Source organism: Amblyomma mixtum, chromosome 9 (assembly GCF_055824585.1).
Source record: "Amblyomma mixtum isolate Tamu chromosome 9, ASM5582458v1, whole genome shotgun sequence".
In the NCBI taxonomy this organism is placed as follows: Eukaryota; Metazoa; Arthropoda; class Arachnida; order Ixodida; family Ixodidae; genus Amblyomma; species Amblyomma mixtum.
In genome coordinates, this window is record NC_143020.1 from 31569025 (window position 1) to 31629972 (window position 60948).

General features: G+C 47.9%; 2 protein-coding genes and 1 pseudogene across 2 annotated transcripts; 1 reads left to right on the top strand and 2 right to left on the bottom strand.

Moving 5' to 3' along the window:
• Nucleotides 1–22735: 22735 nt before the first annotated feature.
• Nucleotides 22736–57434, top strand: LOC149328657 (acetylcholinesterase-1-like; annotated as a pseudogene).
• Nucleotides 37942–39748, bottom strand: LOC149328658 (BEN domain-containing protein 5-like). The gene is made up of 3 exons (XM_089561136.1): nucleotides 39713–39748; nucleotides 39405–39627; nucleotides 37942–38068 (listed from the first exon to the last, which is right to left on the bottom strand). The coding sequence occupies exons 1-3, from the start codon at nucleotides 39746–39748 to the stop codon at nucleotides 37959–37961; spliced, it is 369 nt and encodes a 122-aa protein (XP_089417262.1). The 3' UTR covers nucleotides 37942–37958.
• Nucleotides 41472–51441, bottom strand: LOC149328659 (uncharacterized). Its single transcript, XM_089559589.1, has 10 exons — nucleotides 50654–51441; nucleotides 48314–48402; nucleotides 46061–46355; nucleotides 43396–43479; nucleotides 43261–43308; nucleotides 42811–42858; nucleotides 42641–42685; nucleotides 42471–42515; nucleotides 42126–42173; nucleotides 41472–41728 (listed from the first exon to the last, which is right to left on the bottom strand). Exons 1-10 carry the CDS (start codon nucleotides 50964–50966, stop codon nucleotides 41652–41654), a joined length of 1092 nt encoding a protein of 363 aa, XP_089415715.1. The 5' UTR covers nucleotides 50967–51441; the 3' UTR covers nucleotides 41472–41651.
• Nucleotides 57435–60948: the final 3514 nt, after the last annotated feature.

Below are 60948 nucleotides of genomic sequence, written 5' to 3' on the forward strand. Positions count from 1 at the left end.
ATAAAATGAAAAAGCAACTGAAAGTACAGCGAGAATATTTTGTTGTGACTGTACTTACATCAGCACAGGACTGAGTTACTGTGAAGTGTGTAACTCCTCAATAAGACAGAAAACTTCCAGCGCACATCCATCTTCCTACTTCCATGATGAAGCGGAAGCGAACAGCTTTCTGCAAAAAATGAAAAGAAAAAGGTTAGTAATCAAGTCCACGCCAAATCTCAGTAGACCATGATAAATTCAAAAATGCTTGGCAACTTTGTTATTGGTATTCACGTTAATGAAGCCCAAAATAACACAGAGGTGAGAGACGCACCGACATAGTCATCATCCTTGACACCAGAAGGTATTATACGCTTGCAAGGGGCCAAGAGCTAGGAAATTGAGCATTTTTCGTGATGGAACCCGCCCTACAACCCACCTGTTACATGCAGTCTCTAATTTCAGAGTTCTGCCCTCCTTTCCCTAGACTCAAGCAATAACCAGAGTCAGGACTGCTAACAAAAAATTATGCCTGTGCCAAATTGCAAAGAACATGATAACTTCAAGAATGTTCGGCAACTTTGTCAATGCTATTCAAGTTAATGAAGACCACAACAGCACAAAGAGGCAAGAGACGTAGCACAAGTGTCAACCCATCCGTAGCCCACACCATAGTACAGCCATAACATAACTCCAACTCTCCTGCGAGAGAATGTTACAGATCCTGCTCCACTGTCATAAAAGTAATTCCCAAGCAGTGTACTGCACTTACCTCCATAGGACATGCCGTAGGCAATCACACTAGGCCTTCTTTCATCCGAAGTCGGTGTAGTACGATATTCCAGCGTTCCAGGAGGGCTTCAGGCACTTGCCGCATCCTTCGAATTGTTCAAGTTACACACCACTTTCGTCCGCAGAATAAAAAGCCACACATTCTAGTAACAGAGCTCAAAAGGGGCACCACACTTCGCACCAAACCAGCAACGCCGCCATTACGCAGCTGCACTCTGTGGCTGATGGATTGGATTGGGCTGACTACAAGCTGCATTTATGACGATGATGATAGCGGAGTAAAACGGGAGTTTTGAATTTACAAGTGGTTTCAATCGCGTTTTACCACGGCGGACACGATGTCGCTACTGATTTTTAGATGTTTTCTAGATGTAAATTAGTAATTGATTTACTGTAAATTTGTGTAGCACTCGCTCCTACCCTTAAATAAATTTAGTTCAGCAGTGGCCCTTGCACTGCAAGTATGTGACTAGGGAATTGCGCGAATTTACAAAAGTCCTCAAGTCAAACCCTGTAGCTCATGGAAATAATTTCTCCAAAGCAGATATGCAGATATTAACGCAATTTCTCGCACACTAGCCAATACAACTGACAAAATTTCCTTCGCGAATAAAATTTTCTAGGTTAAAAAAGCGAACTCTACAGTATACATACTCGAACGGCTCGACTTTTCTGTGTGAACAATTATAAAAAAACTCTATACTCATATCCGGAGAATATACTCCACCGTACATCCCTCGGACGTACACCTTGTCTCTAATGCGGATATACAAAAGCGGATACTATCTGTTCGTCCGGCGGATGTATGAATACGGATATCCGAAATCGGATTGTGCTCGTGCGTCCGATGGACGTCCGATCTCGGCAAAGGACGTTTGGATCTAGCTCGTACGTCCGACGGATATCTGTGGTTGCTTGGAGGAACGCTCGCTTGCGCGTCCTGCACTGATATTACAGCCTCTGAGCGCTGGGCGCAGAGTCTAAGGCCATACTGCACGGTATGTTTGCGGACGTTGGCGACAGCTCGTGCCCTGCTTCCACTTTAATTTTGTCTCAGACGCAGCGGCCGGCGCCCGGCGGCACTAACGTCAGTGAAAGACAATCGCTCGAGCGTCCGTGTTAAGCGTGCTCACGGCGGTACATACATAGAGGCTGAATGAAGTTTCAATATCAATCAACGCCCTGTACATTAAAGGCACTGGAAATTCACGGGTAGCTACAGCTGCCGCAAAGTAGAATTTACAAAAGTACTCAGACAGTAATAAAAGTGTTCTTACCTGTCTTCTGTAGGATTTCCGCGTCGTAGTATCCGCCCTTTGTTTTGTCGTCCCCCTCCCAATAGAACTGATAGATATTTCCCGCCGCAAAATCTTCCGTGCTCTTTGGGTGGAAATTTTTCACAAGAACCGATGAAGTCACTTTTTTCACGTTGTCAACCAGAAACTTAACGTATATGTAAAACACCATTGTACTGATGCACACTCGGCAATAAGTCACCAATGTCGCGCAGTATAGAACAAAAAGGATGTTCGACGGTTGGAACAAACTATCTACATGATGTTTTGACAACGTAATGGTGTGTGTGGCGCTGCAGTCTTGTCAAACAAAAAATTGCATGCTGATGAGACTGCTTTAGCGCGTTGCTCTGAAACAGATTGAGTTATCTGTATATGTTGCAAATGTAATAGTTAACTTTGTAAGCGCCACTTTCTTTTTTGCTAGGATGTAGCGTTTGCCTTGCTGGGAGAGGCGGGCACGCATTGAAGCACGCTATAAAAAAAAAGGAAAGGAGAGGCGGGCGCGCAGAATTTCCCGCGCAGTCTGTCGTCGCCTCCTTGGTTATGCGTTCCATCTGTCTTCAGTGTCGTTCTTGCACTTTATACAAGCCAACGCCTCATCTACTTGTACAAGCCTGTTACAAGCGTGCAAAGGAGGTGCTCCAACATGCCTCCCAAAAACCGCTACCGCGCCTATTTGGAGCCAAATGCGCTATCACTGAAAATTTCGCGGCTGACGACATGGAGCCGGCTGCAAAAGGAATCCGCTGCAACGTCTCAAGCACCGCAGGTAATTCACCGACTTGTTTATGTCATATGCTAGGGCCCATTCACTTTCTGCGGCGAAAAGTTTTACATTCCATGAACTCATAAAGAATCCGCAAGTGTTTTTTTTTTTTTTTCCGAGCTGTGCAATGTTGCAAAAGCGACCTTTGCCATTAGGCTCGCGAGCCGTGATGAGAAGCCCGCTTTTCAGTAAATTTTTGAAGCAAAACGCGGGGCGAGCAAGTGCATATTTGTGGGTGTGGATGCGGAAAAGAGGTACGGGTCGCTGCGAAATAAAAGGCACTGCAGAAGTTGAGCGAAGTAGGGACAGCAAAGAAGGGCAAACGGGTGCTGGAGCTGGACAGCTCGAAACGCCGAGCACCGGCGGCACGGATCATGACGGCGCGGCTGCTGCTGTGCGATGTGCGTGCATTACCGTAATGGAGATTTGCTTCGCTAGACTGTGCCGCGCTCCTTTGAAGCGTTGCCTTTTGAATAACTTGGACCTATTCGTTTATTCTGTATTTCAACTTGCCCCCTCCCCCCCCCCCCCCACACACACACTTTTTTTCTTTGTGAAAGGGGGGGGGGGAGAAAGCCAAAGTCAGATTTTTTTTTTTTGCAGAATCGAGAGAACCTAGGGTCCTTACACCCACCGCAGGCAGTGGTCATGCTCTTGCCTGCGCGGTAAGCATCTAAAGAGAGTTCCTGAAAAGGCGGAGCTTACATTTCTTACATGGCCTATCAACGTCCAAAATATTGTCTGTGATGGATGCAGACGGCTGATAGCAGAACGCAGCATGCAGAAATGAGAAACAGGGCTAGGAAACGGAAATGATGAATGTGATGAATGAAACCATGGCAACAAAGTTTGTCGCATCAAAGATTGTGGCAGAAGAGCAAGGCAGCGCGGGTGTACAATGATCAGGAAAAAAAGCACTCCGCAGCATCGAATTAAGAGGAACAAGAAACAAAAGCAGAAGAAGACTGGTGAGGTGAAATGTGGACCGAAATATTGCGTTGTGAGGGCCTTTTGTAACATAGCCAGGCTGAAATACAGCCAAATAGCAGCCAAATTGGATGTAGCCGCCATCATTTGGGGACTTGAGCACAGGCGCCAATGAAAAATGCTGCGTATAGAAGAGTTCATCAACATAAATGCAGTCAAACACGACAAGACAAAGCAATCATTCCTCCAACATACTCGACCTCGTATTAACTTCTCACCCTGATAACATCCCGCCGCTTCTTCATTTACCAGGACTCAGTGATCATTCCGTAATTCAATCCACGTACTCCTGCCAGTTGTCACACACAAAAAAAAATACAAAAAACATTAACTCTATACGACAAAGGTAACTATGCAGCCATTAATTCTGAACTAGCTGATTTCTGCATGTGGTTTCTCCGAGATTTTTCAGCACGATCAATCGAAGATAACTGGTCCCTTTTCAGAAACAAAATGCATCAACTTATAGATAAACATGTCCCTACTATCACCATCACCGAAAAACCATCGTCACCATGGTTCAACAAAGAGCTGAAACGCCTCAGAAACAAAAAGAAAAGGCTTTTTCGATCCGCAAAACGCTTTGACACCGCATCTGCATGGGAAAGATATTATTCTGCAGAAAAAACATACTCATCTTTAACAGGCAAAACTAAACGTACATTTTTCTCGTCTGTTCTACCTTCCATGTTGCACACTAACCCCCGCAAGTTCTGGAAACCCATCACATTCGAAGCCTCTAACATTACATGACGACGACAACAATCTTATCCCGGAACACGAATCTAGCCACGCTCTTAATAAATTTTTTTCTTCAGTTTTTACTAAAGAACCTGACGGTGACTTACCGGATTTCGCAGCTCTCGGCCACCCAGCTATGCCACAGATTACAATTGATGCTAATGGAATCATGAAACTTATTGAATCATTGAAACTTACTTCTTCATCTGGTGTTGACGGCATAAATTCTAAAATCCTAAAAAATACTAAAAACACTGTAAGTGTAATATTGTGCCACCTCTTTCAGCAGTCCATATCAACAGGTGTCCTTCCACAAGATTGGAAAGTTGGTAAGATCATTCCAGTCCCCAAAAAGGGCTCACCTGTTTCATGCAAAAATTACCGCCCCATTTCTCTCACAAGCGTCTGTTCGAAACTAATGGAACATATTATTTATTCGCACATAGTCAAATTCCTTGTCTCCGTAAAATTCTTTCATACTAACCAGCATGGCTTTTTGAGAGGACGCTCATGTGACTCCCAATTGGCTCTCTTTATTAATAACCTAAGCTCCAACCTTGATTTAAACGTTCCTACTGACACTCTCTTCCTTGATTTCGAAAAAGCTTTCGATAAAGTACCGCATAAAAGACTGCTACTAAAGTTATCGTGTCTAAATCTTAATTCGTTAGTATTAGAATGGCTTTCTAACTTTTTGACTAACAGAGAGCAATTTGTCTATGCTAACAATCATTCTTCTCCACGTAACTCGGTCATTTCAGGTGTTCCCCAAGGTACAGTCCTAGGACCTTTGCTTTTCCTCATATATATTAACGATCTTCCTTCCAGTATTTCCTCTACCATCCGTTTATTTGCTGACGATTGTGTAATTTACCGCCCAATCACTAACAGTACTGACGCTGGCATTCTTCAACAAGATCTTAACCGAATCCAAACTTGGTGCGAACGTTGGTTAATGTCTCTCAATATTTCCAAAACATGTTTAATCTCATTCCATCGTCGGCAGATGCATACCCCTTCTAAATACACTCTTTTCGGTTCAGAAGTATCGTCCGTCTCTTCCTGTAAGTACCTGGGTATTACTGTAACGCAAAACCTAACATGGTCATCTCATATCACGAACATCGCTAACGAAGCTAATCGTACCCTTGGTTTCATACGGCGCAATCTACGTTTTGCCACCCCATCCATCAAATCATTAGCGTACATAACTTTTGTCCGTCCTAAACTAGAATATGCTTCGGCAATATGGGATCCTCACCAGTCTAACCTCTCTTTAACCTTAGAAAAAATACAAAATCGAGCTATCCGTTTCATTTATTCTGACTATTCGTACTACACTAGTGTGTCTGCCTTAAAAACTAAAGCTAACTTACCCAGCCTTGAAACGCGACGAAAAATTTCTCGATTGTGCCTCTTTCATATGTTTTATCATTCATCTTTAGAAGAATCAGTCATATCACCCGCTTATCGCCTCTCAAGCCGTATTAACCACCATAAGGCCGTCTACGCCCCCACCGCAAGAACTACCACTCATTCTCGATCTTTTTTCGTCACGTCATCCCGGGACTGGAATGATCTACCACAGGACGCCGTGCATCACATCAACGCCATCCATTTTAAGAACGCCATCAAGACCATTATTGTATAACTGTCATGCCCATCCCTCATGTAATGCCCCATACCAGGGGCCTTTGAGGTATCAAATAAAAAAAAAAACTCCAACTGAACACTATAAATGTGTGCGAGGTGTCGACTACATCGGCATACTATATGTAGATGTGGCAAACATGAGTTTACGTGTCGTACATTAGCCACCACCTGTCATTTCTCACCATCCTAGGCGATGGCGTAAAAGACATCCGAGGAAATAAAGCTCTGATTACTGACAACACTTGGTTAAGTATGCAACAAATGCCGAGAAGTATGCATGCAATTCTGCTCTGACATCATCTGTGAGCAGCACGGATTGCACTGATACTTTTTAAAGCCCGTAGTAATTTTTATGGAAAATTCCTGTGCATACCAGTAAGAATGACAAAAAGTAAAAACACTGAGCCCTCAACATAGCGGATCTCTCAGGTCTCTCTCTTTGTCCAGCAGAACACCGGTTCAGACAAATCTTCTCATGTCGGTGTGGGAAGCTCACTTTATAGCACTGTGAGAGCTGGAGCCGGTCACTTGATCAGCATCTTATCACAGCGAATGGCAGAGTTGTGTGCTGTGGACGCAATTACAACTGCTGCCCTCTCACATCCATTCCCATTTCGTCAGCTGGAATTGTCTCAAATGCTCAATCTGGGTAAAGAACAAGCGGTGTGAGGATGGAGCAACAATTCAGCATTAATTGGGCTCACGTCATGCCATGATAAGATGCTGGCCAACTAATCGGCCAGATTTCTCAAAGCATGCCACTCGGGCTTTCGTCACTGTCTGATGTAGCTAATACATTCCTCTTTTGTTTATTCTTTGCAGTTAGCTGCAGTAAATGAGATACCAAGAGGGGACGCTGAGGTTACAGACGAACAAACTGAGAGTGAAGAATGTCTGCTGCCACTACCTCAGCTCTGTGAACAAGCAGGAAGTGCTGCCTCTTTTAACCAGAATGCTGAGCAGGGAGACCCTGATGTGTATGAGGAAGCTGATGACCCAGATGATGATCTTTCTGATTTCATCGCAGCCATCTCAAAGACGACTCTTCCTGGCCAGTCCACAACACGACTGCAAGCCATGCTCCTGATATTATCATTTGTTGTGGCAGCTAAGCTACCATGGACACAAGTTGACAGCTTGCTCAAGCTTCTGAACGCCCTCTTTGCTGAAGAGGTTTTTCCTTCAACCAAATATGGTTTTCGAAAACTGTGGAAGCTTCAGCAGTCAAAAATGGTGAGCATTCATGCCTTCTGCCCGACTTGCCAGTTCTTAATTGATGGCAATGGTACCAGCCACTGGCGTTGCCGAATTTGTTCAGAAGTTGCAAGCCTAGGAGAGGTTTTGAAAAAGAGAGCTTTTTCATCACTCTTAACTTGAAGCGACAACTGCAACAGCTCCTGAAACGCATGGGCAAAATAGTTCGAAGCAACCTGCTTCAGCTTGCTTCACCATGCCCAGAGGCTCTCACCGATATCACAGATGGCCTGCTCTACAAGAAAGTTCGCAGCGACCATGAAATGAAATGGAGTGACCTAACTTTGACGATGAATACTGATGGTGCACCGGTATTTAGGTCAAGCAAAGGTTCTGTGCGGCCAATACAAGTTGCCCTCAATGAGCTTCCCGTTCCTCTGCGATGGAAGAATATTCTGGTTGGAGCAGTTTGGTTCGGCAAGGAGCATCCACCTGCACATCTCTTCATGAAAACCTTTGTGGACAAGTTCCAAGAGGTTGGCAGCCTGATGTGGACCTTTGCTGATCAAGTTGTGGAGTCTGCAGTCAGAATTGTGTGCTGCTGTGTGGACTCACCGGCCAGAGCTGCTTTGCTCAATGCAAAGCAGTACAACGGGTACTACGGCTGCACTTGCTGTCTTAACAAGGGAACTTTAGTTGACGGTGAGACTCCTGCTTTCATTCAGTCTTATGAAGGACACAGATATACAGCATATGTTTTACATGGCAGATTGGTTGCCAGCGGTAAAAGTAAGGAATAACAGCCTACTTGGCTAGTTGGATGTTTTACACTTTGCCGGTGTTATATTCATGTTTTTAATTATTTTCATTTGTTCTTTACTACTGCTTTGATCTGTGCGGCATGAAGTAAATTTTGATTTTAATGATTTGTTGTGTTTTTGTTGTAGGCACAGTAAAGTACACGTTTGAAGGCGGTGCCATGGTTGAAAGGTCCCACGACACTCTGCTGTCAGCCATGTCCCTTGCAGTTACAAGAAAGTGCTCTGTCGATGGAGTGAAGGGGCCATCTCCAGTTACGAAGCTAGGAACATTGGACTTGGTCTGGGGCTTCCCTCCCGATTATATGCATTGTGTCCTGGTGGGTGTGACTGCACAAATGACAGAGCTTTGGCTGTCTGCAACTGGGAAGCCTTGGTATGTAGGAAATAGAATTGCCGAGCTAAATCAGCGTATATTGAAAGCACGGCCACCAATAAGCTTCTCGAGACCGCCAAGGCCAATTTCAGAGAGGGCATTCTGGAAAGCCACAGAATGGAAGTATTGGTTGCTATACTACAGTGTGCCATGCCTTCAAAACATTCTGCCAGACAGATATATTAGGCATTTTTCATTGCTGGTAGAAGGCATTTTTATGCTGCTGAGAGGAAGTGTTGAACGCAGTCACACTTTTATTGCAGAAAGGTTGCAGAAACAGTTTGTGGAGGAAGTGAAAATATTTTATGATGAAAGTGCGCAAACATTCAATGTTCATCAACTTCTACATCTGGCGAAATCTGTTAGGATGACAGGTCCACTGTGGGCCACGCCAACCTTCCCATTTGAAGGGGGCAACGGGGACATCTTGAAGCTTGTGTCTGCTGCGAAAGGGGTTCCTCGGCAAATATCAGAAAGATTCATGATGAATGGAGTTCTAAATTCTTTGAAACGACTGATACCTCTTCCTCCATTTTTGAAAAAGCAGCAGGAGCTAATTTCAGGTAAAATTTCTAAACAGCACAAATCTAGTGTCTTAGGTGCAGCTTTGCCTCCTTATGTCTATGAAGAACCCATCCAAATACTGTTGAGGCAAAACATTGGTTCCGAGGCATGCATAAGTGAGTACCTTAGAGCTGGTGTCAAGGGGTTCACTGTACACAGCGCCCATTATCAACAAGCAGAAAGAAGATGTTCATGCTACCTGGAAGCAAGTAACGGCAAACTTGTTAAAATTCTCAAGGTGTTTGCTGCTGACAGTAAAATCTTGCTGTTGTGTCAAGAATTGATTACTGAAGTGTTTGAGCTGCCCTTTTTGTTCAGAATCGAGCACCCTCCATTTGGCATCGCTCTCTGCATGCTTTGCGAAGAAAGCGTTGTTTCATCTTGTGTGCTTGTGGAACAAGAGAGCACATTCTTAGTGCAGATGCCTAATCTTCATGAAAGTGATTAGTCATTTTCAGTACCATGAGGGAACAGCATGAAAATATTCTTAAGTAAGACACTTGTATCCCACTTGCTTCAAATGCTGTCAAATGGGAAAATGCCGCCCCTGTGCACCATATTTTTGCATGCTGGATACTACCGAGCTATGAAAAAAACCATTCAGCATATTTTTAACTTTTAGGCCTCCTTGGTGTTATGTTTTTACAAGCACGGGCGTACAGTTCGACACGGCCCACTTTTGCAGGGAAACAAAAATTTAAACTTCTTCAGCTTTTGAGCTTTTTCCATCGGTGAACTGCATCATAATACTTCTTGAAGCAAGTTTCAGTGTACATGCAAGTCGTCTTATACATCCAAAAGACTGCGGCATGGATATTTACCATATTTGAGGTCTTTTTATGAAGTGATTGCTACAGCTCTGTTCCTCTCTTTTTCTACAAAACCAGTGGTCAAAACTGGTTCAAAGCGATGTCATTCTGTGCACAGTTTTACGATATGTATACAGCATGTGAGACACAAATACAGCTTTGTGAAAAATGCAAAAATGATGATGCTGATCTTTTCGACAAAGACAAAATACCCTTTGCCCAGTCTGTTGCACATCTTCCTCATAGCAGTTTCACTCATCCACTTTTTCACTGATCTCCATTTATGATTGTGGCCAACTTGCTATTGCGTTTTACAAAATTCAAAATGTCATGAAACTTGGCAGCACATTGCAAGGTACCTAGTTAGTGTTGTTTGAGGTTGCAGCGTGTTGCATTATCATTAACACACTGTCTTGTTTGTTGTGCATGTTCACTGTCACATGGCAGTGGCATCCAGTGCACTGTCTTGTGCATGTTCAGCAAGAAAATGTTTCGATAGGCATGTTTTTCTTTGCATTTGCCAACACGTCAACGCATACATGCTTCAATGGCAGCTTAGTACAAAATTCACATACGTACTTGCCAACTGTCTCCATCAAGGGAACACGTAGCCTTAAATATTGAGCCCGCTGGACAGACCAACCAAAGCATGAATGCTCCTGCAGTGCCGTGTTTCACATGAGGTTCGGAACTTAGTATTCGGAGAAGCCTTTGCCCCACAGTATATGCAGTTTAGCAGATGATTTTTCTACAAGATATATCTATATATATATATGACTTAGCAACCCGAATGAGCCAGCTTTTTCGTAAGTGTTCATTTCTGTTAAATGAACACACTTATCAGGGACTGTTATCTCTGTGTTTTCAATCTGTTCCGAGTTCATGAACAGTTCTTTGAAGCAGTTCTCATGCATTCGTTTATATCCAGTGAAAACTGCACCCATTTATTTTTATTCTTTGTTTACTTCAGCTGGATAACCTGACTGACATTGTATCCTGTGATATGAGCCCTTTTTTATATAATATTGTGGCTTATTAAGTAATGTCAAGTTGCGGTGTATTGTCTTGTGCATTATTTGCTGCTCTGCTGCTGAGCACGAGTTTTTTTATTCTTGTCCTTCATGCTTCGAAGTAGGCATTGTCGTGAAAAACAGCAACTCATGCTGAAGATGTTGTCTACAGTGTATTTGCACTTCCTTTGCACCTTTCCATAGCCTTCAGTGGTAATGTACAGCGGGGAATTTTTTCAGTGCATGTAACTTTGGAAGGGCATTGTTTTCCAGGACCCTTTATATAATGATATGTAAAATGTGTTTTGCTTGTTTTTTTTACCTACATGTGCTGATCTTGAGACCTTGTTTGGCTGTTGATGAAAAAGTTGTCTGGGGCATCTCACCTAGCGGATGTTAAAACAAGTAAACTACAGTAGCAAAATGCTCCTTTTAGCAGCTATGCAATTGGTGGTGTTTGGTCAGTGCACGAAATAATCCTCGGCCATTTAAACTTGATAGTTCACATTCTCTTCTGCATCTCTTAACAATGTGCAGCTCTCATGTCAGTCAGAAAATTAAGCTCTTACAGGCATAATCTATAGCACAGGGGGAGCTTAGGATGTTTTCGGCTGTTTTGCCGTGTAGTTTTCACTGTTGCCAACTCAGCCATGCCTGTTTCTGTCTTGCTGTTCCTTATGGTTTCTGGCATTGCATCGATGAGCAAATGCACAGTGCTGTGTGAAGTTGTCTTCAAATGCCCTTGCAAAATTTGTTATCAACTGAGCTGGCATTTGCTGTTGTGCTTAATGCAGCTGGCAACACTTCAGTACTTTCCCACCTGCCCGTCAAGTATTGTGTCTGCACAAAAGCCCACCTCCTTATCACCATTCCGATTCCAGTAATTTCATTGCCTTGATCACTGTGAAAGGCACTGGTAAGCACTGTGGAAGCTGCCTGGCTGTATGACAGGCCCCACATTGCTACAATTCAGGGGAATGAATTGATGGTGTTCTTTTGTGATGCTTTCAGGGGCACTTTCCCAAATGCCCATTTCGCGAAGGCACTACTGCAACTCTGAAACGAAGGAGTTCTATGCTGAATTTTGTGAATAAACGTGTTTTAATTTCTTTCAAGCTTTAGTTCAACCTGCTGTCATGCCTTTATGTTTTCATAGTCACACCAGATACAAATTTTTTATTGTCCTGGCTGATATGAGCATTTGACTATACCTGGAAGCTAAAAAAGTGTGCCTTTTTTGTCCACATAATAAACCGACTGCCATTCAACCTTAGTGTAATAGTAATAAATACTAAATTATGTGCTGTATGATATGCAAATGCACCTCACAATTTACCTTGGACTTTTTTACGGTTTGACTGTGGTGTGAAGACATGAACACCCATAGTTGCAACAATGGACTATGCAATTAAGCAGGACAGAAATCTTTCATTAATCTCAGTAAGTACCAAACCAACCTACATGTTGGTCAGTGCATGAAATAATCCTTGGCCACATGTCTGGCATGTGCCTGAGATTGTATCTGGTACGTCATGCAAACTAGAATGAACCGAACAGATCTTTTTAGTGGCGCTCGGCTCCCGCACATGAATACAGCAACAGGTCTGGTGTGCTTGAGCTGGATCATATACGCCAGATGACTCGAAACCAGTCTAGGGTACGTGCACACCAGACGACATGAAACCAGTCTAGTGTGCACACCAGACGACATTAAACCAGTCTGGTGTGCACATCAGACAACACCACACCGGTCTAGTGTGCACACCAGACACCACCACACCGGTCTGGTCTGGTGTGCACACCAGGCTGGCCTGGTGCCCACACCAGCCACACCAGGAAATCCCGGTGTTAACACCAGAACACACCAAAACATTCTGGTGGATTTTTCAACTGGGAGCCGACGCGCACTCGGATGATCATCGCCCGCTGGAGGCGCGACAGTGAGCGCGCGCCGACGAGAGAAATGCGCTCTCCTCGCGCGATGCGAGGGTCCGGGTGTTGCTGACGGAGGTGGTCGTAGATCACCGCACGCACATCTTCCAGGGAGAGCGGTTCGTCGCTGGGAGGAAGCTGATGTGCGGAGGTGGCGAGCTCGTCGGCTTGCTCGTTGCCGCGGATGCCGCAGTGACCGGGCACCCACTGGACGCGAATACTGCATTTGCGCTCCGCGAGGCGCTCAATGCGCTCGCGTAACGCGCACAGCAACGGGGTGCCACGGCCGGGAGTCTGCAGGCGGCTGAGGGCGGCACGGGAATCACACAGCAGAGCACACCTGGGTGGCGGCGGAGTAAGGGTGAGCACCAGGTCCAAGCCCAGGCGAAGACCCAGTAGCTCCGCCGTGGTCGAAGAGCCCAGGTAAGCCACTCTTTGCTGGCGGTGCAGCTGCAGGGCGGGGATGGTAGCCGCTGCAGCAAGCGAGCAGTTTTCGCTCACTGCGGAGCCGTCAGTGAACACAAGCAGATGGTCGCGCAGTTGCTCGTAGATGACGGCTCCGGCTAGCTGCTGCACCGCACATAGTGGTGTGCTGCGTTTTCCCGCGATGCCGACGATCTCTCGCTGTACCTCCGTCGTGAGGGGCCAGGGGGAACAGAGGCCGTAGGGGGGCGTGGCGCGCGTCAGCTGGTCATATTCCTGCAGTGGCGCGCCCATTCTTCAGCGCGGGTATTGACGAAGGCGCTGCAGGAGTTCCCCGCCGTCTGGTGCGCGGTGAAGGCGGTCGATGTGGTGCAGCGAGCGCTGCGTGGCCTGTAGCTGCAGCGGCCACGCGCCCGCCTCGGCCAGTGTGGCCTCGCATTGCGAGTTGCCGGGTAGGCCGAGGCAGGTCCGCAACGCTTTGCGATGCTGCACCTCCAGTGCCTTCCATGATGGTTTGCGCACCTAAGGCCCCTAAGGCTGCGGCGTTCTAGAGGCGCAGCGCAGCCTGCTGAGAAATCCCCTGGCCCCGGGCAGTGAGCTTGTGCACGGCGGCTGTAGTCCTCTTCATCTGCTGGCAGGCCCTGGTCGCCGCGGGGCGTAAGGAGAGGCGCTGGTCGATATCCAGGCCGAGGAACCACACGGAGCTCTTCCACGGCAGCGTCGTCCCAGCCAACGTCAGCGGCGCCAGGCGGGCGCATCTGCTAGCTCCGCAGCCCATGGCTGCAGACTTCCGCGCGCAAAGCGCCAGACCGAGGCCCCGCAACCGGTCGCCGATAGCGTCAAGAGAACCCTGGAGGCAGCCTCTCACGCGGGAAGCCGCCCGGAGGTCCCAAGCACCACAGAGCGATGTCGTCCGCGTATATGGAGATGTACACGCGGTGCCGGTTGCCTGTGGGCAGACAGCCCGGCACCGCCGACATCGCCACATTGAACAGGAACGGGGGCAACACCGACCCCTGCGGCACGCCTAGATCCACCGGGCGGGGCTGAGAGAGAGCCGCTCCTACGCGCACTCGAATAGTGCGAGCGTTGAGGAACCCCTGCACATAACGCAACAGACGACCGGCCACGCCCGCCTCTTCCAGCCTGGCGAGAATTACCGCACGGTGGACGTTGTCAAACGCACTCGAGACGTCGAGCAGCAAGAGCAGTGCTACTGCCGCGCCGCCACGGCGTGCTCGAGGGCGGAGACAACGTCCGCGATTGAATCTGCCGCGCAGCGCATCCCGCGCAACCCTGTCTGACGCTCGTCGAACAAGTCTGCCTCCGCGGCCCGCGCATGCAGGCGTTGGAGCGCCATATGCTCCATCAGCTTGCACGCCGCCGACGTTAGCGCCACTGGACGGTATCCGCTGAGCTCCGTGGGTGGGCGGCCTGCATGGGCGGCCTGGCTTCGGTATCGGGCAGACGACCGCTGTGCGCCACTCCTCAGGTAGCACCCCGCGTTTCCACACCAGGTTGAGCTGCCGCAGGAGGACTTGACGTTGCTCCGCGTCCAGGTTGTGCAGCATCTGGTAGGTAACCCCGTCTGGCCCGGGCGATGAGCGGCGGGTGCAGTGGCGCCGCGCGTCGTTCAGTTCCGCCGCAGTGAAGAGCGCTTTGCACGGGCCGTCATCCGGGGCAGGGGAAGAGGCACTGGCGTCGAAACTGGGGCCCGATGTCGTCACTGCACTGCTCGCGGGGCACTGTGGCGCGAATCGGTCAGCGAACTGCTCAGCCAGCTGTTGGTTTGTTTGGCCGCTCGAGATGGCGAGAGCGGCCAGGGGCTGAGGGTTTAGTCCGTTCGTCGCGCCCTGCGCTCCGCCTTGTCCCTTTTGTCGCGCAGATCGAGCAGCTTATTGTCGGGTGTCGGCTGACCTGCCCGCACCTCTTCGCGACGCGTGGCTGCGAGGGCGCTCCGGACGAGACTGGTGAAGTAATCGGCTCCGGACGCAGCGGCGGCGTCCACCTCTTGGCGGAAGCGGCCCCAAATCACGATAGCGTACGTACGCATGGGGCGCGCCTCTTTAGCAGTGGGCTCTATGGTGATGGAGAAGTGATCCGAGCCGCAGAGGGATGGTGCACGACGCCAGGTCGCCTCGATGCCGCTGGACGCGAACGCAACGTCGATGCAGGAGCCTGGCCATCCACGCCGTCGGAAGGTGGGCTGGCCAGTGTTGAGGGGAGTGAGTCCCAGCTGCGTTGCGGTGTCATGCAGGTCGTCGCCGCGCCGGTCGTTGCGCGCACTGCCCCGCGCACAATGATGGGCATTGAAGTCAGCAACTATGAGCTAGCGCGGGGCACAACACGACGACACAGCACGAAAACACAGCGCGTTCCACGCCACAGCTGGGCGCACATTAACACTGGCCACTGATGTGTCAACACCCCCGACGCGCACTGTCACTGCCACGCACTCCTGAACGTCACTCGTCGCCGCCGCCGTGCCGACGAGCGCGTGCTGTACGTAGCGCCGCACATAGATGGAGGGCCGCGATTTTCCAGGTCGATGGGCTGGGTCGCCGCAAGGGATTGATGCACATGACTCCTCCTCACACTTCGTTGGTGAATGGTAGCCGATGTAGCCGGGCAGCCGCCTTTGGGGCTCCCCATCCTTCAGCCGGACGTAAGTTTCCTGCAGCGCGATCACCTCTGGTTGTTCGGATGTTATGCATGAGCGGAGCTCAGCGTATCGCGCTGCAAGGGAGCGGACGTTCCATTGCAGGACTGTGGGAATGCGGGGTGCTGCCCGGCGACTAGCCATGTTGTTGGCTGTTTAGTGTAGGAGGGCCTGTCGCTTCCTCACAGATGCGGCGACCCTCGGAGCCCTCTGGCAGGAGCACGCTTAGTGCTCGCAGCGCGGCCTGCAGGCGCTCGATTAAGGCATCGCGTGCGTCCAGAGGGGAACCACCGGAGGTAGTGGGTGCGGGCCTCACTGGTGCGGTGCGGGAACCGGCCGGCTGCTTCTGAGGCCGGAGCTGCTGAGAAGGCTGCTGCCGCTGCTTGCTGTGGCCCACAACCTGCGCAATGCTGCGCTTGCTTGGTTGCTGCTGTGCAGCCTGCGGCGCCGTTTCTTCACGTACAACCGCGCGCACTGCCCGTCGTGAGAGAGGCACCTCTGACGAAGCAAAAATCGTGGCGACATGCCTCTCTCGTTGCCAGTGGGGGCATGAAGGGTCCGTGGCAGGGTGTCGGCCGCCGAAGTTTGAGCAGCGCGATTTTCCGCTGGTGCACGCTCCAGTGTCGTGTGGTGCACCGCAGCGGGCACAGCAGGCAGCAGCTCTGCAGGCCTCGGTGGCATGGCCCAGGCTGGAACAGCGGATACATTGCAGTGGGCGCGGGCGGCAGGGCCGGACAGCGGGGCGCCGCCTGTAAATGAACACATGCGGCGGCGGGATCGGCGCCGCAAATCGGAGAAGCAGCGTGCTTCCCGACAGCGACGCCGACGTCACTGCCACCGCCGACTCCACTGCGGCAAGCAGCTGGTCCGCTGAGCGGCGCGCGTCCACGCCGAACACGAGCCCACTGGACTGGTTGCGAGGAGCTGGCTCCCTGGCGCACACAGCCAGGCCACGGATGACAGTCGTGGCCAAAAGCGAGCCGAAGGTAGCTGCGCAGCCGGTGTCCACCGCCACCACATTCCTCCGCGTATTAACGCGAACCGCCAGCACGCCTGGGCGCGGGCCCAGCTCCTCAGCAATCTCCCAGCCCTGTTCCCTGCTTATGACCACGCCACGTTCCGCTGGCCGGAACAGGACCGTCCAGTGGAGCTCCTCATGGACCGCCACAGCAGCAGCAGCTCTCTGCAGGGCAGCCTTACGCCTTCGCTGTGCTCGGGTTGAAGCCTGGCGCCAGGGGATCAGGCCGGCGGCCTCCAGGGAGCATGAGGATGCCGGGGGGGGGGGGGGGGGGCGTGGCACTCGTTGCTGTCAGGCACGCTGGCAGCGTGCGCCGTGCTCCGTCTGAGAGCCGCAGCTGCGGCCTCTTGGTCACGTGCCGGGTTGGCTGGCTTCTGCTGCGCCGCGTCAGCCGATGTCGTCACCAGCCACTGGTCCCTCAGGGTGGGGGTTTGCGTTCCGGGAAGAGCAGGGAGAAAGCAGCCAGTACGGCAGACGCGCTGTTGTCCGCTGTCACCTCCCTGGCTCTTTGTCCTGTGATCGCTCCCTCTGGACGCGGAGGGGGAGGTGAGACAGGTGCAGTGAGCTGCAGCGCTTCGCGCTTGGCAGCAGATTTCTCGCCGCCGCTGCCTTTGTTCCCCTCTTCAGAGTGGGTGGAACGGCGCCGCTTGCGATGGGTGCTTTGATCCATGGCGTCGTCCCCCTCTGGCTCTTCTACGACTGTTCCCACCGCTGCCGGAATTTGGCCGCCGCCCTGTGGTGGCTGCTGGACCAGGCTGGCAATGGCGGCTTCCACGTGTTCGTCCGCGCGCGCCGCCATCGCAGCAGCACGTGGCGGAAGGGCCAAGGTGCGTAGCGTTGCCTTCACCGTCTCCGGAGTCAAGGCAGCGCGCTGTGTTGCGCGTTGCACGCACTCTATCCACCTCTCTAGCAGCGGAGATGATTCGAGAGACCGGTCGCGGCGTGCGCTCTGCGAACGAGGTCCGTCTGGCACAGTCCTTAGGCTTGCGCATTCCGCGGCCACGGGCCTCCTGGTGGGGCTCCATGGCCGGGGGCCACGGGAGGTGCTTATCCCAGGTCCAGGTCCGTTGCCTGCGGGTCGTACGTGCTGGCGATGCGGGCCCAACCCGAGTGCTGAAGGGCGTAGCTACGCCAGGCCGAAGTCGAAGGAGCGTCAAAAAACACGTTCGACTCGGTGAAAAGTCAGAACCGGTCTCCCCGCTGTTTTCCAATTCGTTTTTCAAATTCGTAAAACGGCAGTCTAGTAGTTCCGATTTTTTTGAGCGCCTCGACTCATTCCTCCTTGATCCTTACCCCACTTTTATAATCGGTGACTTCAATTTTGTTCTTAACATTGACCGTGACATCCGCGGACAGGGGTCACGGTCGCCGTTATTCCGGTTCCCCCGCGCTCCGCGATCCCGTGACTCAGTTCCGCTTGTCTGACGCGTGGGTGCAGCTTCACGGGAATGCCTTTGGAGCGAAGTGGGAGAGAGCATAGTCAGCCAGTCGGATAGACAGATTCTATTTTCCACCAGAGCTCGCTTCTCTTGTCGTCAGCTGCGAGGTTCTCGCGTTCCCTGCAGGCACGCCGGTGATTTCCGATCACCACCCCTTGTCAGTCAGGCTCGAGTTTGGTGAGGACACCCCACGTACTGTTACGTGGCGTATGGACACGAGCCTACAGGCAGACCCGGAAAGCCTGGAGTCGCTGCGTACGGGGTTGGCCGCATCGTGCAAGAGCTTCGTTGCAACTGATTCATGGGACACACTCAAGACTCGTTGGCAGGCAACTCTGGTGGCGGCCGGTCAGGACCGCGGACGCCGTGTAACGCATGCACTGAATGACACCCTCAAGCGCATCCGTATAGTGCAAAGGGGACCCCTTAACCTTTGCTATGAGCGATTACCTGTGCCTACTTAAAGCACGCTACCACGTGTTACTCTGCCAGTGATCACGGGCAGCTAGTCGCCCACAACAGCTCGGGCGGCCTATATCAGACCCGGCTGTGCTGCGACACGTACGCGCAGGCACGGCAGAGGAATTCGCTCCCGCTACTGTGCCTTTTGTGACCCTCCGAGACGGCACACAAAGCAGAACCACGTCCGACATCTGCACGATCTTCGCAAGCCAGTTCTCGGACCTGTTCTCGATGGTCAGTTGGATGCATCTTCAAGAAGGCCATGACGGACTTCTAGAAAGTTTTTTTGGAAACTTCCCACGTGTAGCAGCACCCTTGCATAAAAATCTTTGCGCACCAGCCACAAGCCAAGCGCTGCACGCCATCCTGCAAAGTATGAATGCATCGGCCCCCGGTACAGACGGCATTCCAACATGGTTTTATTCAACGTTTTCTACGAGATCCAAGGAGCGCTGCTGAGGATGGTCAATGGCTTCCTCGCGGATGGATTACTGCCAAACTCTTTCCGCGAATGCCGCATCATACTCATTCCGAAAGCGGGCGGTGACCCGTCCGACCCGCAAGCTTGGCGGCCCATAAATCTCTTAAACGCAGACTACAGAATCATCGCATCTTTAATAAACAGAAGAATGCGGACGGTTCTGCCTCACCTAATTCACCAGTCTCAAAACAGCAGCGTGCCTGACCGCTCTGTGTTTGATGCATTGGCACTCACAAGAGACCTGTTCACATTTGCCAGCAGGACGGGCTTCATCGGGTGCTTTGTTTCGCTCGATCAAGCGAAAGCATTCGATCGGGTGGAACACTCGTATCTGTTGGGGGTCCTCGAAGCCTTCGGATTCCTACCCCAAATTGTCAACTGGCTGCACTTACTCTACGCGGACCTGAATGCTCGTCTCTCCGTAAGCGGCCACCAGAGCGCTCCCTTCTCAGTCACCCGGGGCATAAGGTAAGGATGCCCTCTCTCCTCAACGCTCCTCGTGTTACGCCTGGATCCACTCATCCGGCATATTTTCGACAGCACATCCATACGCGGCTTCCCTCTGCCTGGCCAGGGCCAAATCAAAGTTTCGGCCTCCGCCGACGACGTGTCACTTTTCCTCAAGGACGAGGATAGCTATGCCGCTTTTTCGCGGCTGTCTCACGAGTACAAAATATCCGGGGCCCTATTCAACAGGAGAAAAAGCAAGGCGCTAAAGTTTGGCACCATCACACCGAACCTTGCGAGCGAGGTGGAGTGCGTGCAAGGAGTGAAGTCCTGGGTGTAGTTATTCCTCGCCAGCGGAGAAGTAGCCCACGAAACCTGGACTAACCTCCGCACGAACACTGAGAAACGCCTCTCGGTGGCGTCAACTTTCCACCTTTCAATAGCAGAGCGCAGCTATATAGTGAAGTTCACAGTCCTAGCCGCATGTTTCTTGGTCGCCCGCGTCGCAAATCCGCCGCGTACGTTTGCTCCCAGGCTAACCACGGCATGTGGCTCTTTCGTTTGGGCGGGGAAAACCGAACTTGTGTCACGGTTGTTCATGCGATTTCCATCGTACATGGGTCGGTTCAGTATACCTTGCATCCGCACAATGTGTAACGTGCTGGCCTTGCGAAGAGTACGAGATCTTGTACGCAACCCAGACTATCCCGGGAGAACACTCCTCGCATACTTTCTGGGTACAGAGCGTAACGTGTTTTTTACACAACACGTTGTTGGCCCTGCAGCCGAGCAGCCGCCATATTTTTCGTTAACGTGCGTCGCACACTGGCGTCGTTGACTGTCAGGGTGCCCGATCGGGATGTTGATGAAACCCCGCCCTCCAGGATGTGTGAAGCACTAACGGTCCCTGAGCTGACCCGCGAACAACTCCAGAAATCGAGACCGGCGCGCTGGCTCCAACTGGCCTCAGCTGCACTTCTTGCAGATGCCAGGGACTTCGGCTGGCTTCGAGGCTGGCGGGTCCTGCCCACAAGAGACCGCCTTGCGGCGTGGGGCGTGGCGCCCTCCGCCCGATGCCCGCAGTGCGGTCTCCTTGAAACTTGGCAGCATGCAATTTTTGAGTGTGTAGTTGCGCGCACCTTTTGGATACTAGTGGCACGCATGTTTTTAACCCGCCTGGAAGCTCGCTCTAGCTCGCCCCAAGTGTTTGCAAATATGCTCTTGTGTGTCGGCATGTTCGTTTTGTGGCGTCAGCGTGGAGTGGCTTCCTTAAATGGGCGTCCGCAAAGAACAATGTTTACAGTGTTGCAGCTCCTCCGCACGCGCCTCTTTGAGCAAGCATGCGTGGACGCTCCGTCAATGAGCGAGGCTGGCTTTTTGCGCAAATGGTCGACATACGTCATCGTCCTGCGCGGCGGTCGAGTGTCGGCCTCATTACTGCCCTACTGACGCGCTCAGTGCAGCGGTACTGCGCATGTGCTTGTATGATCAGACCTGTGAGTTCAGCCGTTTTGTTTTGTATTTTTGTTGCCATCGAAAAAAATAAACTTCTCTTTCCACGCTCGAGCTCGCCCAGACTCTGCAAAGTTTTTTTAGGCTCTGTCTTGCAGATAAGTTTCGACAACAAGTGCAGGCGGGCCCTGTATCCACTGCGACCCGGAGGTTCCGCAACCAGCCTCCCAGCCCAGGGGCCTTGCCTTTGCCGGTTTTCGGCCAAACGTCGTTTCCTTCGTGCAAACAGCATCCCAGTCGGCCGCCCGTGACGTCATGGGAGGCCCGGGACGAGCTGCCGCTCTGGTGTTCCGTGTGCCGCCCCCAAAGGCGCGCTGCTTCGTGCTCACAGTTACTTCCGACGCGACGGCTGACGACATCGTTGACGGCATCGAGTCGGTTGACGGCCTGAAAAGGCTAGAGAGCCTCCAGCACCATGGAGGCATGAGGTTCTGCGTCGCCGTGGCCTCGGCTGCGGCGGCGTAGTAGATGCTCGTGGAAGGCGCCTTCAACCTGAACGGCACCTCCGTCCCAGTAGCCTGCGCGGGTCCCGCCGTGGTCCACGTGACGGCTTTTCGTGTGCCGCTGTTCTTGGGAGACGCGGCGCTGGCAGCGGCACTGATGCATCGGCGGCGTTGTCCCTGAAACCAACTCCGCAGCTGGGGTTGACTCACTATCGAAAAGGTGAAACAGCTTATCCTACGGCAAGGTGCTGGAGATCAGCCATCCCGTCTCCAAGGGCCGTCGTCACGTCGCCAACGGGACGCTCGTGGTCCGGATGTAAATGAAGCAGGCGGTGCCGAACTTCCTGACCGTCCAGGGCCACCGCGTCATGTTTGACTACCGAGGCGACCGGAAGGTATGTTCCCGCTGCGGGCAGGGCAGCCATATCGGCGCGACGTGTCGAACGCCGTGGTGCGCTCGCTGCGAGGTGTTCGGCCACGACACGGCCGGATGCGGAGCGGTTTGCAGGCGCTGTGGTGGAAGCCACGCCACAGCGGACTGCCTGCGGCCACGGTCCTATGCGGCTGCCGCCGCCTCGAGGAGAGGCCCGGTCATGGACAACGTGGCCACAGAAATGCGGAGCACACCAGCCGTCCGGACGCCGGTTGCCGACGCGGACCCTACGACCAGCCACACGAGGGAGCCCGAGTCCGCCCCCGCGACGGAGGTGCCCGGGAAAGAGTAGCACGAGGGGCCACCTTCTAACGAGGTGGAGGCATTCACTGCAGTTTTCGCCGAGCCCTTGCCACCGCCTCCAGGCACAGAGACCTACGACACCGTAAGCAGCGGCGACGAGTCGAGCATGACGTCGGACGACCTGGAGGAGTTACCGGACAGAGGCGCGCCACATCGCCCGACAGGCGACTTGACGTGCGGGCAGGCGTCAGGGCCGATGTCTCCTCGAGGTGCGGAAGACGCGCGATTCCCGTCACCAGCTAGCCACACCCTCCCGTCGGCGACCCTGGCGTCGGCGTCGGCTTCAGCTGGGAGCGTCGCCAAGACCACGCAGCAAGCGGTGAGCGAGGCCAGAAGCGCCGACGACCCAGAAAAGATGGACATTATCAGACCTGACTATAAACATGCCCACCATCAATCATGGGAACCGAAGGGCCCCATAACGAACGTTCTTGTAAAGAAAATGCAGCGCGCGTCAAGCGCCGACCATGGCACCGCTCTTTATGTTGTTTACGTTGTATGGTATGCCGTTGGTGCTCTTGCAGTCATGGCGGTTATGCATCGCCTCTCCCTGAATGTTCGGGGATTTCAATCCGCTGACAGACAGAGAGAGGTGATGCACTTTGTCAGGGCTAGGGGCATCGACATCCTGTTTTTACAGGCATGCAATTTCCCTACTTCACTTGATCTGCTGAATTTCACCACCAGGTTTTTGTTTTTGCTTATTTTTTGTTGACTGATTCTCATATCTGTGGTGTTGGCATCGTTTTTATAAACCCCTGCCTATGAGCGATTATCTCAGCCTACTTATAGCACGCTACCACGTGTCACTCTGCCAGTCATCAAGGGCAGCTAGTCGCGCACACCAGCTCGGGCGGCCTATACCAGACCCGGCTGTACTACGACAGTAGGCGCAGTCACGGCAGAGGAATTCGCTCCCGTTACTGTGCCATTTGTAGCACTCCCAGACGGCACACAAAGCAAAACCACGTCCGGTATCAGCACCATCTGCGAAAGCCACTTCTCGGACCTGCTCTCTACAGGCATCTGGCTACATCTTCAAGAAGGCTATGACGGGCTTCTACAAAGGTCTTTTTGAAAACTTGCCATGTGTAGAAGAAGAGCTGCATAAAAACCTTTGCGCACCAGCCAGAAGCCAAGAGCTGCATGCGACCTTGCAAAGTATGAATGCAGCCTCGGCCCCCGGTCTAGACGGCATTCCAACCAGTTTTTATTAAACTTTTGTTTACGAGATCCAAGAAGCGCTGCTGAAGATGGTCAACGGCTTCCTCGGGGATGGATTACGGCCCAACGCTTTCCGCGAATACCGCATTATACTCATCCAAAAGCAGGCGGTGACCCCTCCAACCCCCAAGCATGGCGGCCCGTAAGCCTCTTAAACGCAGACTACAAAATCGTCGCCTCATTATTCAACAGAAGAATGCGGACGGCTCGGCCTGACCTAATTAACCCGGCTCAAACCAGCAGCGTGCCTGACCGCTCTGTGTATGCTGCATTGGCGCTCACAAGAGACCTGTTCAGATTTGCCAGCAGGACGGGCTTCATCGGGTGATTTGTTTCGCTCGACCAGGCGAAAGCATTCGAACCGTTGGAACACTCTTCGAGTGTTCAGGTCTGCGTAAAGTAAGCGCAGCCTGTTGACAATTTGCGGTTAGATACGAGTGTTCTAACCGTTCGAATGCTTTCGCCTGCTTTCAAATGCTTTTCGCTCGTCTATCCGTAAACGGATAGACGAGCCTAAGGTAAGGATGCCCTCTCTCCTCAACGCTCCTCGTGTTACGCCTGGATCCACTCATCCGGCATATTTTCGACAGCACATCCATACGCGGCTTCCCTCTGCCTGGATAGGGCCAAATCAAAGTTTCGGCCTACTCCGACGACGTGTCGCTTTTTGTCAAAGACGAGGATAGCTACGCCGCTTTTTCGCTGCTATTTCACGAGTATAGTGAGATATCCGGGGCCCTATTGAACAGGAGAAAAAGAAAGGCGCTAAGGATTGGCACCTTCAAACTGAACCTTGCGGGTGAGGTGGAGTGGGTGCAGGGAGTGAAAGTCCTGCGAATAGTATTCGCAAGCAGAGAATTAGCCCGCGAAACCTGGACTAACCTCCGCACGAACGCTGAGAGACGCCTCTCGGTGGCGTCAACTTTCCGCCTTTCGATGGCAGAGCGCAGCTATATAGTGAATTCCATTGTCCTATCCGCATGTTCTCTTGTCGACCGCGTCGGTAATCCACCGCGCACGTTAGCATGCAGGCTAAGCACGGCTTGTGGCTCTTTCGTTTGGGGTGGCAAAACCTAACTTGTGTCACGGTTGTTCATTCGCCATCCGTGGTACATGGGTGGGTTCAGTATACCTTGCAACCGCACGATGTGTAATGTGCTTGCCTTGCGAGGAGTACGCTATCTTGTGTGCAACCCAGACTATCCCGGGAGAACACTCCTCGCATACATCTGGGTAAAGCGCGTAACGTGTTTTTTTCGCAACACGTGGTTGGGCGTACAGCCGAGCAGCCGCCCGAATTTTTCGTTAACGTGTTACGCACACTGGCGTCGTTGACTGCCAGCGTGCACGATCTGGATATTGATGAAACACCGCCCTCCAGGATATGTGTGGCACTAACAGTCGCTCAGCTGACCCGTGAACAACTCCAGAAAACGAGACGGGCGCGCTGGCGCCAACTGACCTTAGCTGCACTTCCTGCAGATATCAAGGACTTCAGCTGGTTGCGAGTCTGGCGGGTCCTGCCCTCCAGAGACCGCCTTGCGGCATGGGGCGTGGCGCCCTCCGCCTGATGCCCGCAATGCGCTCTCTTAGAAACATTGCAGCACCCAATGTTCGACTGTGTAGTGACGCGCACCTTTTGGATACTGGTGTCACGCATGTTTGTAACCCGCCTGGAAGCTCGCTCTAGCTCGCCCCAAGTGTTTGCAAATATGCTCTTGTGTGTCGGCATGTTCGTTTTGTGGCGGCAGCGGGGAGTGGCTTCCTTAAATGGGCGTCCGCTAAGAACAATGTGTCCAATGTTGCAGGGCCGGCGAACGCGCCTCTTTGAGCAAGCATGCGTGGACGCACTCTCAATGAGCGAGGCAGAGGTTTTGCGCAAATGGTCGCCATACTTCATCGTCCCGCGCGGCGGTCGAGTGTCGGCCTTATTACTGCCCTACTGACGTGCTCAGTGATGCGTCATTGCGCATGTGTTTGGATGTTTAGACCACTGAGTTCAACAGTTATGTTTTGTATTTTTGTTGACATCGAACAAAATAAACTTCTCTTTCCATGCCGCTGCCGTGCTGTTTAGTTCTTTTGCGGGCGCAGGTCAGCCCAAATTAACAGCTTCGTTAGAAGGTTTTTTTTACGGACAAAGCCATACCTGCTACGAAGCATTAACGTGCCGGTGTCATCGCCTGCATAGGCACTAGAGACATCAAAACTGTCGAAAGCATCGTCGAGGGGAACACCCAATTACTCCTGGATCGAGGGCTGGGCGTCGCAAGGGGAGTCGCCGAAATTCGAAATGGCTAAGCCCAGGTGCTGCTAACCAACGTGAGCGAAGAATACCGGCATATAAACAAAGATAAGACGGTTGCTTTTCGAAACGACATCAGAGACATATTTGCAGACATTAGAGACATATTCCCTAGCTGACCAGCCCGTAAAACCATCTGACCAAGGCCATCAACCAACGTTTATTATCAACCCAGCTTTACCCCGGAGCAGACAAGACCAAATACGCAGTCTCCTTCAAAGGCACGGCGATTGCTTCTCATCAGAATCAAATATACCACCAACCCGGCTTGCCAACCACCGCATTGTAACATACGAACACGCCCGACCACTGCGGAAGAGCCCCTACCGCGTATCGCTTCTAGAGCACAAAGCTATCCGCAAGCAAGTTGAGGAAATGCCTCGTGACGACGTGATCCAGCCATCGAGGAGACCCTGGGAAGCACCAGCCATTCTAATGAAAAATAAAGGCGGCACCCATCCCTTTTTCGTCGACTACCGCCGCCTGAGGAGCATTACGAAGATGGATGGTGGCTACCACCTCCCCCGCATTCACGACACATTGGATCGGCTGTGCAACGCTAAGTACTTCTCATCGATGGAGAGAAGAGCGGCTACCGGCAAATTGAAGTCGACGAAAGAGATCGCGAGAATACTGCATTCATCACGCCAGACGGACTCTTCGAGTTCAGGTTGATGCCATTCGGCCTCTGCTCTGACCCAGCGACGTTCCAGCGAGTAATGAATATGGTGCTCGCATGCTTGAAGTAGAAAATATGTCTAGTCTACTTAGATGACGTCGTTGTCTTCTCCTCAAGCTTTGAAGACCACCTCAGAAGGCTTCGGATAATACTGGAAACAATCGTCTTCAGGCCTAACACTGAAACCAGAGAAGTGCCACTTCGCCTTCGAGGAGCTGCTGTTCCTTGGTCACGTTGTAAGCAAGGATGGAGTTCGCCCAGAGCCTCAGAAGACGGCTGCGATCGCAGAGTTTCCACAGTCTAATGACAAGAAAGCTATACGCAGATTCCTTGGATTGTGCGCTTATTACCAGCGATTCGTCAAGAACTTTTCGCGCATCGCTGAACCTTTGACCCAACTTACTAAGGCTGACGTGCCTTGGGAAAGGATGGGAAACGCCGCAAATGGAAGCTTTCAAAGAACTTACGCTCCACTTAGAGTCCCATCCCATGCTTGGGCATTTTGATGAAAACACCGAAACCGAAATTCATACCGATGCAAGCAGTGTGGGCTTAGGAGCGGTCCTCGTCCAGAAAAATGGCAGGCAGGAGAAAGTTATCGCGCAAGCAAGCCGTTCACTGTCAAAAGCCGAAGCCAACTATTGGAAGACCGAGAAAGAATGTCTCGCCATTATTTGGCCACATCGAAATTTCACCACCCACTGTATGGACGACCATTCAAGGTTGTGAGCGATTACCATGCTGTCTCCTGGATAGCCAATTTGAAAGATCCCTCCGGCCGCCTTGTTCGTTGGAGCCTGCGTCTTCAAGTTTTAGACATAACTGTAGTCTACGAATGTGGCCGATAGCATTCCGATGCAGATTGTTTGTCGCGATCCGCCGTCGACGCAGCACCCGAAGAGGAAGACGACGATGCTTTCTTAGGACCGGTAAGCGCCAGCAGATTCGCGCAGCAGCAGCGCTCGTATCCTGAGTTTACCATTCCTCGAGGCTTAGTGAGAGAGAACGCCCTCTCATCCCCTCAGCTGCTATCTCACTACAGTGGCACCTCCCCTGCATGCTCCCTGTGCGGCGACCCTCACGCCACACTCTCCCACATCCTTTTCGGCTGCCCTGCTGATGCTCCCCCGCAGGGACAACCCGCCCTATCAAGCTGGGAGGACTCGCAGGTCGTGCTCTCGTCTCTGGACCCTCCATCGCAGCTGGCTGCGGTGCTTCGGGGTGCCGACGTCATGAACAAACACCACATGAACGTTCCGACATAGAGTGGGACGTGCGGTGGTCCAGGGACCCAAGGGGGGTCTAAGCACACTTGCGATAAAAAAGTTTCTCTCTCTCTCTCTCTCTCTCTCTCTCTCGAGGCTTAGTGCGACGTGGTTTACAATTCTCAGAGCATATGCCAGCTCTTCCCTGCAAAATGCTCCTGGACAACAACTTGTAGGCATTTCGCAGCCTTAGTGCGCCGCAGCCTAAAAGATATGTAAATTTTGCTCATTGATCCTCTTATGCGACGCGTATGTATCCCATCTTGACCTAGTTTTAACATCTATTCATTTTTTTCCTATTGAGGAGATCAGATGCCTTGTGAAATGCTGCAATCAGTTTTCTGCTTTTACTACCTACAAAAGGGGCTCCTGGGGCAGGCCAGATCAGTGAACTTGACAGACCCATGCTGCGGTTAAAAATGGTGCGGAAGCTTTAAAACAAGCACAAATCTTTAGAAGTTGCAGTATTTATCGCCGCAAAAAACAAAACCAATACAAATCCAGCTCAAATGAAAAAAATACCGGATTTATACTTGTGCACTGAATAGTCACCAGTCGCTGTGCTTGGTCAAGCACCCTGAACGCAGGTGCCGTATTTCCGGCAAACATTCGGAGTTGGGCTTTCATGAGCTAGCCAGTTCCACCGCGCTATTCATTTCATGAGGATGTCAGCAGTTTTAGGCCTGATTTCGTTTTTTGCTGCCTTCATTCTTATTGCCTGGTTTAATCTCGAAGAAACACCGTGTAATGCTGAACACGCTGATGAAAGTAATCCCGTGGTTTCTATAGCTGCTGGTAAAATACGCGGCGCAACACACACGGCCGTACATGGCATCAGTGTCCACGCCTTCACCGGAATCCCCTTCGCCCAGCCACCGATAGGAGACCTGCGTTACAAGAAGCCACAACCGTTGAAGCCCTGGGGCAATAACGAGCGCGACGCCACACAGACGCCACCCTCTTGCATGCAGATCAGCGTATTCGAGCCCAGACACCTATCCTGGGTTCCGTACGGTGAGTATTCGAGTAACCCTTGCAACATTTGATACATGGTGTTTATGATTTCTTAGAAGAAAGGTAGTTGCTTCCCAGAAAAGCGTGCTTTATGCATGACCCATTATTAAGGGCACAATTTTTGTTTCCTGATAATGGAGTTTTGCACTGATCGCTTATTCAATTCGCATGTTTTGAATTTTATATGTCACGGTTACTGGTTTATCAAGTAGAGTGGATGGGAGACAAAACAAATTTGGCGTAAAATATAGTAGCGAAACACGATCCATTGCAGAACAATTACGATTGCAATTCATGGAGCAGGAAGGTATTCTAATGTCATCGTAGACAGCTTAAAAATAACAGAAATAAGAGGGGACATTACCCCCGTATTCACAAATGTTCCTTTCCTTAAAGCGTTAAGTGGGCCTTCGGCAAGGACGGCCTAAGTTGAAACGTAAGATAAGGCTGAAGTCAGCCTCAAAAACCAACCTTACGCGATTTTAAGGGCGCCTTACGGAAAGGGGCTCCTAACCGAAAATGTTGGTGATATGGGAGCGAGGCTACTCGCGTTTTTATGTTGGAATCATCTGGAGATACACGTATAATTTATTCCTACGACAAAAAGTGAATAAAAATGTCTCCTAGCACGCTTGCAAGTAACCATCAGAGATTTTAGGCAAACAATTTTCCAATTTTGACATTTTTTCTTCTTTTGCAGGCCACCCTGTAGTATAGCCGTCACAATAATGTGCTTGTTAATTTCACGTCGGCCGCCTCTTTTGCGAGTGTTTGCATCTCGACGTCGGTTCGACAATCATGTTCGACAATCGAGTTACAATCCGGGAAACTGTCGGCTGGGACACATTTACAAGGTCTCCGGACGCTGACCAATTCCGAATCGCCCTCAGCTGCGGCATCGATGAAAAACAGTTAGGCTTAGCGACGACTAGGGCAGCCAGGGAGAAACGATTGCCGGGGGGCAGCGCAGTTCGTCGCTCGGCAGTTCGTCGCTCGGCGTGTCCGCGGGCGGCGTCGTTGCCGAAAGCTCGACTGTCTCGCTGATTGGTTCAGCGGCTTGCGTCTGGCAGTCGCAAGGCTGGAAAATCGAGCAGCGAGCAACTTGCCTGCGCGTCGTCCGCCACTTCTTTCGTGAACGGTAGGGACAGACTCACTGGCTCTCCGAAGACCGCGGCCGCATAGTCGCGTGTTCACGGAGAGTGGACCATCCTGTACATACGCTTTGGTTTTGGTTTTACATTACGGCCTTCGTACTACCTCCTTTTTGTTTCGCCGAGACGGCGTCTGTCAACGCGGAGATCGCGCCTCGCGCAACTCCTGTCGCACTCGAACACGAAGCTAGCAGGGCGTCCGCTCCGGCGGCGCGCCTAGTTTCCGCGGCTCGCCGCTGCGGCGCTGGCATCGCGCTCCCGAGGGAGCACTGGCATTCCAATCGCAAAATGGGAGGTGGCAAATCTACGCGCTCCGACGCGCTCCGTATGCAATCCGACGGAGCGGTCTCGATCTGCCATTGGAATTCAGCATCACTGAAGTCGTCATCGTAGCACGCCGCCATGTTGAATTGTGGTAAGGAGCAGTTAAAGGTGCCTGGGTTGGCACCTTAAATGGCTCCCTTTACCTGAATTTTAAGTTGGGCTAAAGGGGACCGTTAAGGGTAAGGTCTGTTTCTGAAACGCGTTAAGGAGTAGAAAAGTGAAGGGGCGCTAAAGGTAAAGGCAAGTGTGGTTTGTGAATACGGGGGTTACGCCCCACCTTAAGGGTATGACGCGATAGCTTTAAGGATTTTAGCATATGTTTGTCATTCTACTCTTAACAATCATAATCCGCTGCAGTCCTCATACCACTCCTGGCGAAGGGCACAGCGGTTAAGCGTTGCGCCATTGCCCTTCGATGGCAGGCGACGGCACCGTGCCACTCGTGCGACCAAGGTTTCTCTTGTCGACCAACCACTAGCGAACAATCACCTGCCACGGTGCGCTGTTTGCTGACAATTAGTTGGGCAGGTTGTGACGACGCCACTAGGTAACGGCACCTACGTGCCCCACCGGCCCCTAGGTTCCTTTTCATAATCATTTATTAACCCTTAAATGTCCCGTTAGGGCCACTACATAAGGGGGGGGGGGGGGGGTACTGGGGTGTTCAGCAGTCATACATGAGTATAAATGTAAAAGGAATGTAGAAATACTGAAAAATATAGAAACTATAAAATACAGAATACAAAAAAAGTAGAACAAGACGAAAAAAGACAAGAGTAACAAGTTCAAAAAATCAAGTTATGACAGAGTGTGGCATAAATATAAACAAAAACAGATTACAACTTTGGAAGTACAACAGGCTGGTCAGTTTGCAGGGCTTGGAAGCTGACATAGGGTGCAGGAAAAATTATTTGTCGTGGAGGTGGTCGATTAGGAGCTGTCTGAATCTGGAAGGATTAGACTCAATGACAATGTGTTCGGGGAGGTTATTCCAGCTTTCTATCTCACTGGGAAGGAAGGATTTATTGAAAGAATTGGTGGAGCCGTGCAAACGCTGTATGCTTAAGGAGTTAAATAAACAACGAGATGATCGTACCGGAGCTCGTAGAAGGTTTTGGGGAATTTTGTGGTTTGGGAATTTGTGGTTTGGGAAGGTTTGGGAATTTTTTGTGGTTTTTATTCTTGCGGCCAACGACGCCAACAGCGACGTCAAATTTTCTGCGACTCGAGCTCCTTAACTCAGCCGCATTTAAAGAGGCAAAGATACCCGTATGTATTCACTAAAATTGCCTTTATTGCTATCAAAACGTAGACTGAGCGGCCGCTCTCACCACATTACTACTGTTTTGCAACGAGTAAACAATAAGCATGGTAGTCACTGATGCGAGCGACTATGATATTCATGTTTCACGGTTCAAATCACATACCCTCAACGTGAACCCGCATAGCGCCAATAAAAATCAGTTGAATCTAGTATCATTCATCGGTGGGCCTATTTTCGCAGAGTCTAATTAAAGAATCTGCAAATGAGTCCTTGAGCCCTTCTTTTCTGGTTACTCTTTTATTGCATAAATGCAGTGTGTATATCCAACTCACTCGCCTCGCCATCTTGTTAGGACTCATATTAAAGAGTGTGTTTGTGGGTTAAGGAAAGCATCCAGGTTACATTCATCAACATCCAGCTCATGTGGTGGTTTTTGAGGGAACAGGTGGACACAGGTACACCGTCTTCTCACCTAACTACGTTGTTATAGAATAAAGACAATTCATAGCATTATCAGTTTGAATCCTAGAAAGAGAATTTTCATTTTACTACTTCTTTTGTTTCCCTCATTACTTGCCTGTGCAGTAAAAGTGAGCGAAATAAATGTAGAAATCAACCAAAGAAGAGCCACAGACGCCGGATGTAATGCTAGCTGAAATTGTACTTAAAGTTAACCGTAAGAGTTACGTCTGTTGATAAGAACCAGCCGTGCACACTTGTTAAAGAAGGTTTCATGGAGCGAGAAAGTGCACATAAAAAACAAAAATCTGGAACATTAGTAACGCTTATATACAGTGTACATTTATTCAGTGCACTTATTTATTGGAATGAAAAGCGTCGTTATAATAGTCAAAATATTAACAGCATTGCGTTGAAGACCCCGTCATCCAGAAACCACGGTGTCGACGTTGTCGGTTTTGTAAATAGAATACTTGGATATACTTCCTGACCTCTCTCCCCCCTATTGATTTTGTCTGTTCCCTCAGCTCTTTCATTTCATTTCGCCAGCCTGTCTGGCATCCACTTATTTCCGCAGTCCCAGCTCATGAGCTTCCACTATCGACAGCAGATTCCGGGGCTATATTTTCCTTCATTTTATTATTTTGTATAAAACCACTGCTACTACTACTTGTCGTCTTTGGCGTCGGCGCTGTGAGCGGAAACTCACGAGCAGATGGTCCCCAGACTGCAAAACAGGAGGCAGGTGGGACACCTAAGTCATGTGATCATGCGGTAACATGCCAACCTGCCCACCTGACAATGGGCAAACGGTCCATAATGGCAGGTGGCAATTATATTAATGATTGGTCGCCGCGGAAGAGCAACCTGGGCCACAAAGGACCCACCTCTGGGACCACCTCCCATCGCAGGGCAGTGGCGCGTCGCGTAACCGCTGCACCATTGCGCCAGGATGGATATCAGCACTCTAAAAGATCTATAAATGTAGAGAAGGACCTTCTGCATATGTGGAAGTTAACGCATTGTTCTATCGCGACGTACCCTAAGGCGTAGCTTAAGTTTCCCCTTCAAATTTTCTATAACATCGACGGTCTTCTTGGGTAGTTCCATAATAGAGGCCTGAAAACAATAAAAATGTGTTTGAAACAGGGCATCATGCCCTAGGCTTCTTAGAGCAAAAGTTTTTTGCGGGAGTCATTCTGCAATGGAACCACGCATAGCTCCATCAGAAGTTTCGCGCTATCACTACAGGGGACGCGGATGAGCGCGACATCACAAGCGAGCGAGCGCGCCACTTGGCATCGGCGCAAGATATGCGAGAAACATATCATCTGGCGTGCATTTTCTCGAAGAGTGCCATCGAAGACACGCAGCCGTAATAGCACCAGCCGGAGGAAAACGTGGAATCAGCAGCAGCGACTGTCGCGCTTCGCCGCGCGCAACAGCGAGGCATACAACGTCGACATATGTTAGAAAGGGCTTAAAAAAAAAGAAAAGTAAAAGTGCCCTGCCTGCACCGCCAGTTGACACAATGGATGGCTGCGCTCGGGTGGACGTCAATGAGTAATTACTCCCTTATTACAGATCTACTCCACCTTGGGGGATTCCCCTAAAACATTTGGTCAACGGACTTCCACGTCGACCGAGGGAACATCCCACCCTGCGGTTTCCCGAGCATGATCCTGATTGGCGTAACGGATAGTCCAAGTGTCACCGCGAGTTGCGAACCGCCGCTTCACGTGTATAACAAAAACGGCTGCGGAAGGCTTTGTTGGAACCTTTAGCCCTGTCCATTGGGTCAGCATTCGCACAGAGCCGTTGCATGCCGAAGCGCATTGCGCGGTGGCGAAAATTTCCAAAGCGGCAGTGAAAAGCGACGTTAGAGAGCAGTGGCGAGACGAGCGGCTTCACCGCTTCCTGTATCGCTGCTAAAGATGTCATGGTGGGCAATATATTGCTGCACATCCAGTGAATGGGAGTGCGAGATCCGTGAGAAACCATTCGCCACTCACTCTCGGTGTGGCACTGACTGTGGTGCGAGTCTAATAGGTGCTCCAGCCAACTTAGAACTTTCAGTGCTAGTGTAGACACTTCACGATTGGGAATTCAATCGTTTTTAAACTCTGAGACAGGCGCAACAACTCTTTTTGCGAAGGCTAGGGGCCGGTCATGCCGCATAGCCACCGCACGGAAGCGCCATCTTCTAGACCGAAGATGCTCCACTTACAGCTTTGCCGCCGCGGTGGCTAAGTGGTGATGGTAGTCGGTTGTGGACTCGGAACACGCAGGTCCGATTCTGGCCGTAGTGTTCGCATTTCGATAGAGGCAAAGTTCTTTGAGGCCCGTATTCTGTGCACGTTAAAGGAGCCCGCCTCCATCGCTGCTTTGGAACCCTAAACGCCATAGACCAAATCACTTGCACTTGGTAAGTGTTAATGCTATCAATCATTAATTTAACCGCCATCTGCTACGATAGACAGTTTGCTTTCTGTCCGGTGTGCAGGTTTTGGTGATGCCGCAAGGTCACGTGATGAGGGTGACCCACCTGCTTCATATTTGTCTCTCTGGGGACCTCCTGCCAGAGTCATGTCGTGATTTTCGCTCAAAACACCGATGCCCGTTTTTGGGGGGCAACGGGGACTTTAACGTTTTTGCATTAATATGTTGTACCCTGCGCACAGGTTATATAGGACGGTTTTAAATATAATGCAAGCGGCATCCTTTCCGGTTGGATGCAGCTGTCGTGAAAGCAGTTGCTCTCATTTCCACTAGGCTGCAGCAGGCGAGCAACCTTCACCCTTGACTTCGCTACAGCTTGCTTGCACGAGTTTCGTCCTCTCCATGTAGCTGCAGCTGCCGGGAAGCCGGTTTTTGTTGTTCACCAGGTCGCCACCAGGCTTCAGCTGTAGACACAAGGGCTTTTTCTTTCGTGAAAAACGTTGTAATAGCGCAAGAAAAGTGAAGGGTGATTACTCTCTCCCCACTGTGCGCCCTGGAGCTTGTCGCCTTCCTATCTCTCCCACTTGCACTTCCCAAAGCAGAGCGCTGAATATCCCTCTCTCCAATTTCTAGGAGGTATAGGCTTTACTAGGACGCATAAAAGCTTTTTTAGCTGGTGACCAACCAAATGCTAACGCACTCCACCATCAACCGTGGCAGATGGCAGTTGGCAAGTCGGAGCATGACCCGCAGACAGAATGGCTTTTTCGCTCGTGATGCATCAAGTAGCTCTAGTGCACTAAAACGGCTCAAGGGTTGGCTGCTGCCAAGCGAAGATTTAATATTCCTCAGCAAGTTCCTATCTAAGTTTAAGAGGACGAATGGGATACTGAAACGGCCTAATTTTCTTGGGCAGTAAATTGCGAGGAAGTGGTTAGTGACAGTGGAGAAGGCGAACTTGCTGTTTTAGCCAGCGTATCAAGCGCCGAAAAGTAATTTTTTCAGTTTTGGAAAAATAACACCAGAAAAACAGAATTTTTTCTCGCTGTGCAGTATAATGAGGAAAAATTATGGTATTGTTGACTGGCCTGGGCAAGGATGAAAAATGCAAGCCTGATACCACCATATTATGAAAAACCAAAAAGCGTTTTTCTTTTCAATGTGCTAGAATGGCTTCTGAATGAATTGAGCCCGAAAATCGAGTGTTCTTTCTAGCCTTCCGACAAAGCTCAGGGTGCAAATTATTTTCTGGTTAGTAGAAAGGTGGTGCACGACCAACCGAGTAATATGTTTACGTCGTTTAAGGGCGCAGGGTAAGCCCTATACTTCCCATGCATTTTAGGGCATGTTGAGGTACATGTTTCTCGAAAACTAATAGGTGTACCATGGTAATATATATATATATATATCATTTTGTTCCAAATTTTGCGCTCTTTTTACTGAACTAGAATAATTGAAATGTGTTGAAAATTTGATTTTTAATGAAATTTCTAAATGTAGTACATAAATCTCGGCTTTCTTTTCACATTTGAAAATTCATAACGGAAAAACTACTGAGTGAAATTGCTTAATTCTAGTTCAGTAGTTGCCAACACTTATGTAGATGGTTGCAAAAAAAAATCAGCTGTCTGTCTTGAAAGACATTGGAAATAATGGTACCTTTGTAAGAAAAAACACTGTTTCGAGATAATTGAGCCTAAAGTGAAAAAAAATGTGAAAAACAATTTTTTATTCGAACAAACACATTCATAGCCATTGGTTTAATAGCCCCCTACTTCGTAGTCACTGTCGCAGTCAATGTTTAACGTTTGGGCTTGTAATTTTGCTTGCCGGGCCTCTTTTGTCAGCTGTCGTGTTGCCCGGTCCGCAAAGTACATACGCTTGTGGTCAGCTTCCCTCAGCCACTCGATGGTTCTGCGCCCTGGGTTCAATCCACACACCTTCAAAACGTTGGCCCATGCGATGCTACCATCATTAAATGAAATAACAGCGTCCAGTGCTTTGAAGCCTAACAAACACGTGCTTTGTCTGAATTTCGGTGAGCTCAACCCTTCCACCGCACTGTCTACACACACAACTGTGTGTAATTGCGGCACAAATGCCGTCCATGTTCATTAAGGCATATTCGCTGCTGCTCTGTAGCACATCGTCTTCCTGGAAGCACACAGAAAATCTTGAAAGCTTCGATGTCGAGGAGCTGGCGCGTTTGGCGTTCGGCGTCTCATTAGGGCGTGGACATCCTTTTGATTTTGCACGATGAGTGTAACGATTGCCGTGAAATTCGCGCCTGCCGAAGGCGTTCTTTCCTCTAGGCATCTCCTCTTATCAACAACAACCAACACCGGCACAAAGTACAATACTCATCGGCAGGGAAAGCACTCGTACACAGCTGCATGAAAGTTGCAGAAACGTGGAAAAAACGTGCGCAGCGTCTCAGGATTATCTTGGCTAAAAAAGAGAGCTGAACAATTGTTGGCAGACAATTTTTTATATGTAGCTGATTTCAGACAAGCTTTCAAATCAGGTGGTGGACTTTTTGGTTGAAAAAATTGGCGATAAACGCGGAGGATATCCGGAAAGGGGGCGTGGCCGCTGACTACTTGGTTTCGGAAAAAGCGTTTTTTATCCCGAAATATGGCTTTCTGAGGAAAGTGCGATCATGGAACATGTGCAGAAAGAATGGAACTTCTCAAATTTCAAAAGAAAAAAAAAACTATTTTTTTCTAATTTTGCCTTACCCTGTGCCCTTAAATTCAAACTATCGTGATTGAGATTGGATTGTTCCCAGCCTTAACCCATCCCTATCAGAAAATCCAACAGGCTGTAGGTCTGTTGGCAATCCGTAAATTGGGACCCTGCTGGTGTCGGGCCTGCTGGTGTTGGGCCTATTGGTGTTGGGCCTATTGGTGTTGGGTGTATTGCTGTCGGGCCTATTGGTGTTGGACCTAATGGTGTCGGCCTACTGGAATCGGCCTACTGGTATTGGCCTGGTGGTGTCGGCCTACTGGTATTGGCCGGCTTTTGTGCATGCCTGAAGGCCTGTTGGCCCGTGAGCATGAAGCTCACGCAGACACATGACCATGGCACCTTCACGTTGTTTCAACACAAAATCCTGCTGGTATCTTTGGACAGGCTTAAAACGATTATCTGAATACTTGAAAAGGAGAACTTGGATAAACTGGAAAATTATTTCTGCATGCTGCAAATAAATGGTGCAATAACTTTTTTAGCAAAATGTGTGTCTCTAGATAACAGTCACAAAAAATTTCACTGAGCACCTTTATTATGTTGCGCACTATTTGCGCTGTACATCACCCAGTTTCTGAGCAAGATGCTTGCGCACCGCTTTCAGCCGTTTTGCAGACTCCTCTGGGCTTGTGTCCCCCATGTAGAGGCGGAACAAAGCTGCAGAAAGAATAAATATTAAGGGCAATGTATGGATTGAGGGGCATTACACAAAAATTTCCACAAGCAACTCTCAAAAGAAGAAGTAAAGCAAAGAAACCCAATGCAGTCAAGGACTGCAGTTTCAAAAGTTGCATATAGTGCATTATATATAGCCAAATGAAAAATTGCTTTGTGACTAAGGGCCAGCCCAATCTGGAACACAATAGCCACTGGTGGTTCATACAAGTGCATTGTAGCACTTTGCCTTTGGCAACATACATTTTACACAATAAACTGACAAAATAGTGGCAGCATAAAAGCACCATCATGTTACTCTGCAAGGTAGAAACTTTTTTACTGAGATGATTCGACGCGGTCAAGAGCTTTTAGGTAGTCAGTGCAGACTGCGACATATTCATGAGAAGGACTAGCTGTAGTTGCTTAGTGGTTAGGATTTCAGAAACCGAGCCTGAGTATTCAGGCTCGAACCCAGTCGCGGCCACCCAATTTCGATGAAGGCAAAATGCAAAAGGCGTCCATGTGCTGGACGATGTCAGTAAAGGTTGAACACTTCTGGTGATGTAAAATTATTCCAGAACACTCTACTACAGCATCCCTCATAGGCTGAGTAACCTTGGGACGTTAAATTCCACACACCACAACAAATTTATGAGAAGCCTTCTTAAAATATATGAACTCAATCTCAAACTGCTGAGCTAAATCCAGCTAGGCCAACTTCAATTTCTCCTCCGTATCTCTGTAAGCTCTGCCACGGACAAACATTTAACGCTTCAATAATAACTATGGGCAGAATACAATGAATTCTTAGTTAAGAGCAGAAGAACAAGTTTAAGTAATACAGCTTGCTGCAGAACCAGCTTCATTAACTGCTGTGGTATAGCGCAGTGTTCTGCATTGAAAAAAATGCACACATGATAACTTTAAAAGTGAGTGAGCTGCCATTAATTACAGGACACAGCTCTGGATCTGTGAACTATAAGCAGTGTTGTCCGGTGGTGAAAATTCCTTGAACAATGGGTCTGTCATGACTTCCTAAATTTGTTTAATTCCAGTTTTATTAACATACTTTGCACGTACACGATGATGCAAATGATGATGCATTTAATGTGACCAGTTCCAGCAAACAGCTTCCTGCTTGTCTAGTGTTTGTAAATAACCTGTGGACAAGTTGTATCCTGAAGTGCAGTCATTGAAACATTTTTCCTTCTGTACCAAAACTCACAGCCCACAAGGTATGATGAGAAGTTTAGGTTCCAAATTATTGTTACGTCGCCATTTACTAACTGAGCAACGCTAGACATAAAGCAAAAGAGTCACCAAAGGGTCAACACACCTTTCAGAGAAGTCAGCTTCTGCGGCGTCAATGCAGGCTTTGGCTCTGTCTTGCCCAGAGACAGGCTTCTGTTTGAAAGCGTTCCAGTCACACTCCTGTTTTTTAACTCTTCTGTGCTCCAGTACACCTGAGCCGCCATCCGGCAGAACATCGAGTCCGATGGCGCCTGGAAGAGCCTAGTCCACACCTGTGGCTCCACCCAGGCACCGCTTCCAGCATAGACCTGCAAAATATGTGCACACAGCTGTTAATACTTTCCTGCGGCCTATTTTTTCAGACCTCTTTCTGCGCTCTGAGGCTATAAGTACCTTGACAGAGGAGCTTTCAGTAGCACCATCAAGCATTACATAGTACTCTAGCACATGATGGCGACTTAAGGTCACTTGACAATGACGCAAAACAAAAACTGTCACGCTATTTAGCACTTTTTGTATAGTCCCCTCAAAGCCAATATGACAGGCTGGGCAACTGTTTTCTCCTGAGTCTCATGGTATGGAGCACAAAAAATGCAGAAGTCATGAATATCACAATAGTATCCATATGAAAGCAGTTCTACCACACCTTATGAGTTTTTAGAGTGTTGCATTGTCACTTTTTTCAAGCGTCACATTAGTGTATTGCCCACATAAGACTTCAAACTCCAATAACAACAGCAACGCGTAATATGACAAAACATTGCTCCAAATTCCATACTCCACAAAAGCTTGAGCTGTCAATCAGAAAAAGCTACTACGGGTTCTTTACAAAAATAGTGTTCCAGTTTAGACATGAATGCAAAAACGACTGCCTAAATTTGTCTTTGAGCAATATAGTTAAGGAGAAAGTGGATTCTACATCTGGCCCCAAAATATTCAAAGCTGATACACCACTGATGATAACATGGGCTTATGCAACTTGTTCAATACATTGGACATTGTTAGCAGTTTAAGCATGATCAATGCACCTGTGTTGCAAACAGGCTTACCAGCTGCACAACTAAAGTGCCTGACAGCAGGTTAGAAATGCAGGAGAGGCTTTTGTAAATTTACTGCTCACATGAAACAGCAGTTCAGTATGACAAATTAACTCTCCTTGCAAGCACCCAATTAGCAGCTTGAAGTCTTCTGCCACATCGAAAAGCAGCAATTAATATGCTTGTGCTACAGGTTATTCCCTTAGAGGTGCTATCTTCCTGACCTATGCAATCTTAAAACTAAACAAAAAATTAAGCAGACTCAAAATGTTATTGAGTAGGCTTAATTTAACATAGGGTCGGATATACGGCACTCTCTTGGGGCAGCAGTCACATTTTAGCCATGTATTTCTTCGCCTTTTGTTAAAAGAAATGGTGTTCTGCATGTTTTCCTTAAATGAAATTTACCAACGCCCCACCACCTCCCTCCATAAATGCTCCCCTGAGGCTCATTTAAAATGAATACTGTAGCTGTCTGCCTACCTGTTCACATCTATCTATAATAATTCAAAAAGCCTACTTTAGACCATAAAAAATTTGTCGTCCCATTTAAGCTGACAAGATATTTTATATTTTAAAGCACAGTCCTTACAGTAAAACTGGGAGCCATGGAACATCATCTCCACCAGATGTTTACATGCTTGCTTGTAAAAAAGAAAGGTGATTACTTTTCTATCATCCCTGGTAGAGCCCACTTGTATGTCAGCTTCAGTGATAGGGCAGTGGCCATGGCCTCCTTCTGCACAAAGACAAAAATTGACTTTTTGTTTTGGACACCAAAAAAAGTATAAAATGTGCATGCACAGGGATGATCAAACCATAAAATGATCAATTAACATAGCTTCTTATATACTTAACTTTTTCATGGGGGCTGGAATATTCAAACACTGCATGTGGTACCTCTACTCCGAAACTGATATAAAAAAAAGCAGTGCTCGTCGTGGCTTGTACCACAGGTACACAAGTAAAAAGTAGTTGTAGAGGCATTGCTCTTCAGTTAAAGCTTGCACTAAGGTGTGCAGATAATCTAGACAGTTGCGTGGCTATATTAGGCAAAACAACCATGGAAAGCCATTCGAGGAAATGGTAATCTTCTGAAAGCGTTCCATTTATTCTCACTCTAAAGGAGTTATAGCATTTTTTCGCACTGTATGGAGAATGCAATGGTGCTAAATAACTGAGAAATACCAAAATTATTTGACACTCATTAGCTTTTAAGCATTAAGCAAACTCTCCCAGGCAAGTCAGCTTCAGCTTATAAACACTATATTTTGAAGTGGATCAAAATTGTCAAATCACCAAACCAACAATCGGGTAATCTTACCACGTAGACCTGGGCTCTCCAGGGGACCAGCACTTGTCGAGGCTTGTCCTGCGGATGGAGTGAGTAAAAAGGAGTTCCAGATGTGTTATTCTTCCACTATTACCTGCAATAAGGCACGCAGGCACTCCAGACTGTTGCATGGCTAATGCAGGCAAAGAAGCCGTGCAAAGCCTTGGCAGTAAGACGAACAGGTAGTCTTCAGAAAGTGCTTTCATGTATTGTTGCTTTCAAAGAATTAATCATGGCATTCTTTTCTTACTGCATGGGCCGTGCAATGGTGCTAAGTAATTCTCAGCAACATCAAATTGGTCTGATGCTCATTGGCTTTCAAGCATTAAGCAAACTTTCCCAGGCGAGTCGGCTTCAGCTTATGAACACTATATTTTGAAGCAGATCAAAATTTTCAGATCACCAAACCAACACGGGAGTACAATGAGAATCTTACCAAGCAGACCTGGGCTCTCCAGGGAAGAAGTGCTCGTCAAGGCTTGTCCTGCAGGTACAGCAAGTAATAAGTTAGCCAACTACCGAGGCTTTTTTTCTCCCAACATACGACTACGATCGAAAACAGCGCTAAACTGTCAGATCACTAAACCCAAAACATGAAAGAGTATCTTACCAAGCAGACCTGGGCTCTGGGAAGCAGTGCTCGTTGAAGATTGTCCTGTAGGTGCAGCAAGTAATAAGTTAGCCAACTACCGAGGCTTTTTTTCTCCCAACATACGACTACGATCCAAAACAGCACTAAACTGTCAGATCACTAAACCCAAAACATGAAAGAGTATCTTACCAAGCAGACCTGGGCTCTGGGAAGCAGTGCTCGTTGAAGCTTGTCCTGTAGGTGCAGCAAGTAATAAGTTAGCCAACTACCAAGGCTTTTTTCTCCCAACATACGACTACGATCCAAAACAGCGCTAAACTGTCAGATCACTAAACCCAAAACATGAAAGAGTATCTTACCAAGCAGACCTGGGCTCTGGGAAGCAGTGCTCGTTGAAGCTTGTCCTGTAGGTGCAGCAAGTAATAAGTTAGCCAACTACCGAGGCTTTTTTCTCCCAACATACGACTACGATCCAAAACAGCACTAAACTGTCAGATCACTAAACCCAAAACATGAAAGTGTATCTTACCAAGCAGACCTGGGCTCTCCAGGGAAGCAGTGCTCGCCGAGGCTTGTCCTGTAGGAACAGCAAGTTATAAGGAGCTGCAGAGGAATTTCTCTTCCATAATTATTTGCAGTAAGGCATGCCAGTACTTCCGACTGTTGCACGGCCACATCAGACAAAGCAGCCGTGCAAAGTCTTGCCAGTGAAAGGTATACTTACGTCACCACTTTCATTTTAGCCTCACTTTCAAGGAGTTAAGCATAGCATCTGTGTCAGTCTACATGGTAATGCAACGGTGCTCTATCATTCTGATAACTCTCAAATTGACCCGGTTCAACTAAACAGTGTTCTCTCCCTAGGTTCAAGAAGTTTACAGATTCTGCTTACAAACACACGTCCTGAAATGTCATGAAACTGCCACCAGCAAACCCCATGTCAACAAACCAATACGTGTTTAGAATGTATACACCTTACCATGCTGAACTTGGCACTGTGGGGATGCAACGCTCGCCGAGGCTTGTCCTGCAGATATTACAAGTAAAGAGCTTCAGAGGCATTCAAATCAGTTTAGAAAAGTAAAAGAATGCAGGTGGACAAATAATTACTTACCATTCTTCTCCATACTATCTAGTGCGGGCTGATACACAATATTCAGTGGAAGATCAGAGGCAGCTGCATATATCAGCCTCACTTCTGAAAAAGAAAAATAAATTTAAAAGTAATCCCTTCTTTCCCCCTTACATATCATAGCACATAAGAGTGAATAATTCGGTTTTTAAGTACATAAGTTTAGTTGCCTAAAACACTTCTGTTAATTCATTACTCCAGCTTCCTATACCTGAGGATATTAGTGCCAATCAGGTATCACATAAATTCATCAAACACAGGCCAGTGAGCTGGCACTTAATGATTTTGCTCACAGCGCAACTTAATACCGAGAAAAGATTACTGATAGCATTACCTTGTTATTTGGAAAGCCCACACAATTACTTCCAATGTCATAATTGAGTAAACATTGCCGGATCGAACAATAAATTTTCTCTGAAGTAGAGTTTAAAGAAAAGGTAAAAATGTATTGTCCCCTATGGCAATGTTCACCAGTGCCACGACACTGGAAGAAATTGTATCGGCTTTACAAACAGCAATGCAACGCTACCGATAATCTTTGCTAGGTTTCTTCATACAACTCTTTTTTTTACCTGTATACAAGAGTTTACTTCCACGTTATCCAGCTTGTCGCCTTCCACCATGCTATCCAAATCTCTGCTATAGTTGCAAGCAGTACCTGCGTGTCATGAAACTGAACTCCTGATGTTGGATACTGTTTGCAAACGAAATCTGCCTTGCCTACTCTGCAACACTGAGGCCGCAGGAGGGATAATTCCATGGTTCACAGGCTGCAGTACTGGTACATACTTTAGCAGAAAAGTTGCGATCTGGGTCAGCTGGTGCACTGTATTGAACAAATAACCCAGGCAAACGCTGAAGGACAAGGAAGGGACGAGGCGCACACTGCAACTGGAACTAACAACAGTGTTCTAATGAAGCACATCCATCTCCCAAGAAAACTTGCTGCACAGTTGTTAGTTTCAGTCGCAGTGTGCACCTTGTCTCTTCCCTGTCCTTCGTCCTGTGGCTGGGTTATTTGTTCAATACAATGCTAACCTTGCTGCTTCAGTCTGGCAACTTCTATGACATACTCAGCCTTCCTGTTTATGATCAAAAGCCTAGCTATGTGCATGGAAAAATCAGACCTTTTTCACTGATTTCTAATCAGCTCAGTCCTGTGACAGCCGCAGCTAGCCTATTTTAGAACATTTCTTTTGGTGCCGGCACTGCATGGTTGTGGGCACACTGCATCTTCCAAATAACAGCACTATAGAATGCTTACACCTTGTTTATTCTACTGCACTGCAGTTATAATGCATGAACGAGGAACAATATTCAGCACTTATACATGTTAGTTTCATTTTTTTCTATAGTCTTCCTAAATTAGAAGCAAAGAAATATCTATGAGGAATATGTTAAAGGGACGCAAAACAAAAATTTAAGTTCACCTGTATCAGTACGGTAGCGTGTTCAAAACAAACTGAAAACAAAGCTTTCATAAGCTAGAACCTAGAAACGAAATACAGGTGTAGCCATCACTGGCCGTTCTCATCAATGAAGCATGTGTATCAACATCAATTTTATTGCGCGCATCTCAGAGGATATGCTAGACCATCATTAACTTCAAAACGGTGGCAACTTGTCCTTTTCAGCAAAGACTTCAAAAGTTTGAATCAGCCAGTGGAAAGATTTCCAATCTGATTTTACCAGCAATAATTATGTCCTTTGCTGCCAAATTAACAACAACATACCAGTGAAGAGGCTAAGATTCAATTTTCACTGAAAACAATGCAATTGTTCTTTATACCCAATGAAAATCTGGTACTCAGCACGAAGGGCTACATAAAACACTAGATCATTTCTGTAATGCAGCTCATCAGCTTATAATGGCCTAAATAGAAGCGAAACACGCTCTTTCTTCTGAGCTCCCAACAAAAATACTGCAGATTACTGTTTCATAATGCACTAAGATTTCACTTGGCCACTTAGCAATGCGCGTCCACCATCAACTAGCCTCCTTTCCAACTTTTGTTGACATAAGCAGTGCCGAACTGTGTGCTGGCATGCCATTAATGTGCGCTACCAAAGTCATGCATATGCCACCCTGTTTTTTTAATGTGCAGTGAAAATGAAAGCTAAGAAATTAAGGAAGCTTCCGCTAGCTAAGATATTGAATGAATGAATATGCAGAGCATGCACTGATATATATTCTGAACGCGATGAGCACATGCAGAAACAAAAATTTCCGATAAATGAAAAAACCTGGCCTGCCTCAAAAAAGAAAAAAAGATTTTAAATTCTTTTTTAATGCTTAATGATCTCCCATTGAGTTAAAAGGCACATGATACACCGAGGGTTCTTTGCACAGACCAGCTGCCTATCCTCTTCCTGTCTTTTTGGAAACTTATAGCCAGCGAGTTAACTGGAAATTTGAGGAAGCAATCACGACAGCAACAAGCATCCCTCCACACAGCTATGATGGATTTCAGAAGTTTAGAAGTACCTGTTCCCCACCATCTTCACAACACATTTACAAGTGTGTGTCTGTGTGGGGGAAACAAAAAAATTGTTTCACACTACACATGATTCTGTAGATGGATCTGAAAGTATGCTCTGCATCAAGACATAACAGCTCCAAAGAAGCTAACTTTTCAAGAGGATTTACCAGCATCGAAGAGCTTGGAAGTAAGGCTGCGCTGCAGTTCCATATTCAGAATACGGAGCTGTCCAACTTCGTCCTTAAGAGCTTCAAATTCAGCTGTAGCTGGCTGGTCACCCCTTGCTTGCTTCAACGCAGCCAGTTCAATCTCCAAGGTCTCTGTTTTGCGCTTCAGCTCGTTGTGCAATCCAACAGGAACCATGTCGACGGCTCCATCCACCACTGCCTCCTCAATCAACTGCAGCTCCTGTTGGCGCTGCACATCAAGCCGTAGCTTTTTTGCTGACTTTGTCACCTGCAACTGAATAGGCGCAATTAAAATTTCCTACTGAACTGTTGAACACACCAAAATATGCAATCCATCAGGATTAATCCTGACAGCAGCACGCCACAGCATAATGGGGAAAGTTGTGCAATGCACTAGTACAGGGGGGAGGAGGAGGGGGGGGGGGGGGGGGGGGCAAACTGTAGGTCGCGAGCTACATGTGGCTCTTCACAGGTCCAAGTGCAGGTCGCAATTCTCCTATATCTGCAACTTGCAACTTCCGACGCAAGAGCTCAACTTCAAAAATTCTTTTCTCCCTTTAAACAAAAATTACCTCGATTAAAATGTAAGAAATGAAAGGCAATAAATTGTTCTATGTAACCTGTCATTGTTTGTATTTTTACTTGGATCACCTCAGGGTGAAATTAACCAGTGTTTTTGGCTCAAAATGCACTTTTTTGCAACCTTAGTATTTTTCTTACTTCAATGTACACAGTTTCATCACCTGTAACATTGGTTATAAGTTCTAGACATCTAGAGAAGCCAAACGGCTATTTATGAATATGCGAGAGCAAGTTGGTATAAAAAAACAGCAGAAATGGTGCATTTTCATATCTTCTTTAATTAAAAAAAAAAGATTTGAGCCGTAAAAACCTATACGCTCTGATTTATGTCGAAAGCCAGAATCTGCGCAAATGTCACTGAAAAAATTGTGGAGTGTTTTCTAAAAATTTGTTTTTCATTAATCTTTTCTCTTAATTGGTTTGTTCACAGAAGGTTGTGGCCAAGTACTACACCAGGGTGGCCAAATCCTGCTCTGGTGAGGAAGTGCGTTGTCGGTTCTGGTCACCGAGATCAGGCCGCACTTCAGGCCTGGTTATGCAGTTCCATCGACAGGCAGAGTATTTTTTTTGTGGGGGGAGACATGGGAGAGGCCTTTGCTCTGCAGTGGGCGTAGGCAGGCTGATGATGATGATTAATCTTTTCTAAATGTTATTATTTTCCAAATGTTAATATTATAGTAGAATACAACTTAAAAAAACAGCAGTTGCTAACACTGGACCGCAGTCGCCGCTTTCCAATTGGAACAGAAACAAAATCAGCCTGACTTTTGTAAACGGAACAGTAAACGAAATCAGCTTGAATGTTTGATTTCATCAAACAATCCCCATATCAAAATTCAAAAGCTCATAATTTTTTTTCTTGCAATAAGCTTGTTTATAGGTAACAAGGTATGTTTAAGCAACGGACTACTTTTTCGTCGTGGAGGAATTCTTGCGCGGAGGCTAAATATATGGGCGGAGCTTCACTGCAGACTTAAGTTGTATCCGACTATAAGTGTTCTTATTAAAACCTTCTCTAAATGTTCAAGCTGCACTGACCTCACAAATAAATTTTTTCAACGAAAATGTTTCAGGCTTTGATTAGGCACATTGGCATAACTTGCCATGAATATTTTTGAACAAACTGTAGATGGCTGTGTGCAACGTCTGGGGTGTTTGGCATGGAATGACCCAGTAGAACTGTGTTTGGTCACTCAGAGTCAACCCCTAAGAAGGCTGCTAGCCTGGTGCACAAAGGTCAGCTGACCTTGCAAGCTGATCCAAGTTGAGCCAGGAATCACGTGGAAGAGTGTGTGGGGAAAGGAGCATACTAAATGTCAGCACGGCATCCTAGTAGGCAGTGTATTTAATGTGGAGCAGTCCCTGAATATAGATTAGCTGTCCGTTCATCTTCGTGTGTACACCTTCTTCCCATGTCCATATTTTTTAACACTGCTTTCAATAAATGTAACTCACCTGCCCGACAACCTACTTAGGATCAAATATTTTACAGCTTGAAATGGAAGTGGATATCTGGAGGCAATGATCTGTCTTCAAGGCCAGTCACAAGCCCCACCTTGTGAGCTGTTCATCAAGTAGACACACACTTTTACAGTGCAAAACTGCACATTTGAAAGTAATATTACCAGCCTTTAAAAGCTATGACTTTACCTTTCCTTTTGTCCTTTTCTTCCCTTCGGGTGGTATAAGAGGTCTTCGGTGTCGTTTTTCATTGTAGATGTCCATTTCCTCCTTTGATTCTGCACAGCACATAGAAAGTTAGAAGCAATGTGCATTGATAAAAGGTTAAGAATGTATCATGGAGCTGCACCGCATATTATTTTGAATTTTTCCAATCTGATATGCACACAACCTTTACAAAATGTTCAATTTTTTTTGTATTGTAATGGAACAAACCTGCATCCGCGAATTCTGTGTACAAGTTCCTCTCCGTCTACTGCAATCATACTGTATGCAGCTTACCAGATGATGATGATTGCAGATCTTACTGGTTTAAAGGCAGCTTTGTCCAAAGAGCACCATGGCACAAGGAATTTTCGTCTACTCAAGGTGAAATTAGAGACACATTTTTCGAGCATTTTACCGCACATATGCCAAACACCAGGCCAAGGGAAACCTTGCACACACTGCATCATCTCTGAGTACCTGGGGGCGCTGTATGGGGATTGAACCCAACACCACTTGCACGCAAGGTGGATGCTCAAACCAAGAGGGCACAGCTGCGGTACTTCACGCTGCATTCATATGTCCTTTGTTGAGCAAGAATTAGTTGAAGACACATTAATTAACGTCTTAAGCAGTAAAAGCTTGATTACAATTTCTAAGCACATACACACTTCATTTTAGTGTTTGAGGTTGAGCACATATCCCCTCCTTTTGTCCTGCCTTGAGGGCAAGAACTCTGTAGGGTAATAAATTATAAAACACTAAAAACAGAGAAACACATGCTCGGCTGAGCCACTATAGCAACATGTACCCCACAGCGTTTTGCCTCAAGGAGGGCATCCCTGCTGAAAAAAACTTCTATGATGCAATAACCTCATAGAGGCTTCATCATAGAATATCATGCAATCTGAATGATATATCATACAATTTGTATGATATTCTATGACATCTCTATGATGACTATGATTTATAGAAATGTGACATTTCTATGATAATTTTCTATGATTTGTATGATAAGTCTATGATATTTCTATGATAAACTGTATGAGTTTATTGCAACATAGAACTTTTTTCAGCAGGGATGGCAGTTAAAACTATTACCATTATTTATAAAATATACCTTAATTTAATATATATATGTGTATACATACATACTACATAAAACTTTGTATGCTGATTTCACATTTGGATTTTACGCTCCGCTAGCTGCAACAGTTCATCATCATCATCATTTATTAACCCTTAAGGGTCCCGTGGGGACATTACATAAGGGGGGGGATACAAGTGTCCGACGGTCATACATAAGAAAAGGCAGAAACAAGAACAAGAAGAGAGAAAAAAAGAATAAAAACTAGAAAGAAAGCTAGACAAAGCAAAACAGTAAACGAATTATGAAGTCAATCACAGACAATGTGAGAAACAAGCAAAATAGTAAATACATTAATATAGTCAATCAAAAACAATGTGAAAAAAAAACATACAGAAATACACACCACAGTAAAAAACGCGTCAAATAAAGCGATCATTTTGTAGCACATCGCAGCTGATACATGGAAAGTTTTATTTTTCTTGGAAATGGTCGATGAGTAGCTGTCTAAAGCTGTCTAAAGTTACTGAGTCATTAAAACTAATACCCTCATATAGTCCTCCCCGGGACATCAATAGTTAAGAAGGAAGTATACAAGTGTATAATTAGTAGTACACAAAGCCTTGTTGTGTGCAATAAAGCCATTTTTTTCTTATACATGAAGCCCAATACTCACTGAAATAAAATTAAAAACACGAGCAGAAACCCGCGAAATACACGAGGCACCGCGACCCGCGAAACCGGCGGCACCGGCACCGGGAGGCACCGGCGGGGTATCAGAAGCGCAATTCGTTGACAATGTTAGACAACTACGCATGAGAAAACAAGTCATTTTATGAACTTCGCAACCTTTCGTTATAATTATTCGCTAGAAGACAGGTGAAGATACGAGAATTACAAAAAAAAAGAGAAATCGAAACTTTAGAGCACATGTTTTCCATTCGCCGCTTCCCGCGACCTCAACTTGCGCGCTTTGCGTGGTTTACTTGTCATGCCTCAAAATATTTTCACGAGCGCTTGACGAAGCGACAAATATCTATAATATAGCCAATGGATCCCCGAAAGTGCTCCATTTTGAGCTCTCAAGACGGTTGTGTCGTTGCGTAGAGCAGCGCGCGCACAGGTGCGGAAGTCATGCATACTTAGGGCACGCGCTTGTATATACACCTTCCTAATACCGCAAAAAGTTGTTCAGCCGCAGAAAAAGAAATACAATGGATGACCTTTTGGCGACTTACCTGTCATGTGTATGATTCTGGCATCGTAGTAACCGCCAGCGGTGAAGTCGTCGCCGCACCAGTAGACGCTGTAGTTTTTTCCCGGATCGAAATCCGCGACGTTCTTTGGTTTAAATGACTGAACTTTAGTGTGTTCAACAACAGCAGTTGTATGATCACACACGTACTCACAGTAGACGAACATTTCGGGAACAATTAAAACGAACCGCAAATGCGCACTAAGTTTGCAACGCGACGCGCCTTGATTTGGCAATGGACGCATCTCAACTACGCGGACAAAACTATAAGGCGTGCATAGGCTTTCATGCATCATGCGCAGCAAAATATAGTGCCACCTGTAAGCGATCGTACGACGCAATTTCTCATCGGCGCCTACTCCCGTCGAGATGGCGGCAGTCGTCCCCTCGACTCAAGAGGCTCACGTGAATCTGTCTCGGTTCGCCGGTCGGTCCAGAGTGCACACCGCATCGCCTGCCTCGAGTGGCGCTCACGTGAATGTGGCTCGGTGCGTAGGTCGGTCCGGAGAGCATACCGCATCTCCTGGCTATCCTCTTCCATTTCCTTCGAATCGAATCGAGCCGCGATTCTTTTCTATTAGTGCACAGAAAATTACCTATGACACGGAAGGAGACCATCCGAAGCAAAGCATGCTGACTGAATAACCGTACGGGTTGTCTTCATGGCATACAGTGTCAATATTTTGCTGCGCATACAAATTTACCTGTTTGCACGTTGCTATTGGCTACATGGCGTGTTCACCCAACAAGTTTCCTGCTTGCGATTCAAGCCACTTATTGGTGTTGGCTTACTGGCGTCTTTGGCCAACAGCTGTACCAGTCAGGATTTTCTTTCCAATTCAAGCCACTCTGTTGGTGTTGGCATAATTTCGCGTTCCGCCAACACGGCCCAATAAGGAATCTGTTGGTGTTGGCTTATTGGCTTGTTTGACAAACAGAGTGCCAATAGCAATTCCTGTTTGCCATTCAAGGGCCAACAAGGAGAGACTGTTGGATTTTTTGATAGGGATAAGTCAATGTCGTTTATGAACGCGTTGCTCCAGTTCCATAAATCCAAGCCTTTAGTTTGAAGCGCAGTATTTAACGCCTGCAAAACAGGAACGAACCAGCGAGTACTATGGGATTCCTCACTTCTCTTTGAAGTGCTTTGGCTATTGCTTTATTCTGTTTTCTGGTCCCGGGTCTTCCTTTCTGGGCTGATGTGGCTTCATTCTCCATGGCAGTGAGAGGCAAATCTTGGAAGGTCTGCGGTATACACAGTTGAACTCCGAAGACTATGTGTCAGGGTATACACTGCGTAAGTTTTATTTAAAGTACCCGTATAAAGGCATCATTCATTTACGCACCTCTACAATTTAATCCCGGCTGCTTAGTATTCATGTACAAAGATTCTTCTGAATTTTAGTCGTGAGAAATTAAATTTTATACCATGATTCCGCCATTATATACAGGTAGTACAGTTGAACGACTGACAGACAGCATTCTGCATATTTTTTGCTACGTCCTAGGTTATCGAACGAACGCGACTTTAACACCATAAAATGTAATGGTGCAGTCTGCTACAAATTTTTTTATTGCGTTCTGCTACAGATCAACCCAAAAGCGAGGACTGTCTTTACCTGAACGTATGGACGCCAACCTTAAATGCTTCGGGACGGCTTCCAGTTATGGCTTGGATACATGGAGGTGGCTTTGAATCCGGTTCCGCAACCATGAGGGTGGATGACGGCAGCAACTTGGCTGCTCTGGGAGAAGTCGTCGTAGTTACCATTGCTTACAGGTAAGGTATATTGGCTTCAAGTAGTCTGGGGCATTAAAAATTATAAAAAAACTGGAGAGGACAATGAATCTCCGCTGTAGAAGTATATGATGCCCGGGAGTATTCATACCCCTCGTGGTGCAGTGGTCCAGCGATTAAGTGATGCGCCACTGCTCTGAGACGGCAAGTTTCGCCGCCGGTGGGGCTTGTTATAACCAAATTACTCTTCCCTAGCAAACTTTCGCGACCAGTCATTACCTGCCTCCAGTCATGGTGGGCAGTTTTCTCTGAATTCGCAGGACAGGTTATCATGACGTCACAAGGTAACGTGACCTAGGTGGACCGCCTGCCCCGTAGGTTGGGATCCTCTGGAGATATTTCGCAGATTTTAGAACCAGCGAGCCGACGCGGACACTGACGACGACGCCAGGGTTTCTGCAGCCGGGGCCACTTAAAGCTCTTGCGTTTAAACTGCGGGCACGCCTAAATAATTTACTTGCGGGGAATGCGATATCACTGATATGAGCGATTTTGATGGACCGCCGTAATAGCAGATTTTTTTCCGTGATAAGGCCTCTGTTTGCGGCTATGCAGCTGGAGAGAGGAGAACGTGGGCTAGAGAGGAAGCGAGAGGGAGGGATGCATTCGGCAGGTGGAACGTCAGCTGACGTGACGACGTCATAACTGACTCAACCAATCTGCTAATTTCATGTCAGACCTATACGCCAACACGACAAATACAAGAATGTAATGACAAGCCACAACTCCGGGCTTTTCCAACGTGAGGCTTCGGTTTGCGGCGATGCAGGTCGAGAGAGTTCGCGGGGGATGGGGCAGGTATGAAAGTTGCCACGTCAGTTGACCTGATCACGCCATAGTTGTCTCGGTCAATCATAGAATATTATAATAGACCACAACACCTTTTTTTTCGGTCTATAAAGCGAGACAAGAGAGACGGAGCAGCGTGGTGGCAGGCTGGCAGGCGGCGCGTGACGGGACCCGATCACGTCATGGAATTTTGTGACCGACTACAACGCGAAGTCGACCAATCACCAAATTTCATGAAAGAACAAAAAACCTGGTTATTACCGTGATGAGGTTTTACTTGTGGTATTAATATTAAGTGCGTACGCAGGCCGCCGTCACACACACAAACTCCTCTGAAAGCAATTTGCAATGAATCAAAGACCTTACCTTCCACCAGGTCTTTCTGCAGGTGTTTAAACTAAATCATGAAAGAATTCCGTGTGTGTAGTTGGTTCCTATTAAAGCAAATATTCGTGCAATACGCCTGTGGCGCTGGCCCTGTCGTGTATGTTTCTCTTTTGTCCCTGTATTTCGCGCTGTTTCCATTGTGAATCATGAACCAACAAGCCCACACTAGAGTTCTATTTGTTCTGGGTAACCCGCTTTTTGGGGCAAACTTAATGTACTTTCAGTTAAGAACTACATGTTGCAGAGATTAGCGTGAAGTAGCTATGGAGATCGCTAGGGACACCGATAGAGTAGAAAAAAACCTTTGGGCACTACTGCAACAAGCCACTACTAAAAAAAAACATTGACTTGTCTAAATAGTCGAGCACTTTTTGCAAATACTGCCTAAGTACTAGTTTAAACGTTACCTCTAGGCGTTAGATTCTTAAACCGCATTATTATCCCCCTCATGCTTTGAGTGGAAACGTGACAGCGAGATTGCGTAAACGAAATATTTTGCTTCCCCCACGAGCGTATTGTGTCAGTTTCGTTTTTCAGGTGTCAAAACAGATTTCATTTTCATGGATAGGCAAAAATGTGTCAACCTTTCCTTTAGTAAATAATTTTCTTTTTGTTATGGAAAAGCCACTGGTGAATAGCTACATCTGAGATGCCACCAAGTTCAGTGGACAAGTTTTAATTTTAGTTCATTCGTATCTTAACGAGTAAATATAAAAAAATTTCATTCCTAAACTGTGCACACCGTGGAGCCAGCACAACAGAAATATTTATTTCCGGGTACTTGTCCCAGTCTTAATGGTGTCCCAATCTTAGCAGCTATGAACACACTGCTCTGTTGCAGAAGTAGAATAAAGGTGTGAACTTGGCAAAGTTTTGCCGAGGACAATTGCACATCGTGGCAGAGCTGACTCTATATATAACACCGCATTTTACTACACCATTTAAAAAAAATGGCATACCAGACGGAAACGCGCTCCTGATAGCACTTACTCGTTCCCTTGTGTTTTGTGCCCCAGAACCTGGCTCGGATTTTTGTCTATTGAAACATCCGATATCTACTAAAATGCTTGCACAGTACTATAACCGGCTTGTAAATGCGCCAGAGCTAATTACTATCCTTGTTCCGTCTCTCAACTCTCTCTCTCTCCTCTTCCACCGGATTCAATTAGGCTCCAGTCGTTCGGCTTTCTATACAGCGGAACCGAAGATGCTCCCGGAAATCAAGGACTTCATGACCAAGTGCTAGCCTTGAAATGGATCCAAGAAAATATTAAAGACTTTGGTGGTGACCCAGGAGAAGTCACGTTATTTGGATTCAGCGCAGGAGGCTATTCGACTGGGTATCACCTCTTGTCACCAGGAAGCAGGCATTTGTTTCGCAGAGCAATCGTTCAAAGCGCTGGCATAATTAACAAAGGTCGCGTCTAAGATAAAAGTGTAATATTGAACAGCACGCGGGAATTGGCACGGGTGTTCGGTTGCTACAATGAAGCGAAACACAGTGACGTAACAGCGGACGTCATAAGCTGCCTACGCAATATAAACGCAACTTTGATCTCAGCAGTGGAGAAAACGTTCGAAGACGCGGGCAGTGGAACATTCAAACCAATCTTCGGAGATGCTTTTTTGCCCGTTGTGCCGAGCTCTGCTTTGTTTCCGTCTGACAAAGACATTATAATGGGAAATGTTGCGAATGAAGGTAGCATGATGCTTTACAACGCTTTCAGAGATACTTTTTCCCAAGTCCTGCCACCAAGGAATATCAACAAAGCAGAGATGATTCACTACTCAGGAACTTTGTGGAAGGGCCTCCCACTTCCTCAGTTAATTGAGCTTCATCAGCTCTATATGGCGGGAATAGCCGACTTCGATTACAGCAAGCTGAGGCAAGCTCTGGTTGATGCTCATGGAGAAATCGTTGCAGTTTGCGGGACTTTTGAAAGTGCTGAAAAACTTGCCAATTCCACTGAGGCGGCTAAGTCTGGACGCAGCGTGCACGTCTACCAGATCGACTATGTGTCCGCCTGCAGTAGAAGACAACCCTGGTTTGGTATGTCGCATGGAGACGACGTACCATTCATATTTGGAAGACCCTTAGATGCTCAAGACGGGTGCGTGGAAGACATTCCATTCAGCAGGGACATCATAAGTATATGGAGCAACTTTGCGAAAGGCAGGTCAGAAAATTTTTGAATTATTTCCTATTAACTACAGAGATGCTATAGGTTTGTTGTCGAAGTGGGCTTTTAAAATAGCTCTACAAAATAAGCGAAACGGACATCAGGTATTGAAAAAAATTCCAAAAACGTGAGCATTGTGAAAAAATAGCGCTGTCGAATGGTGCGTTTTGGGTACAAAGAGCACCCTGACTATGCATTTCATTCATAAGCATGATATCCTCAGTTCCCTGCTTACGAAAACGACATATTACTGCAGCAATGTGCTATACAACCGTAGGCTGTATTGCGTAAAAAGATTTTTTGTTGTTGTCAGCGGAGAAGCCTGAGAGATTTATTTTATTTTCTATATTGATTTCTCAGGTTCCTCCAGTGTTTAGAGATCTTCCCTTGTTTTATTTAGGCTGTGAAATTTAGAACGTTTACCTTGCGCTATATTGTCCTTTGTGGCCCGAACTTTTAGTCCGCCAAGAGTAGCATTATTCCATTTTACTTTGCCTGTAAAAATGGTTTGGTTGTTTCAGTATCACATACTGTGTTTTTGCGTTTTCCTGCTCTTTCATTTGTAATATCAGTGTAGGCTGCAAGGCATTCTCAACGGAAACAAAATATACAAACTCCTCGTGGTCCTGCAAAGGAAGACCGCCTGTGATCTTCACTGTTATTGTTTTCTGAAGTTTGCCTGCCCCGCAAGAAATTTGCAAATGGCTTCTCTTTTTTGCGTGAGAATCGGCTACAAGTGTACGGGCATCCTATAATGGTGAAGTTTTGTTGTAACTTAGACTAATTAAGACAGCCGATGTCACTCTAGCTGCTTGTACAGTGCTCAGGGCGTGCCACCTTTTGTACTGTCCGGTATATATCGCAGAATTTTGGCTTTCGGGTCGAAGCTCGTCTTGACGCATGGATTGTGGTGTGAGGAGACCAAAGCGCGATAAGCATTCGACGAAGAGGAAATTCCGCACTCTGGCAACCGATTTTGGTTGCGCTTAGCTCTGAAAAGAGGAAGCGGTCATTTGAGGCTCTAAGTAGTGCTATATAGAGCAATACTGTGAAGAATGCGTTCTAAGCGTTATATTGTACACACATAGACTGCGCGCTCGCACTCACGCACGCACGCAGTCACACATGCTCACGTACACGCACGCGCGCGCGCACACACACAGTAAGCGTACTCTAGTTTACCCGCTTAAAACACGTCAAGCTGACTTTCTGCATTGCACTCATTTGCAAGAGCTGCAACAAGTCGCAAGCTTCTTTGCATTAAACATATGCTTTAACGGGGGTGCAAAACGTATCATCGAATCTCTTCGTGCCACCCGTCTTACCACAGGTGTGAGAAACGTAGGCATCATCCCTGACTGTAATGGAGAATTGCACATTGTTCTTCTTTATTACCATCTTCCATTCCCCAAATGGTTGCTGTAGTCTGGATTGCAACTGATATTATATATGTGACTTGCAGACCACCCACTGGACCTAATGGAACTGAGTGGCCGAAGTTTACTGCAGATTCCATGTCCCTGCTGAAGATAACTGGCGTGGAATCCAAGGCTTCAGTTTTTGGGCTTGGAACACGCTGCAAGATATTGAAAAAGCTCGGTCTCTATTAAAGAGGTTGCAACTATGAAATGCTCAACGTGCCTCCCAGAGGGTTGCTGGCCCGATGAATTATTTAGTGGCCTCCTATTTATTTTATAGTACCTCTCGTATTCGGATGAGACTACCCTAAGCTTAGCGAAAACTATATTTTCTGCTATCCGCGAACAATACTGCCTTACGATTATTCTGTAGCAGACTAACGCTGCCTCTTGCTTCTTAATCTGCAGAACCGGCCTAGTTCCCTTCAACGTACACCCCCCGTCAAAAGTATACAGCCCAAGGGGTTTGCTTCGAAGCTGTTTTGCGTGGCTCCCTGGCGCATCAAGCAGTCCAAACCTTGGGAGGATTGAGCACGCAACGCCTTTTCTCTTTCGAGAGATCACCACGGTTGCTGAGGATGCAGAGCGAGGCATGCTGCAAGCCTCACAATCAAAGCCCTTGGGCTGTATACTTTTGACGGGGGGTGTACATCCCATGAGGTGAGTGTGAACTTTCCAAATTTTCTCTACTGATTGAAAAGAGCACTATCCGATGGCCCTCCGACCTATCTTATGGGTAGACTGCGTAGGGAAAGGCTTCCGATTTCGGCGGATTCGAAAAGTTCATAAGGGAGTCTAACGTGACAGCTCCGAAGCCTGCTCATAAAAAGTAGAGCGAACAAGGTAGGCCCCATGCAACAGTCCACGGCTTGTTTTGCTGTCCAGTTCAGAGTCAACACCCTAAAATGGGGTGTCTTCGCCGAGCCCGGAGAAAGAGGAAAGGAAACTCAGCTTGAAGAGTGCTGGGCTTACTGCGGTCGGCTGCGCTATATCTCGTGACGTTCCTAGGTCTTTCCTCTCCACGGCTTTTTCTGGCAGGCGGAGATTATCACCGTTGGATCAAGGAAAGCGCTTGGCGAGAGGCACAGGAGGAAAATCCCGCGTGAGTGTTTAAACATGAGCTTTCGTCTAGTTTTCTCTGCATGTTCTCCCGGCGGCGTGCTTCGATTTATTCCTCCGCCTGGTTTCTGTAAAAGGCCCAATTCGTTCTACTTCTGATATATGAGGAACAAAGCAGCCAAAAGACAATTGACGCGCAACACGTGGGACTTCATGAAGCACTCGTATAGCCTAATCCTCACTGAAGTGCGGGTAGCTGGCACTGCGGTCTCTGGAAGCGGTACAACAAGGTGAGTTTCGAGAAAATGGAAACTAGTATAGGGCAGGGCTTGCACGCAGCCTGAGGGCCGTTTTTGTTCGCTTTCTGATGTGAAAAAAATTCGTCGGCAATGACAGCGGTGGTTTTGAACGTTGTCGCCAATGTCGTTCTTACCGTCATGGCACAAAATAGACGTCTCCTCGATGTACCAACCTGAGGTGGCGATAAGTGCAGTACACGTTAAAGAACCGCGGGTCGAAGTTAATCAGCACCTGTCGTGTACGTAGAAACTTTTGCTTTTATTATTTCAGTCTTGCTCTGTCCTTTTCCTGCCCTCAAATCGAAAGAGATATTGATACTATTCGTGGAGACTTTTTTAGAATCATAATTTGTGCGTTTGTCAACCGTGGTCCACACTGAAAGTTTGATTATCATAAAACCTAGGTCCTCATACCATTTTACGCTCTTGCCATTGCTTCCTTCGACGGTTACCATTCGAACCGTGATTCGATAGCAAGCCGCTATCACGTCGCGGATTCTTCCACCCCTCGGCTAATGCCCATAATAACCAATCTCTGCTTGCGCCTTCCTACGCTCCGGCGTTGCCATCCTCTTTCCACGTTAACCGTGCTGATGATCATTCTAGTGTGACCACCCTGCTTGTGGTTCCCGTGACATCCAGGCTCCGGTTGTGGATTCCTGCGTTCTCGTCATATCCTGCACCTTCCAGCGTAATCATCTTCAGTATTGTCCGGGCGTTAACCACCTCATTCCGCATTCATCTTCATCCTTCTTATCCTCCTTCTTTCATCGTAACCAACTTTTAAGTAGTATCCGTGGCAACCTCGCGCCGGTTGCCACACTTCTACTATTACCACTACAACGACGCGAAACCCGTGAAACGGGATCTTAAGAGCTCAATGCGTAACAAAAAATACAAGTCAGCTTTTACTTACCAGATTTCTGACAAGGAAGGACAACTTCAGACAAATTGGATCCCGCAAGCGAAAGAATGCCCCTGAGAGGGTGAAAGAAGGAGAACCACAACTTTATGCTCCTTCTTAGGTATGTCGCGCACTTTCACTGGCGGCTTTAGGCTTTAGCCATGACAGTTTAGAGCTTATGAGTCCTTTCAGCTGTGAGAGTAAAGGCTATGAGTGACATATGCATCACAAAAGCAGACAGGACTTCCGAGCTGACGAAAAACCGCGTGTGGGATATTGCTTTCAGTTTTCGACATCGTTGGCGTAGATTCAGTTACGCATTTGGTAAGGAGAATCAGACGGGAGGAGACAAGGTAAGCCTCCAAGCGCACCATTGAATAAGAACTTTGTACAGAGCCCTGCGGGACACTAGCGGTGATTGGTTGAGACGTGCTTAGATTGGTTTATTGGGATTTAACGTCCCGAAGCAACTCAGGCTATGAGGGACGCCGTAGAGAAGGGCTCCGGAAATTTCGACCACCTGGGGTGCTTTAATTTACACTGACATCGCACAGCACAAGGGCCTCTAGGCGTGCTTAGAGTAGTGCCACGTCAAACTCTGACGGTCCGCTGTTTCAGGAAAGACTGTACAATGTTTTCAAGGTCACCTTAGAAGCCTGAGGCATCTAGAGCCATAAGGATAGAGTAGTGTGCTAGTGAGTCGAATGCTGATGTCAGATTCAAAAGGACAAGAACAGAGGCGTCGCCATGAGCGCGAGCATCCTCCAAAGGGGAGACTACACCCACAATAGAGTCAACCCTGCTACGATGTCCCCTGAATTCGGTTTGCTGCTCTGGAAGAACTTCTTTGAATGTGATATTCATTAAAGCTCCTCCAATGCAATGGATTTGAAAGTCTTCCAGAAGACCGACGTGAAACAGACGGGTCTGTATGTGCATCATGAGAGAATGGAAACTTTCCACTTCTTGCAGAGGCCACCAGGAGCGCTGGGAGCGAGTGTGATGTCATCGCTCTTCCTTGAGGAAGCGGTGTCCAGTTTCCATTGCGCACGTGGGCCTCTAGCACAAGTTCGGACTCATGCCGTCATCAATATGGTATAAACAGCGGACGCGCTATTGCATTTCGCTCTTAGCGCAGGGGATGAGCGTCTCCAAAATTTTCGCTGTCTTTGTGAGTGGCAGACTACGGTCACCATTAAGAGGCAATATTTTCCACATTTTGTGTAATCTGTAAACCAATATTTCTACACCCCCGGCCCCTGCCGTTGGGTGCGTGCAAGGACCTCGGCCGTCAGCTCCTGGCACCCTATGGCCCGGGTGCTTCATGGACCGGGGCTCATCCGCCTATCATCTCATCCACCGTGGTAGCCAGCACTTCATCACCATGCCACGTCTTTTCTGCCCTGGAAGTTGCGGTTGTTGATGTTGTTGTAGCTTTAGACAG

Coding starts and splice junctions, on each gene's coding strand:
- LOC149328659 (XM_089559589.1), bottom strand. CDS start 50,966: ATGATGCATGAAAGCCTATGCACGCCTTATAGTTTTGTCCGCGTAGTT. Junction 42,174..42,470: donor CCAGAGCCCAGGTCTGCTTG/GTAAGATACTCT, acceptor CTGTACCTGCAG/GACAAGCCTTGACGAGCACT. Junction 41,729..42,125: donor GGAGAGCCCAGGTCTGCTTG/GTAAGATTCTCA, acceptor CTCCATCCGCAG/GACAAGCCTCGACAAGTGCT.
- LOC149328658 (XM_089561136.1), bottom strand. CDS start 39,748: ATGCTTGATGGTGCTACTGAAAGCTCCTCTGTCAAG. Junction 39,628..39,712: donor CTGAAAGCTCCTCTGTCAAG/GTACTTATAGCC, acceptor CATATTTTGCAG/GTCTATGCTGGAAGCGGTGC. Junction 38,069..39,404: donor GAAGCTGACTTCTCTGAAAG/GTGTGTTGACCC, acceptor TTCTTTCTGCAG/CTTTGTTCCGCCTCTACATG.